Here is a 67,500-nt window from a genome sequence, read left to right as displayed (position 1 = left end):
CAAGATTTCTTAGTTGTTTTTGCTGGAGTGCCTTCTTCATCACATCCACCTTTCACCTGTTTTGGGTTTCCCGCTGTCGGCACTACTAACCTCACGACAACTAAGACTTAGGCTAATGAAGATGGCAGTTCTCATGAGGCTAGTGACGGAGCTCAGCTAGGAGAGAAAGAAGACTGGATTTCATTATTATTATTTTGTTATAATACAGGAGATTTACGGGATAATAATAATACGGGAGGAAAGAAGGAAATGGGGGTAAAATAAAGAAGTTTCCCAGCAAAAACGGGAGACTTGAAAGGTAGGATACCCACTTACATGTTTTTGGAGGTATTTCAAAGTGTTTTGAGCCTTTATTCAAAACTTCATCTGCGCCCCCTAGTGTTCACATGGTAAGGCTATAGTATGTGCACCAAAAAGGGTCATTTTTTGACCATCTTCAAATCTTGTTAAAACTGCTATGGACCATTATACATGCCCACCTTAGTGTTTCTGGAGGTATTTCAAGATGTTTCAAGCCTTTTTTCAGACATTCATCTGCGCCCCCTGGTGTTCACATGGTAAGGCTATAGTATGTGCTCCAAAAAGGGTCATTTTCTGACCATCTTCGAATCTTGTTAAAAACTGCTCTAGACCATTATGAATGCCCATCTACATGTTTCCAGAAGTATTTCAAGATGTGTCAAGCCTCTATTAAAACATTAATCGGCGCCCCCTGGTGTTCAAATCCAAAGGCTATGGTAAGTGCTCCAAAAAGGGTGATTTCAGACCATGTTCAAATCATGTTAGAAAGTGCTCTAGATCATTATACATACCCATCTACATTTTGCCAGAAGTATTTCAAGATTTTTCAAGCCTTTATTCAAACATTAATCTGTGCCCGCTGGTGTTCAAATCCAAAGGCTATATAGTATGTGCTCAAAAAAAAATTTTTTTTGACCATATTCAGATCTAATTAAAAAGTGCTCTAGATCATTTTACATTCCCATTTAAGTGTTTCTGGAGGTATTTCAAGGTGTTTCGGGCCTTTTTTAAAAATTCATCAGCGCCCCCTGGTTTTCAAATGGTAAGGCTCATGGTAAGGGTCATTTTTGGACCATCTTCAAATCTAAATAAAAACTGCTCTAGATCATTTTACATGCCCACCTGAGTGTTTCTGGTGGTAGTTCAAGGCTTTTCGTGCCTTTATTCAAACCTTCATTGTCGCCCCCTGCTGTTCAAATCCTAAGGCTATAGTATGTGCTCCAAAAAGGGTCATTCTTTGACCATCTTCAAATCTAAATAAAAACTGCTCTAGATCATTGTACCTGCCCACCTGAGTGTTTCTGGAGGAATTTCAAGATGTTTCAGGCCTTTATTCAAACTTTCATCTGCGCCCCCTGGTGTTCAAATGGTAAGGCTATAGTATGTGCTCCAAAAAGGGTCATTTTTTGACCATCTTCGAATCTTGTTAAAAACTGCTGTAGACCATTATGCATGCCCATCTACATGTTTCCAGAAGTATTTCAAGATGTTTCAAGCCTCTATTCAAACATTCATCGGCGCCCCCTGGTGTTCAAATGGTAAGGCTATAGTATGTGCTCCAAAAAGGGTCATTTTTTAACCATCTTCAAATCTAAATAAAAACTTCTCTAGATCATTTTACATGCCCACCTGAGTATTTCTGGAGGAATTTCAAGATGTTGCCAAAGAGGGTCATTTTTTGACCATCTTCGAATCTAATTAAAAGTGTTCTAGATAATTATACATGTCCACCCAAGTGTTTCTGTAGGCATTTCAAGGGTTTTCATGCCTTTATTAAAACATTCATTGGCGCCCCCTGGTGTTCAAATGGTAAGGTAATGGTATGTGCTCCAGAAAGGGTAATTTTTTGACCATCTTAGAATCTTGTTAAAAACTGCTCTAGACCATTATGCATGCCCATCTACATGTTTCCAGAAGCATTTCAAGATGTTTCAAGCCTCTATTCAAAAATTCAGTGGTGCCCCCTGGTGTTCAAATCCTAAGGCTATAGTATGTGCTCCAAAAAGGGTCATTTTTTGACCATCTTCAAATCTAAATAAAAACTTCTCTAGATCATTTTACATGCCCACCTGAGTATTTCTGGAAGAATTTCAAGATGTTTCAAACCTTTATTGAAACATTCATTGGCGCCCCCTGGTGTTCAACTGGTAAGGCTATAGTATGTGTGCCAAAGAGGGTCATTTTTTGACCATCTTCGAATCTAATTAAAAAGTGTTCTAGATCATTATACATGTCCACCCAAGTGTTTCTGTAGGTATTTCAAGGGTTTTCATGCCTTTATTCAAACATTCATCGGCGCCCCCTGGTGTTCAAATGGTAAGGCTATAGTATGTGCTCCAAAAAAGGTCATTTTTTGACCATCTTCAAATCTAAATAAAAACAGCTCTGGATCATTTTACATGCCCACCTGAGTGTTTCTTGAGGTATTTGAAGGCTTTTCGTGCTTTTATTCAAACATTCATCGGCGCCCCCTGGTGCTCAAATGGTAATCTTAGTATGTGCTCCAAAAAAGGTCATTTTTTGACCATCTTCAAATCTAAATAAAAACTACTCTATATCATTTTACATTCCCATTTAAGTGTTACTGGAGGTATTTCAAGATGTTTCAAGTCTTCTTTCAAACATTCATCGGCGCCCCCTGGGGTTCAAATGGTAAGGCTATAGTATGTGCTCCAAAAAAGGGTCATTTTGTGACCATCTTAAAATCTAAATAAAAACTACTCTAGATCATTGTACATGCCCACCTGAGTGTTTCTGGAGGAATTTCAACATGTTTCAGGCCTTTATTCAAACTTTCATCTGCGCCCCCTGGTGTTCAAATGGTAAGGTAATGGTATGTGCTCCAAAAAGGGTCATTTTTTGACCATCTGAAAATCTTGTTAAAAAACTGCTCTAGACCATTATGCATGCCCATCTACATGTTTAAGGAAGCATTTCAAGATGTTTTAAGCCTCTATTCAAAAATTCAGTGGTGCCCCCTGGTGTTGAAATCCTAAGGCTCCAAAAAGGGTCATTTTTTGACCATCTTTAAATCGAATTAAAAACTGCTCTAGATCATTTTACATGCCCACCTGAGTATTTCTGGAGGAATTTCAAGATGTTTCAAACCTTTATTGGAGCATTCATCGGTGCCCCCTGGTGTTCAAATGGTAAGGCTATAGTAAGTGCTTCAAAAAGGGTCATTTTGGACCATGTTCAAATCATGTTAGAAAGTGCTCTAGATAATTATACTTACCCATCTACATTTTTCCAGAAGTATTTCAAGATGTTTCATTATTTTTTGACCATCTTTAAATCTAATTAAAAACTGCTCTAGATCATTTTACATGCCCACCTGAGTATTTCTGGAGGAATTTCAAGATGTTTCAAGCCTTTATTGAAACATTCATCTGCGCCCCCTTGTGTTCAAATGGTAAGGCTATAGTATGTGTGCAGAAGAGGGTAATTTTCTGACCATCTTCGAATCTAATTAAAAAATGTTCTAGATCATTGTACATGTCCACCTGAGTGTTTCTGGAGGTATTTCAAGATGTTTCAAGCCTGTATTCAAAAATTAATCTGTTCCCCCTTGTGTTCAAATGGAAAGGCTATAGTATGTGCTCCAAAGAGGGTCATTTTTTGACCACCTTAAAATCTAAATAAAAACTACTGTAGATCATTGTACATGCCCACCTGAGTGTTTCTGGAGGAATTTCAAGATTTTTCAGGCGTTCATTCAAACTTTCATCTGCGCCCCCTGGTGGTCAAATGGTAAGGCTATAGTATGTGCTCCAAAAACGGTCATTTTTTGACCATCTTAAAATCTAAATAAAAACTGCTCTAGATCATTGTACATGCCCAACTGAGTGTTTCTGGAGAAATTTCAAGAAGCTTCGGGCCTTTATTCAAACTTTAATCTGCGCCCCCTGGTGTTCAAATGGCAAGGCTATATAGTAAGTGCTTCCAAAAGGGTCATTTTTTGACCATCTTCGAATCTTGTTAAAAACTGCTCTAGACCATTTTACATGCCCACCTGAGTATTTCTGGAGGAATTTAGAGATGTTTCAAACCTTTACTGAAACATTCATCAAAGCCCCCTGGTGTTCAAATGGTAAGGCTATATAGTAAGTGCTTCAAAAAGGGACATTTTCTGACCATCTTCAAATCTAAATAAAAACTGCTCTAGATCATTTTACATGCCCACCTGAGTGTTTCTGGAGGTATTTCAAGAAGTTTCGTGCCATTATTCAAACATTCATCAGCGCCCCCTGGTGTTCAAATGGTATGTGCTCCAAAAAGGGTCATTTCTTGACCATCTTTAAATCTAAATAAAAACTACTCTAGATCATTGTACATGCCTACCTGAGTGTTTCTGGAGGAATTTCAAGATGTTTCAGGCCTTTATTCAAACTTTCATCTGTGCCCCCTGGTGTTCAAATGGTAAAGCTATAGTATGTGCTCCAAAGAGGGTCATTTTCTGACCATCTTTGAATCTTGTTAAAAACTGCTCTAGACCATTTTACATTACCATTTAAGTGTTTCTGGAGGTATTTCAAGATGTTTCAAGCCTCTTCTCAAACATTCATCAGCGCCCCCTGGTGTTAAATATGTAAGCTATAGTATGTGCTCCAAAAAGGGTCATTTTTTGACCATCTTAAAATCTAAATAAAAACTGCTCTAGATCATTGTACATGCCCACCTTAGTGTTTCTGGAGGTATTTCAAGGCTTTTCGTGCCTTTATTCAAACATTCATCAGCGCCTCCTGGTGTTCAAAAGGTAAGGCTTTAGTATTTACTCCAAAAAGGGTAATTTTTTGACCATCTTCGAATCTTGTGAAAAAATGCTCTAGACCATTTTACATGACCATTTAAGTGTTTCTGGAGGTATTTCAAGATGTTTCAAGCCTTTTTTCAAACATTCATCAGCGCCCCCTGCTGTTCAAATGGTAAGGCTATAGTATGTGCTCCAAAAACGGTCATTTTTTGACCGTCTTAAAATCTAAATAAAAACTGCTGTAGATCATTGTACATGCCAAACTGACTGTTTCCGGAGGAATTTCAAGATGTTTCGGGCCTTTATTCAAACTTTCATTTGCACCCGCTGGTGTTCAAATGGTAAGGCTATAGTATGTGCTCCAAAAAGGGTCATTTTTTGACCATCTTCGAATTTTGTTAAAAACTGCTCTAGACTATTTTACATTACCATTTAAGTGTTTCTGGAGGTATTTCAAGATGTTTCAAGCCTCTTCTCAAACATTCATCAGCACCCCCTGGTGTTCAAATGGTAAGTATGTGCTCCAAAAAGGGTCATTTTTTGACCATCTTCGAATTTTGGTAAAAACTGCTCTAGACCATTATGCATGCCCATCTACATGTTTCCAGAAGTACTTCAAGATGTTTCAAGCCTCTATTCAAACATTCATCAGAGACCCCTGGTGTTCAAATGGTACGGCTTTAGTATGTGCTCCAAAAAGGGTAATTTTTTCACTATCTTCAAATATAATTAAAAACTGCTCTAGATCATTTTACATGCCAACCTGAGTATTTCTGGAGGAATTTCAAGATGTTTCAAACCTTTATTGAAACATTCATTGGCGCCCCCTGGTGTTCAACTGGTAAGGCTATAGTATGTGCTCCAAAAAGGGTCATTTTGGACCATGTTCAAATCATGTTAGAAAGTGCTCTAGATCATTATACATACCAGTCTACATTTTTCCAGAAGTATTTCAAGATGTTTCAAGCTTTTATTCAAACATTCATCGGCGCCCCCTGGTGTTCAAATGGTAAGGCTATAGTATATGCTCCAAAAAGGGTCATTTTTTTGACCATCTTAAAATCTAAATAAAAACTACTCTAGATCATTGTACATGCCCACCTGAGTGTTTCTGGAGGAATTTCAAGAGGTTTCAGGCCTTTCTTCAAACTTTCATCTGCGCCCCCTTGTGTTCAAATGGTAAGGCTATAGTATGTGCTCCAAAAAGGGTCATTTTTTGACCGTCTTCGAATCTTGTTAAAAACTGCTCTAGACCATTTTACATTACCATTTAAGTGTTTCTGGAGGTATTTCAAGATGTTTCAAGCCTTTTTTTCAAACATTCATCAGCGCCCCCTGGTTTTCAAATGGTAAGGCTATAGTATGTGCTCCAAAAAGGGTCATTTTTTGACCATCTTAGAATCTTGTTAAAAACTGCTCTAGACCATTTTACATTACCACTTATGTGTTTCTGGAGGTATTTCAAGATGTTTCAAGCCTTTTTTCAAACACTCATCAGCGCCCCCTTGTGTTCAAATGGTAAGGCTATAGTATGTGCTCCAAAAAGGGTCATTTTTTGACCATCTTCGAATCTTGTTAACAACTGCTCTAGACCATTTTACATTACCATTTAAGTGTTTCTGGTGGTATTTCAAGAAGTTTCAAGCCTCTTCTAAAACATTCATCAGCGCCCCCTGGTGTTCAAATGGTAAGTATGTGCTCCAAAAAGGGTCCTTTTTTGACCATCTTCGAATCTTGTTAAAAACTGCTCTAGACCATTATGCATTCCCATCTACATGTTTCCAGAAGTATTTCAAGATGTTTCAAGCCTCTATTCAAACATTCATCAGAGACCCCTGGTGTTCAGATGGTACGGGTATAGTATGTGCTCCAAAAAGGGTCATTTTTTCACTATCTTCAAATATAATTAAAAACTGCTCTAGATCATTTTACAATCCCACCTGAGTATTTCTGGAGGAATTTCAAGATGTTTAAAACCTTTACTGAAACATTCATTGGCGCCCCCTAGTGTTCAACTGGTAAGGCTATAGTAAGTGCTCCAAAAAGGGTACTTTTGGACCATGTTCAAATCATGTTAGAAAGCTCTCTACATCATTATACATACCATTATACATTTTTCAGAAGTATTTCAAGATGTTTCAAGCTTTTATTCAAACATTCATCGGCGCCCCCTGGTGTTAAAATGGTAAGGCTATAGTATGTGCTACAAAGAGGGTCATTTTTTGACCATCTTCGAATCTTGTTAAAAACTGCTCGAGACAATTTTACATTACCATTTAAGTGTTTCTGGAGGTATTTCAAGATGTTTCAAGCCTTTTTTCAAACATTCATCAGCGCCCCCTGGTATTCAAATGGTAAGGCTATAGTATGTGCTCCAAAAAGGGTAATTTTGTGACCATCTTCAAATCTAAATAAAAACTGCTCTAGATAATTTTACATGTCCACCTGAGTGTTTCTGGAGGTATTTCAAGGCTTTTCGTACCTTTATTCAAACATTTCTCAGCGCCCCCTTGTGTTCAAATGGTATGTGCTCCAAAAAGGGTCATTTTTTGACCATCTTAAAATCTAAATAAAAACTGCTCTAGATCATTGTACATGCCCACGTTAGTGTTTCTGGAGGTATTTAAAGGCTTTTCGTGCCTTTATTCAAACATTCATCAGCGCCCCCTGGTGTTCAAATGGTAAGGCTATAGTATGTGCTCCCAATAGGGTCATTTTTTGACCATCTTCGAATCTTGTTAAAAACTGCTCTAGATCATTTTACATTACCATTTAAGTGTTTCTGGTGGTATTTCAAGATGTTTCAAGCCTCTTCTCAAACATTCATCAGCACCCCCTGGTGTTCAAATGTTAAGTATGTGCTCCAAAAAGGGTCATTTTTTGACCATCTTCGAATCTTGTTAAAAACTGCTCTAGACCATTATGCATGCCCATCTACATGTTTCCAGAAGTATTTCAAGATGTTTCAAGCCTCTATTCAAACATTCATCTGTTCCCCCTGGTGTTCAGATGGTAAGTATGTGCTCCAAAAAGGGTCATTTTTTCACTATCTTCAAATATATTTAAAAACTGCTCTAGATCATTTTACAATCCCACCTGAGTATTTCTGGAGGAATTTCAAGATGTTTGAAACCGTTGTTGAAACATTCATTGGCGCCCCCTAGTGTTCAACTGGTAAGGCTATAGGAAGTGCTCAAAAAAGGGTCATTTTGGACCATGTTCAAATCATGTTAGAAAGCTCTCTAGATCATTATACATACCATTATACATTTTTCCAGAAGTATTTCAAGATGTTTCAAGCTTTTATTCAAACATTCATCGGCGCCCCCTGGTGTTCAAATGGTAAGGCTATAGTATATGCTCCAAAAAGGGTCATTTTTTGACCATCTTCAAATCTAAAAAAAAACTGCTCTAGATAATTTTACATGCCCACCTGAGTGTTTAATGAGGTTTTTCAAGGCTTTTCGTGCCATTATTCAAACATTCATTAGCGCCCCCTGGTGTTCAAATGGTATGTGCTCCAACAAGGGTCATTTTTTGACCATCTTAAAATCTAAATAATAACTACTCTAGAGCATTGTACATGCCCACCTGAGTGTTTCTGGAGGAATTTCAAGATGTTTCAGGCCTTTATTCAAACTTTCATCTGCGCCCCCTGGTGTTCAAATGGTAAGGCTATAGTATGTGCTCCAAAAAGGGTCATTTTTTGACCATCTTCGAATCTTGTTAACAACTGCTCTAGACCAATTTACATTACCATTTAAGTGTTTCTGGTGGTATTTCAAGAAGTTTCAAGCCTCTTCTAAAACATTCATCAGCGCCCCCTGGTGTTCAAATGGTAAGTATGTGCTCCAAAAAGGGTCCTTTTTTGACCATCTTCGAATCTTGTTAAAAACTGCTCTAGACCATTATGCATTCCCATCTACATGTTTCCAGAAGTATTTCAAGATGTTTCAAGCCTCTATTCAAACATTCATCAGAGACCCCTGGTGTTCAGATGGTACGGGTATAGTATGTGCTCCAAAAAGGGTCATTTTTTCACTATCTTCAAATATAATTAAAAACTGCTCTAGATCATTTTACAATCCCACCTGAGTATTTCTGGAGGAATTTCAAGATGTTTCAAACCTTTATTGAAACATTCATTGGCGCCCCCTAGTGTTCAACTGGTAAGGCTATAGTAAGTGCTCCAAAAAGGGTCATTTTGGACCATGTTCAAATCATGTTAGAAAGCTCTCTAGATCATTATACATACCATTATACATTTTTCCAGAAGTATTTCAAGATGTTTCAAACTTTTATTCAAACATTCATCGGCGCCCCCTGGTGTTCAAATGGTAAGGCTATAGTATGTTCTCCAAAGAGGGTCATTTTTTGACCATCTTCGAATCTTGTTAAAAACTGCTCGAGACCATTTTACATTACCATTTAAGTGTTTCTGGAGGTATTTCAAGATGTTTCAAGCCTTTTTTCAAACATTCATTTGCGCCCCCTGGTTTTCAAATGGTAAGGCTATAGTATGTGCTCCAAAAAGGGTAATTTTGTGACCATCTTCAAATCTAAATAAAAACTGCTCTAGATAATTTTACATGTCCACCTGAGTGTTTCTGGAGGTATTTCAAGGCTTTTCGTGCCTTTATTCAAACATTTCTCAGCGCCCCCTGGTGTTCAAATGGTATGTGCTCCATAAAGGGTCATTTTTTGACCGTCTTAAAATCTAAATAAAAACTGCTCTAGATCATTGTACATGCCCAACTGAGTGTTTCTGGAGGAATTTCAAGATGTTTCGGGCCTTTATTCAAACTTTCATCTGCGCCCCCTGGTGTTCAAATGGTAACGCTATAGTATGTGCTCCAAAAAGGGTCATTTTTTGACCATCTTCGAATCTTGTTAAAAACTGCTCTAGACCATTTTACATTACCATTTAAGTGTTTCTGGTGGTATTTCAAGATGTTTCAAGCCTCTTCTCAAACATTCATCAGCACCCCCTGGTGTTCAAATGTCAAGTATGTGCTCCAAAAAGGGTCATTTTTTGACCATCTTCGAATCTTGTTAAAAACTGCTCTAGACCATTATGCATGCCCATCTACATGTTTCCAGAAGTATTTTAAGATGTTTCAAGCCTCTATTCAAACATTCATCAGAGACCCCTGGATTTCAAATGGTACGGCTATAGTATGTGCTCCAAAAAGGGTCATTTTTTCACTATCTTCAAATATAATTAAAAACTGCTCTAGATCGTTTTACATGCCTGCCTGAGTATTTCTGGAGGAATTTCAAGATGTTTCAAACCTTTATTGAAACATTCATTGGCGCCCCTGGTGTTCAAATGATAAGGCTATAGTAAGTGCTCCAAAAAGGGTCATTTTGGACCATGTTCAAATCATGTTAGAAAGTGCTCTAGATCATTATACATAACATTCTACATTTTTCCAGAAGTATTTCAAGATGTTTCAAGCTTTTATTCAAACATTCATCGGCGCCCCCTGGTGTTCAAATGGTAAGGCTATAGTATGTGCTCCAAAAAGGGTCATTTTTTGACCATCTTAACATCTAAATAAAAACTGCTCTAGATCATTGTACATGCCCACCTGAGTGTTTCTGGAGGAATTTCACGATGTTTTAGGCCTTTCTTCAAACTTTCATCTGCGCCCCCTGGTATTCAAATGGTAAGGCTATAGTATGTGCTCCAAAAAGGGTAATTTTGTGACCATCTTCAAATCTAAATAAAAACTGCTCTAGATAATTTTACATGTCCACCTGAGTGTTTCTGGAGGTATTTCAAGGCTTTTCGTGCCTTTATTCAAACATTTCTCAGCGCCCCCTTGTGTTCAAATGGTATGTGCTCCAAAAAGGGTCATTTTTTGACCATCTTAAAATCTAAATAAAAACTGCTCTAGATCATTGTACATGCCCACGTTAGTGTTTCTGGAGGTATTTAAAGGCTTTTCGTGCCTTTATTCAAACATTCATCAGTGCCCCCTGGTGTTCAAATGGTAAGGCTATAGTATGTGCTCCCAATAGGGTCTTTTTTTGACCATCTTCGAATCTTGTTAAAAACTGCTCTAGATCATTTTACATTACCATTTAAGTGTTTCTGGTGGTATTTCAAGATGTTTCAAGCCTCTTCTCAAACATTCATCTGTTCCCCCTGGTGTTCAAATGGTACGGCTATAGTATGTGCTCCAAAAAGGGTCATTTTTTCACTATCTTCAAATATAATTAAAAACTGCTCTAGATCATTTTACAATCCCACCTGAGTATTTCTGGAGGAATTTCAAGATGTTTCAAACCGTTGTTGAAACATTCATTGGCGCCCCCTAGTGTTCAACTGGTAAGGCTATAGGAAGTGCTCAAAAAAGGGTCATTTTGGACCATGTTCAAATCATGTTAGAAAGCTCTCTAGATCATTATACATACCATTATACATTTTTCCAGAAGTATTTCAAGATGTTTCAAGCTTTTATTCAAACATTCATCGGCGCCCCCTGGTGTTCAAATGGTAAGGCTATAGTATATGCTCCAAAAAGGGTCATTTTTTGACCATCTTAAAATCTAAATAAAAACTACTCTAGATCATTGTACATGCCCACCTGAGTGTTTCTGGAGGAATTTCAAGAGGTTTCAGGCCTTTCTTCAAACTTTCATCTGCGCCCCCTTGTGTTCAAATGGTAAGGCTATAGTATGTGCTCCAAAAAGGGTCATTTTTTGACCGTCTTCGAATCTTGTTAAAAACTGCTCTAGACCATTTTACATTACCATTTAAGTGTTTCTGGAGGTATTTCAAGATGTTTCAAGCCTTTTTTTCAAACATTCATCAGCGCCCCCTGGTTTTCAAATGGTAAGGCTATAGTATGTGCTCCAAAAAGGGTATTTTTGTGACCATCTTCAAATCTAAAAAAAAAACTGCTCTAGATAATTTTACATGCCCACCTGAGTGTTTCATGAGGTATTTCAAGGCTTTTCGTGCCATTATTCAAACATTCATTAGCGCCCCCTGGTGTTCAAATGGTATGTGCTCCAACAAGGGTCATTTTTTGACCATCTTAAAATCTAAATAATAACTACTCTAGAGCATTGTACATGCCCACCTGAGTGTTTCTGGAGGTATTTCAAGATGTTTCAAGCCTTTTTTCAAACATTCATTTGCGCCCCCTGGTTTTCAAATGGTAAGGCTATAGTATGTGCTCCAAAAAGGGTAATTTTGTGACCATCTTCAAATCTAAATAAAAACTGCTCTAGATAATTTTACATGTCCACCTGAGTGTTTCTGGAGGTATTTCAAGGCTTTTCGTGCCTTTATTCAAACATTTCTCAGCGCCCCCTGGTGTTCAAATGGTATGTGCTCCATAAAGGGTCATTTTTTGACCGTCTTAAAATCTAAATAAAAACTGCTCTAGATCATTGTACATGCCCAACTGAGTGTTTCTGGAGGAATTTCAAGATGTTTCGGGCCTTTATTCAAACTTTCATCTGCGCCCCCTGGTGTTCAAATGGTAACGCTATAGTATGTGCTCCAAAAAGGGTCATTTTTTGACCATCTTCGAATCTTGTTAAAAACTGCTCTAGACCATTATGCATTCCCATCTACATGTTTCCAGAAGTATTTCAAGATGTTTCAAGCCTCTATTCAAACATTCATCAGAGACCCCTGGTGTTCAGATGGTACGGGTATAGTATGTGCTCCAAAAAGGGTCATTTTTTCACTATCTTCAAATATAATTAAAAACTGCTCTAGATCATTTTACAATCCCACCTGAGTATTTCTGGAGGAATTTCAAGATGTTTCAAACCTTTACTGAAACATTCATTGGCGCCCCCTAGTGTTCAACTGGTAAGGTTATAGTAAGTGCTCCAAAAAGGGTCATTTTGGACCATGTTCAAATCATGTTAGAAAGCTCTCTAGATCATTATACATACCATTATACATTTTTCCAGAAGTATTTCAAGATGTTTCAAGCTTTTATTCAAACATTCATCGGCGCCCCCTGGTGTTCAAATGGTAAGGCTATAGTATGTTCTCCAAAGAGGGTCATTTTTTGACCATCTTTGAATCTTGTTAAAAACTGCTCGAGACCATTTTACATTACCATTTAAGTGTTTCTGGAGGTATTTCAAGATGTTTCAAGCCTTTTTTCAAACATTCATTTGCGCCCCCTGGTTTTCAAATGGTAAGGCTATAGTATGTGCTCCAAAAAGGGTAATTTTGTGACCATCTTCAAATCTAAATAAAAACTGCTCTAGATAATTTTACATGTCCACCTGAGTGTTTCTGGAGGTATTTCAAGGCTTTTCGTGCCTTTATTCAAACATTTCTCAGCGCCCCCTGGTGTTCAAATGGTATGTGCTCCATAAAGGGTCATTTTTTGACCGTCTTAAAATCTAAATAAAAACTGCTCTAGATCATTGTACATGCCCAACTGAGTGTTTCTGGAGGAATTTCAAGATGTTTCGGGCCTTTATTCAAACTTTCATCTGCGCCCCCTGGTGTTCAAATGGTAACGCTATAGTATGTGCTCCAAAAAGGGTCATTTTTTGACCATCTTCGAATCTTGTTAAAAACTGCTCTAGACCATTTTACATTACCATTTAAGTGTTTCTGGTGGTATTTCAAGATGTTTCAAGCCTCTTCTCAAACATTCATCAGCACCCCCTGGTGTTCAAATGTCAAGTATGTGCTCCAAAAAGGGTCATTTTTTGACCATCTTCGAATCTTGTTAAAAACTGCTCTAGACCATTATATATGCCCATCTACATGTTTCCAGAAGTATTTCAAGATGTTTCAAGCCTCTATTCAAACATTCATCAGAGACCCCTGGTGTTCAAATGGTACGGCTATAGTATGTGCTCCAAAAAGGGTCATTTTTTCACTATCTTCAAATATAATTAAAAACTGCTCTACATCATTTTACATGCCTGCCTGAGTATTTCTGGAGGAATTTCAAGATGTTTCAAACCTTTATTGAAACATTCATTGGCACCCCTGGTGTTCAAATGATAAGGCTATAGTAAGTGCTCCAAAAAGGGTCATTTTGGACCATGTTCAAATCATGTTAGAAAGTGCTCTAGATCATTATACATAACATTCTACATTTTTCCAGAAGTATTTCAAGATGTTTCAAGCTTTTATTCAAACATTAATCGGCGCCCCCTGGTGTTCAAATGGTAAGGCTATAGTATGTGCTCCAAAAAGGGTCATTTTTTGACCATCTTAACATCTAAATAAAAACTGCTCTAGATCATTGTACATGCCCACCTGAGTGTTTCTGGAGGAATTTCACGATGTTTCAGGCCTTTCTTCAAACTTTCATCTGCGCCCCCTTGTGTTCAAATGGTAAGGCTATAGTATGTGCTCCAAAAAGGGTCATTTTTTCACCATCTTCAAATCTTTTGAAAAACTGCTCTAGACCATTTTACATTACCATTTAAGTGTTTCTGGAGGTATTTCAAGATGTTTCAAGCCTTTTTTCAAACATTCATCAGCATCCCCTGGTTTTCAAATGCTAAGGCTATAGTATGTGCTCCAAAAAGGGTCATTTTTTGACCATCTTCAAATCTAAATAAAAACTGCTCTAGATCATTTTACATGCCCACCTGAGTGTTTCTGGAGGTATTTCAAGGCTTTTCGTGCCTTTATTCAAACATTCATCAGCGCCCCCTGGTGTTCAAAAGGTATGTGCTCCAAAAAGGGTCATTTTTTGACCATCTTAAAATTTAAATAAAAACTACTCTAGATCATTGTACATGCCCACCTGAGTGTTTCTGGAAGAATTTCAAGATGTTTCAGGCCTTTATTCAAACTTTCATCTGCGCCCCCTGGTGTTCAAATGGTAAGGCTCTAGTATGTGCTCCAAAGAGGGTCATTTTCTGACCATCTTTGAATCTCGTTAAAAACTGCTCTAGACCATTTTACATTACCATTTAAGTGTTTTTGGAGGTATTTCAAGATGTTTCAAGCCTCATCTCAAACATTCATCTGCGCCCCCTGGTGTTCAAATGGTAAGGCTATAGTATGTTCTCCAAAACGGGTCATTTTTTGACCATCATCGAATCTTGTTAAAAACTGCTCTAGACCATTTTACATGCCCATCTACATGTTTCCAGAAGTATTTCAAGATGTTTCAAGCCTTTATTCAAACATTAATCGGCGCCCCCTGGTGTTCAAATGGTAAGGCTTTAGTATGTGCTCCAAAAAGGGTCATTTTTTGACCATCTTAAAATTTAAATAAAAACTACTCTAGATCATTGTACATGCCCACCTGGGTGTTTCTGGAGGAATTTCATTGCTTTCCGTGCCTATTTTCAAACATTCATCAGCGCCCCCTGGTGTTCAAAAGGAATGTGCTCCAAAGAGGGTCATTTTTTGACCACCTTAACATCTAAATAAAAACTACTGTAGATCATTGTACATGCCCACCTGAGTGTTTCTGGAGGAATTTCAAGATTTTTCAGGCGTTTATTCAAACTTTCATCCGTGCCCCCTGGTGTTCAAATTGTAAGGCTATAGTATGTGCTCCAAAAAGGGTCATTTTTTCACTATCTTCAAATCTAATTAAAAACTGCTCTAGATCAATTTACATGCCCACCTGAGTATTTCTGGAGGAATTTCAAGATGTTTCAAACCTTTATTGAAACATTCATTGGCGCCCCCTGGTGTTCAAATGGTAAGGCTATAGTATGTTCTCCAAAAAGGGTCATTTTTTGACCATCTTCGAATCTTGTTAAAAACTGCTCTAGACCATTATACATGCCCATCTACATGTTTCCAGAAGTATTTCAAGATGTTTCAAGCCTTTATTCAAACATTCATCGGTGCCCCCTTGTGTTCAAATGGTAAGGCTCTAGTATGTGCTCCAAAAAGGGTCATTTTGTGACCATCTTAAAATCTAAATAAAAACTGCTCTAGATCATTTTACGTTCCCACCTTAGAATTTCTTGAGGTATTTCAAGGCTTTTCGTACCTTTATTCAAACATTCATCAGCGCCCCCTTGTGTTCAAATGGCATGTGCTTCAAAAAGGGTCATTTTTTTGACCATCTTAAAATCTAAATAAAAACTGCTCTAGATCATTGTACATGTCCACCTGAGTGTTTTTGGAGGAATTTCAAGATGTTTCAGGCCTTTATTCAACCTTTCATCTCCGCCCCCTGATGTTCAAATGGTAAGGCTATAGTATGTGCTCCCAATAGGGTCATTTTTTGACCATCTTCGAACCTCCTTAATAAGTACTCTAGACCATTTTACATTACCATTTAAGTGTTTCTGGAAGAATTTCAAGATTTTTCAGGCGTTTAATCAAACTTTCATCTGCGCCCCCTGGTGTTCAAATGGTAAGGCTATAGTATGTGCTCCAAAAAGGGTTATTTTTTGACCATCTTAAAATTTAAATAAAAACTACTCTACATCATTGTACATGCCCACCTGGGTGTTTCTGGAGGAATTTCAAGATTTTTCAGGCGTTTATTCAAACTTTCATCTGCGCCTCCTGGTGTTCAAATGGTAAGGCTATAGTATGTGCTCCAAAAAGGGTCATTTTTTGACCACCTTAAAATCTAAATAAAAACTACTGTAGATCATTGTCCATGCCCACCTGAGTTTTTCTGGAGGGATTTCAAGATTTTTCAGGAGTTTATTCAAACTATCATCTGCGCCCCCTGGTGTTCAAATCCTAAGGCTATAGTATGTGCTCCAAAGAGGGTCATTTTTTCACTATCTTCAAATCTAATTAAAAACTGCTCTAGATCATTTTACATGCCCACCTGAGTATTTCTGGAGGAATTTCAAGATGTTTCAAACCTTTATTTAAACATTCATTGGCGCCCCCTGGTGTTCAAATGGTAAGGCTATAGTATGTGCTCCAAAAAGGGTCATTTTCTGACCATCTTTGAATCTTGTTAAAAACTGCTCTAGACCATTATACATTCCCATCTACATGTTTCCAGAAGTATTTCAAGATGTTTCAAGACTTTATTCAAACATTCATCGGCGCCCCCTGGTGTTCAAATGGTAGGGCTATAGTATGTGCTCCAAAAAGGGTCATTTTGTGACCATCTTCAAATCTAAATAAAAACTGCTCTAGATCATTTTACGTGCCCACCTTAGTGTTTCTGGAGGTATTTCAAGGCTTTTCGTACCTTTATTCAAACATTCATCAGTGCCCCCTGGTGTTCAAATGGTACGTGCTTCAAAAAGGGTCATTTTTTGACCATCTTAAAATCTAAATAAGAACTGCTCCAGATCATTGTACATGCACACCATAGTGTTTTTGGAGGAATTTCAAGATGTTTCAGGCCTTTATTCAAACTTTCATCTGCGCCCCCTGGTGTTCAAATGGTAAGGCTATAGAATGTGCTCCCAAAAGGGTCATTTTTTGACCATCTTCGAACCTCCTTAAAAACTACTCTAGACCTTTTTACATTTCCATTTAAGTGTTTCTGGAGGTATTTCAAGATGTTTCAAGCCTTTTTTCAAACATTCATCTGCACCCCCTGGTGTTCAAATGGTAGGGCTATAGTATGTGCTCCAAAAAGGGTAATTTTGTGACCATCTTCAAATCTAAATAAAAACTGCTCTAGATAATTTTACATGTCCACCTGAGTGTTTCTGGAGGTATTTCAAGGCTTTTCGTGCCTTTATTCAAACATTTCTCAGCACCCCCTGGTGTTCAAATGGTAGGGCTATAGTATGTGCTCCAAAAAGGGTAATTTTGTGACCATCTTAAAATCTAAATAAAAACTACTCTAGATCATTGTACATACCCACCTGAGTGTTTCTGGAGGAATTTCAAGATTTTTCAGGCGTTTATTCAAACTTTCATTTGCGCCCCCTGGTGTTCAAATCCTAAGGCTATAGTATGTGCTCCAAAAAGGGTCATTTTTTGACCATGTTCAAATCATGTTAGAAAGCTCTCTAGATCATTATACATACCATTATACATTTTTCCAGAAGTATTTTAAGATGTTTCCAGCTTTTATTCAAACATTCATCGGCGCCCCCTGGTGTTCAAATGGTAAGGCTATAGTATGTGCTCCAGGAAGGGTAATTTTTTGACCATCTTAAAATCTAAATAAAAACTACTCTAGATCATTGTACATGCCCACCATAGTGTTTCTGGAGGAATTTCAAGATGTTTCAGGCCTGTATTCAAACTATCATCTGCGCCCCCTTGTTTTCAAATGGTAAGGCTATAGTTTGTGCTCCAAAAAGGGTATTTTTGTGACCATCTTCAAATCTAAAAAAAAAAACTGCTCTAGATAATTTTACATGCCCACCTGAGTGTTTCATGAGGTATTTCAAGGCTTTTTGTGCCATTATTCAAACATTCATTAGCGCCCCCTGGTGTTCAAATGGTGTGCTCCAACAAGGGTCATTTTTTGACCATCTTAAAATCTAAATAATAACTACTCTAGAGCATTGTACATGCCCACCTGAGTGTTTCTGGAGGAATTTCAAGATGTTTCAGGCCTTTATTCAAACTTTCATCTGCGCCCCCTGGTGTTCAAATGGTAAGGCTATAGTATGTGCTCCAAAAAGGGTCATTTTGTGACCATCTTCAAATCTAAATAAAAACTGCTCTAGATCATTTTACGTGCCCACCTTAGAATTTCTGGAGGTATTTCAAGGCTTTTCGTACCTTTATTTTAACATTCATCAGCGCCCCCTGTTGTTCAAATGGTATATGCTTCAAAAAGGGTCATTTTTTGACCATCTTAAAATCTAAATAAGAACTGCTCTTGATCATTGTACATGTCCACCTCAGTGTTTTTGGAGGAATTTCAAGATGTTTCAGACTTTTATTCAAACTTTCATCTGCGCCCCCTGGTGTTCAAATGGTAAGGCTATAGTATGTTCTCCAAAAAGGGTCATTTTATGACCATCTTTAAATCTAAATAAAAACTGCTCTAGATCATATTACATGCCCACCTTAGTGTTTCTGGAGGTATTTCAAGGCTTTCCGTGCCTTTATTCAAACATTCATCAGCGCCCCCTGGTTTTCAAAAGGTATGTGCTCCAAAGAGGGTCATTTTTTGACCACCTTAAAATCTAAATAAAAACTACTGTAGATCATTGTACATGCCCACCTGAGTGTTTCTGGAGGAATTTCAAGATTTTTCAGGCGTTTATTCAAACTTTCATCTGCGCCCCCTGGTGTTCAAATGGTAAGGCTATAGTATGTGCTCCAAAAAGGGTCATTTTTTCACTATCTTCAAATCTAATTAAAAACTGCTCTAGATCATTTTACATGCCCACCTGAGAATTTCTGGAGGAATTTCAAGATGTTTCAAACCTTTATTGAAACATTCCTTGGCGCCCCCTGGTGTTCAAATGGTAAGGCTATAGTATGTGCTCCAAAAAGGGTCATTTTTTGACCATCTTAAAATCTAAATAAAAACTACTGTAGATCATTGTACATACCCACCTGAGTGTTTCTGGAGGAATTTCAAGATGTTTCAGGCCTTTATTCAAACTTTCATCTGCGCCCCCTGGTGTTCAAATGGTACAGCTATAGTATGTGTTCCAAAAAGGGTCATTTTTTGACCATCTTCGAATCTTGTTAAAACTTCTCTAGACCATTTTACATTACCATTTAAGTGTTTCTGGAGGTATTTCAAGATGTTTCAAGCCTTTTTTCAAACATTCATTGGCGCCCCCTGGTGTTCAAATGGTAAGGCTATAGTATGTGCTCCAAAAAGGGTCATTTTTTGACCATCTTAAAATCTAAATAAAAACTACTCTTTATCATTGTACATGCCCACCTGAGTGTTTCTGGAGGAATTTCAAGATTTTTCAGGCATTTATTCAAACTTTCATCTGCGCCCCCTGGTGTTCAAATGGTAAGGCTATAGAATGTGCTCCAAAAAGGGTCATTTTGTGACCATCTTAAAATCTAAATAAAAACTGCTCTAGATCATTTTACGTGCCCACCTTAGTGTTTCTGGAGGTATTTCAAGGCTTTTCGTACCTTTATTCAAACATTCATCAGCGCCCCCTTGTGTTCAAATGGTATGTGCTTCAAAAAGGGTCATTTTTTTTACCATCTTAAAATCTAAATAAAAACTGCTCTAGATCATTGTACATGCACACCATAGTGTTTTTGGAGGAATTTGAAGATGTTTCAGGCCTTTTTTCAAACTTTCATCTGCGCCCCCTGGTGTTCAAATGGTAAGGCTATAGTATGTGCTCCCAAAAGGGTCATTTTTTGACCATCTTCGAACCTCCTTAAAAACTACTCTAGACCATTTTACTTTACCATTTAAGTGTTTCTGGAGGTATTTCAAGATGTTTCAAGCCTTTTTTCAAACCTTCATCTGCACCCCCTGGTTTTCAAATTGTACGGCTATAGTATGTGCTCCAAAGAGGGTCATTTTTTGACCATCTTCAAATCTAATTAAAAAGTGCTCTAGATCATTTTACATTCCCATTTAAGTGTTTCTGGAGGTATTTCAAGATGTTTCAAGCCTGTATTGAAAAATTCATCTTTTCCCCCTGGTGTTCAAATGGTACGGCTATAGTATGTGCTCCAAAGAGGGTCATTTTTTGACCATCTTCGAATCTTGTTAAAAACTGCTCTAGACCATTATACATGCCCATCTACATTTTTCCAGAAGTATTTCAAAATGTTTCAAGCCTCTATTCAAACATTCAGTGGCGCCCCCTGGTGTTCAAATCCTAAGGCTATAGTAAGTGCCCCAAAAAGGGTCATTTTCTGACCATCTTCGAATCTTATTAAAAACTGTTCTAGATCATTATACATGTCCACCAAAGTGTTTCTGGAGGTATTTCAAGGCTTTTCATGCCTTTATTCAAACATTCATCGGCGCCCCCTGGTGTTCAACTGGTAAGGCTATAGTATGTGCTCCAAAAAGGGTCATTTTTTGACCATCTTCGAATTTTGTTAAAAACTGCTCTAGATCATTATACATTTCCACTTACGTGTTTCTAGAGGTATTTAAAGGATTTTCGTACCTTTATTTTAACCGTCGTCAGCGCCCCCTGGTGTTCAAATGGTACGGCTATAGATGGGGGTTTCATCACACCTGACAGACCAGTTTGGTAAAAATAATCAGTTTGATTGTAAACCCTTCACAGATCTAAAACCCTCAACTGTCCTTGTTTTGCATTATTATTATTTTTTTAATCAAAGGAAACTATTTGACAGCTGTGGATTTACTATAGGACATGTTTCTGTCGACAGGATTAACTTGATATTTGATGATACATTGTCCTGGATTTAAGGTCATATACTCTGGCCCAGAAAATACAACACAAACAAACACAGAGTGACAGGTTTGGGAATTATTTTATTTGCATTTATTGAGTAAAGACATTCAGCGTGAAACAAAGAAAAAGGCAAAAGGGAGGAGTGGTCATTAATTAATACGACACTGGGGGGGGGGGGGGGGGGGTCGTTTTGTAATACGACACTGGGGGGGAGTGGTCATTCTGTAATACAACACTGGGGGGAGTGGTCATTCTGTAATACAACACTGCGACACTGGGGGGCAGTGGTCGTTGTGTAATGGAACATGGGGGGAGGGGGGTATCGCTCTGTAATACGACACTGAGGGGGAGTGGTCTTCTGTAATATGATACCGGGGGAGTGGTCGTTCTGTAATACGACACTGGGGGGAGTGGTCGTTCTGTAATATGATATTGGGGGAGTGGTTGTTCTGTAATACGACACTGGGGGGAGTGGTCTTTCTGTAATACGACACTGAGGGGGAGTGGTCGTTCTGTAATACGACACTGAGGGGGAGTGGTCGTTCTGTAATACGACACTGGGGGGGGGGTGGTCGTTCTGTAATATGATATCGGGGGAGTGGCCGTTCTGTAATACGACACTGAGGGGGAGTGGTCTTTCTGTAATACGACACTGGGGAACAGGGTCTTATAAATGTACGAATAAATAAATAATTAAATAGACATATAATTAAATGCATTAAGTGATGAGAAAAGCGTGACTGGGTTTCCATGGTGACATGAAAGAATGGCACATTACTATTGCATCATGGGTAAATACAAAGCTGTAGTTGCTACACAGTGATGCATTAAAGTTATAGCAAACATGCTGTTTACATCTGAAACAGGAAGCAGTTTGTGTCGGACTGTGTTTGTACCTGATCCAAACCAGGAACATGTGGTGAAAATACTACGTCCTGTCACTGGGAGTCGTTTAATAACATCAGTGCATATGAAGTAGGAGAATGTGGTCCTAATTCTGTTTTATTCCATCAGCTGCAGACGAAACTGCAGAACTGTTTGGACTGAAAGCTGTCGTCAGCGGAGGAGATTCATCCTTTTGTCTAGTCTTTGTCTGTGCTCTTTGTAACTGTTTAACAACATCTAACAGTGAAAACCAGTTCGACATGTTTCTACGGAGCAGCGACACTTCAGCCATGTTGGACTGAAAACTGATGTCAAAAACACGACTTTCACCTCTTCAGTTCAATCATCTACAGCAAGGCAGCGCCAAACTGAAGTTAGCTTTTTTCAAAACCGCTCGGTCTGGGACTGTGTGTAGTTTATCACAATAATTATACTGGTTTATTTCATATTCAAATTAAGACATGATTGAAAAGAATGTTAGTTAGTGAGGTAACAGCAGCTAATATTAGCTAACAGAGCTGCAACCGATTAATCGACTCAAAGTGATCCAAAAAAAAATCATTCAACCACAATTCAATCAAAGCTTTGTTTCCTTCATTTCTCTGCTGTTAAACATTGGTTCCACTGTTGTGTTTCACACGGACGCTTATCGTGACGTACAAAGCTTCAATTCACGGAAACTGCAATAGAATATTTCCCTTCATTCAATTCGAGTCGATTAATCAAATCGTGAATTTTTGCGTTTGCTTCAAGCACCTAATCGCTTAATCGGTTGCAGCTCTATTAGCTAAAAAGCCAAATTTAACAGGAATGTTAATGTTATGCTGCGTTCCAGGCCGTTTTTTTGAGCCCGTAAGTCACGACTTCAAACCACGACTCAAGACTTTGTAGTGTTCCAGGCAAGTCACACCAAACTGCGTGAGCGCAAGGAATCATGGGAGTTAGATGTAAACAAACCAACATGGAGGACCGTACGTTATGTTCATTTACAATCATTTCTGTCACCAAAGGTGTTTGTTCTTTGCTTATTTGAGGGAAACAGAGGAGGAAAAACAGCGCATAAGGCAAGAGAAGCTGTTCTACCTTTGATGTTATTTGTTTATTTCGATTCGTATTCGGTATTAATTTATTCTTGGAATTTATTCTTAATTTATTATTGGATTGAAAACTAGCTAACACTAGAGCAGCTGCTGATTATGCAGAACATTTGCAGATAAATAATATCAGATCAATACCTTGTTTTAATAAACAATCTGCATAAACACCACATCCATGGGGGGGCGCCATTGCTACGTGACGTTAGAACTCGGAACTGGGAGAACATGAATCTAGGACGAGTTCACGGGTGGAGGTCACAGGTTTGACTGACATTCCAGTGCATTTTCACCAGTAGAAGGATGGAAAAACAGGAGTTACAGCACAGGTGTCAAACATGCGGCCCTGGTCCAATCCGGCCCGCTGGATGAATTTGTGAAAAATTGCAAAAATTACACTGAAGATATTAACAATCAATGGTGTCAAAATCATTTTAATTCAGGTTCCACATACAGACACATACAGTCCAATTAGATTTCAAGTTGGTCAGAATCAGTAAAATATTATCATAATAACCTATAAATAAGGACAACCCCACATTTTCTTTGTTTTTTGGTGTAAAAAAAGTAAAATTCCATGAAAATGTTTACATTACCAAACTGTACGTTGACAAAAAATGTGAATAACCTGAATAAATATGAACAAACGGAAATGTCTTGAGAAAAGTAAATGCAGTTTTACCAATATTCTGCCTGTTACTAAATGTTTTGTGTGATTGTAACGCACATGTGTAAATGATAAACTGAGGTTAAAATTGCACTTGTTTTTCTTAAGACAATTCAAGTTGTTCATGTTATTCAGATTTTCAAGGGAACTTTTTAGATGTAAATCTGATCATGATAGAATTTTACTTTATTCACTGTTATTATTTTACTGGTCCGGCCCGCTGGAGATCCAATTGGGCTGAATGTGGAACTGAACTAACATGAGTTTGACAGCCGTGAGTTACGGGTTGCCTGGAACGCAGCGTTAGTACCAATAAACAAGCAACAAACCACTGTCAAACAAAGAGTTAAGACACTGAGATTAGAGGAAAAACACTGAGATGATTTTTGAGATGCACTTTTAAAATGAAAGAAAAGTAACTGTTAGAAAAGAATGAAATGAAATGACAGGTTTCCCACCTCATCAGTATCGGAGCTTTAGTGACAGCAGCTGATCAACGAGCAGGTTAACAGTAATCTTATATTTCACTAGTAATCATGTATTAGACACTTTACTAACAAATACAGTCAAACCTCTGTTTCACAGGTGTCAAACATGTGTCCCGGGGGCCAAATCCGGCCCGCCAAAGGGTCCAGTCCGGTCCGTAGGATGACTTTGTGAAATGCAAAAAATTACACTGAAGAAATTCTCAATCAATGGTGTCAAAACCATTTTAATTCAGGTTCCACACACAGACCATTTAAATCTCAATCGGGTCAGACCAGTAAAATATTATCATAATAACCTACAAATAATGACGACCGCAGATTTGATCTTTGATTTAGTGTAAAAAAGTAAAATTACATGAAAATGTTTATATTAATAAAAAATGTGAATAACCTGAACAAATATGAACAACTTGAAATGTCTTAAAAGAAGTAAATGCAATTTTACCCATATTCTGCCTGTTACTAAATGTTTTATGTATTTGTAATTATAATGAAAGTTGTAATACACATGTGTAAATGACAAATGATAAATAAAATTGCCCTTGTTTTTCCTAAGATATTTCAAGTTGTTAATGTTTTTCAGATTTTTAAGGAAACATTGTGAATTTAAACATTATCCTAATGTAATTTTACTTTTTTCTCTGTTATTATTTTACTGCTCTGGCCCTATGGAGATCATATTGGGGTGAATGTGGAACTGAACTAAAATGAGTTGGACACCCCTGTTCTATTTGTCTGTTAAAACCAAAATAATTTTAAATTAAGTTAAATCTAAGCACATTTTATTCAGAAACACTGGTGACAGGAAGTAGTATTTTGACACGTGTACAACAGATGGGATTTCAGGTAGCGTCAGGTACGGATCAGGATTCTGGTCCAGATTTAAGACACAGGTGTGTTCAATCATCTGTTTCGCTGAGCAGGTAAGAGCTGAACTAACCCTCTGTCAGGTCTGTCAGAACGTACAGTCTGCTCACTGGAGGTTTTTCTAAAGCTGTGTCACCCCTCACACACCTGGGGTAGACGCTCGGATACCTACAGCCAATCAGAAGTCTGCTTTACCTGCAGGCATGTCAGGTGGTGAGAGGGCGGAGCTTATTCAGGAAGAAATGACATCGTATCCAGTTGAGGTGTTGATGCGTCATGAGTTTTGTCTTCAGGTGTGTGGCTGGTTTTGCTGGTCAGGTTTCCATGGAAACACGGTGATGGGTTCAGAGCGATGTCACCTGTGCACAGGTAGGTTATAAGTGTACATGCATGTGCGATTGTGCGTCCACTAAGAGTCACTTCATGTTGTCTTAGTCATTAAGACTGCAACTCCCAGAATGCAGCAGGGCATCCCGATTCAGTCCTAAGAAACACAAAAGAAGAAATCAGTCGGGATTAGAAGAAAAGACGCAAAGGTCGTGTCAAACCAAGTGTACTTTATTTTCCCATTGGAAAACCATAAGGGGAAAAATCATCATTTTCTTTTTGTTTCTCATGAGAACTCAAGGAAATATTCAGAAAATGAGAATTTAAATGATGTGTATGGAGGTAAATCTGTCTCATCAGATGCTGAATTATAAAAGCCACTGAATTTCTAATTGTTTTTGCACTGAAATTTAGTATCTGAATTTTTTTTTTGCACTAAAATTAAGTATCAGAATTTTTTTTGCACTGAAATTTAGTATCTGAATTGTTCTTTCTGCACTGAAATTAAGTATCAGAATTTTTTTTTTTTTGCACTGAAATTAAGTATCTGAATTTTTTGTCTCTCAATTTGACTGTGTTCATAAATTTAGAATAAAAAAAAAAATTCAGATACAAAACATTCAGATGCAAAAAATTCAAAAGCAAAAAATTCAGATGCAAAAAAATCAGATGCAAAAAATTCAGGTGCAAAAACTTCAGATCACACATCCACCCTGACCGTCTTCCTGCATCGGCGTCACATGACCAACCTAACAACTTGATTGACTGGCTATCGGTTCGACTTGAGATAGAATCAATTGCTTATCCTTGGTGTCCCAGATGTGTGATCGGAATTTTTTGTGTCTGATTTTTTTGGATCTGAATTTTTTTTATTCTAAATTTAGGAACATAGTTAAATTCAGAGACAAAAAATTCAGATACTTAATTTCAGTGCAAAAAAAAAAAAAGAAAAAATCAGATACTTAATTTCAGTGCAAAAAAATTCAGTGGCTTTTATAATTCAAAATCTGATGAGACAGATTTACTTCCATAGATGTGTAGACACATGATTTAATGTTTTACAGCTTGTCTGAAATCAGTTTTTGTCAGATAAGATACAAAGGTAATCCTTATTCGGACAGACCCACTGTCTGATCCATCAAACAACAGAGGACATGATGATTTTCTCAGATTTGGTTTTAAAACTAGAAAATCAAACAATGAACAGCGCAGAGTCTTGTCCACACTAATATGAATATATTCTTTACCAAATTCCACCTCTGAAACCTTTGTTCCCAAACAGAACACAGGAACAGCTACTGCTCAGCTGGTGGGTGTGATGACTCCCCTTCCCAAACTGCACTTTTCCATGTGGACTCTTAAATCTGATTTAATAAATATCATATTCATCTACATTCAATCAATGTAAAAAACATTAGTGTGAAGAAGAGGCCCAGACATGGAGGGAAGGGTTAAAACAGTCAGATTCATGCAGGGGGCGCTGTTAGCCATGACAGCTGCATGCTCATGCTGTGTTAGCTTGTTAGCATAGCGTTAGCAGGTCCATGTCTGACTGTCTCCAGTGAAGACCAACTCTGGCTCCAGATTCACTTTGTTCCTTCAACAGAGGTCAGAGGTCAGGTTAGCACGCTAACACTGGTGAGACCCGGACAATGACTGGTGGTAAAACATGCTTCAACATGGCTGCCTTAGGTTCGTCTGCTTTAATCAAAGGCAGTCGGACTCAACAGTGATTCCTATAGTCATCCAGTTCTCTGCTTTAATTAGAGATGGTCCTTACACCAAAGATGCAGTGGTCTGTCGAAAAAATAATTAACTCTGTGGACATGACCATTTGACATTAGAATCAGTCTCTGTTTCAGTATGTTCACAGACTGGGGTCATTTTTCACAGGTTCTAGTATCTGTCTGTTTCCACAATCATTTCAATAATTTCTAAGTCATTAAGAAGTACACTATATTACCAAAAGTAATGGGACACCTCTGATCTGTTCACTTCCATGTCCATAATCACTTTCACCTAGAGCAGGGGTGGCCAACCCTGGTCCTGGAGGGCCTCAATCCTGCATGTTTTAGATGTATCCTTCTTCCAACACACCTGACAGTCGTTATTCTTCTGCAGAGCTTGATGATAGACTTATCATTTGAATCAGGTGTGGTGGAAGAGGGAAACATCTAAAATATGCAGGATTCAGGCTCTCCAGGACCAGGGTTGGCCACCCCCATTTATATATATATATATATATATATATATATATATATATATATATATATATATATATTTATATATATATATACACACACACTAGCGAGAATAGCTCTGAACGTGTCACCATCAGCTGGCGCCATCTTGATGATCACTTAGTTGCTCTTTCTCAGTCTGTTTACTCTGTGTAGGTTTTAAGAACATGGCCAAAGTACAAACAGCCATTTTAATCAGTGTATTAAAGTGTTTTTCATAGTTTCATACGTGTTTGTTGAGGCATTTCAGGTTGTTTATAAGGATTTTTCATATTGTTGAATATTAGTCCCTTCATGTCAATTCTAGTTTCTGTTTCTGAAGGGTCTTAAATATTTGCAGAGGCTTTAAGCAGTGGTTGTCGTGGTGTTTTGGGTGGTTTTGAGATGTTTTTTCCAATGGTCACTGACCTCCTCTATCAGTGGGGACTGTGCCAACTGCACATTTTGGACCAATCTCTTGTTTCTTAAGTGTTATTCATGATGAATAAGGCATTGATTTATGATCCCTGTGGTTTAGGTGACATTTTATCCGGTTAGGATGTTCGTCACAATTATTCATACAAACTTGTAAATGTCATGAATATTGCCATGCACTGGTGAACATCAGCCAATTAGCATCACCCTAAGGCGCCACCTGTTACCTGTGATGACACTAATCAGTCACATGATCAGGAGACACTTCAGTTTCCTTATGGACGACAACTCGCGTCACAGACAGTTCAGGATGCTGCCGACGCGCCTCACTGAGCGCCGCCGCCAACGCCTTCAAGAGATGAGAAGATCAGGTCCTGGTCTGTACCGGTCTGTACTGGACTGTAGTCTATATACCAGTCTGCACTAGTCTGTGGTCTGTACCTGTTCGTGGTCTGTAGTGGTGTGTACCTGATTGTGATCTGTACTGGTCTGGTCTGTACCTGGTCTGAGGTCTATACTGATCAGTGGCCTGTAACTGGTCTGTGGTCTGTACCTGGTCATGGTCTCTAGTGCTCTGTACTGGTCTGTGGTCTGTACCTGGTCTGTGGATTGTACTGATCAATGGTCTGTACTGGTCTGTAGTGATCTGTACCTGGTCGTGGTCTGTACTGGTCTGTACCTGGTTTTGGTCTGTAGTGGTCTGTACCTGGTCGTGGTCTATGCTCGTCTGTACCTGGTCGTGGTCTGTACTGGTTTAAGTGGTCTGTACTGGTCTGTACCTGGTTTTGGTCTGTAGTGGTCTGTACCTGGTCGTGGTCTATGCTCGTCTGTACCTGGTCGTGGTCTGTACTGGTTTTAAGTGGTCTGTACTGGTCTGTACCTGGTCGTGGTCTATGCTGGTCTGTACCTGGTCGTGGTCTGTACTGGTTTAAGTGGTCTGTACTGGTCTGTACCTGGTCGTGGTCTATCTCCGTGTCTCCAGAGATCACAATCCTCTTCTCGATCCTGGTCTCAGAGATCCCTCCTTTAACCGTCTGAAAACACACATTCAGTGAAGTCACACAGCAGAATCTACGGACATGTTTCTGTTTCCTCTGATTTACTTCAATGTCATCGTCAGGTTTTTTTTCTCCATTTCTGTCTATACCTGTATCGTTTCATTTGTTTTCATGAAATATGTTCACATTCATGAAACCAGCACAGAAAAACTACATGAAGGCAGAACATGGAGGTTATTGTAAACTATTTCTAAACTGAATTTACGGAACATGAAATATACTGTTATGATATAAAAGGATAGAAAGTCCAAAGGCTGTGCAGAAGACTTGGCTTCATGTCCCATCCCTCATTTTCAGTTTGACCTTTTACATTTCCAGAGTACATAGCTTTCACTAAAAACATACATGACATTTCCTGATCGGGTCAGGTCAGATCTCTGAATACATCTTTACTGAGACGTAAACCCTCGTTTTCAATAATAAGTTTTGCTGCCCCCTGGTGGACACAGATAATTCAGTTTGGGTTTGTGCATTTTAGCTGTTCAGAGCTACTGTAGGTTTTTGGTTTTTTTTTTTAATTTTTATTTATTTATTTTTAGAATGTATTTTTTTATTTTTTTTTATTTATTTTTATTTATTTGTTTGTTTGTTTGTTTTTTTGTCTTTTTTTTGCTACTGTAGTTGCTATACTGCTAGAGAAGTCTTGTCAGTTTGGTTACAGTTAAAGACCAGTTACCTGTTTTTTGGCTCCACAAACACATCTGTCTGTAAGTATTGTTATATTTTAAGATGTTAAAACACTGTACTTAGTCAGTTTAGACTCCTTGTGTTGCTTAATACTTTTATTTTTGTGCATTAACAGAAGACACTAATAGCGTTAGCATACATATGGGATTTTCCATGTATTTTAGCATCATGCTAATCGCTATCATTAACTGCCATTTTTTTTTGTATTTTGGAACTGTAGCTCACTATAAGTGAATGTTGTGTATGAATTACATATACAAAGCACTGATAGATTGTGTTTTAATGTTCTACACATGTTTTTTTGCTCATAAAAAATTCAAATATACATGATCGTAACATACATTTTGTTTTTGTATGTACAGTTTGACCGTCATCAAGTAAATATCCAAAACAGCAAGAAGCTTCCCGGGTGTTTTTCTTTGAAGAACTGTTAGTTATCTGTACAGCTAGTTCACAAACACTAGTGAAGACAGAATAAAAGTTACTGCATTTGAGTGCTGATGCGTAGAACATTAGAACATATGTTTACATGTGCTTCATGTTCATGATTCAGTTGTAATCTAGAGTTTAGCCATATGTTGCTAACGGTTACTGGCTGACCTTGGTGATGTGTGTGGTGGTGGTGGTGTTGGAGGTCTCTGCAGTAAAGGTCTGGGAGCTCAGCAGCAGCCCTGAAGGGGCATCAGGATCCACCCGGCTCTGAAACACATCACATCACTAATATGTTGAACATGTTCAAGCATCAGGATCAGCATCTAAACCCCTACTCAAAGAGGACTAGCGTAACCTGTGGACCTCCAGGGAGATGAGACAGTCCTTTTTTAATCACTGACATTATTCTGATGTCAAAGCTCATCACAAAAATGTTTACACTTACAGACTGGCTTTTCACAAAAAATATGAACAACCTGAAATGTCTTAAGAGAAGTATGTAGTATTTTAACAGTATTCTGCCTCTTACTAAATGTTTTGTGTATTTGTAGATCCACTGTGATCTGTAAGTTGTGATGCACATGTATAAATGATAAACTAAGGTGTAATATTGTTAAAATTACACTTATTTTTCTTAAGAATTTTCAGGTTGTTCGTATTTGTTCATGTTATGTTCAAGTACGATTTGTAGATGTTAACATTTTCATTATGTGATTTTACTTTTTTCACTCAAAAACAGAGAAAACTTTGGAGTTGATATTATTTCTAAGTTCTTATCCTGTTATTTATATTATTTTACTGGTCCGGCCCACTTTATTTCATATTAGGCTGAATGTGGAACTGAAACTACACATGACTTTGACACCCTGGTCTATCAGCTTTCAGCTCGGATCGTACAAATAAACATCAGGCTTCAACTGGAATGACAGACTTCCAGTTCAAATGGCATGGGATTTTTCATGGTTACTTTTATGTTCATCTCCAGTTATCAACATGGATTAATTGATCTATTAATTCAGGCATTAATTACATTGACTTTGAAGTTCAGTTCAACACTTTTTTAAGTTTCTTATAAATTAATTTTCAATAGAAACACAATAGAAAAACAGTAAAATGACTGAACTCACCCCTGGAGCTTCATATGTCAGAGTCTTCCTCATCACTGGAACCTCCTGATGGAGACACACAAACCTTTTATTCATATCACTAATATCATTTTAACACTTAGTTTACTTGGTTTGAACTACAGCTGCAAATTTTATCATAGGCTGTTTTGCCGCTATTTAATCGCAAAGGTTTCTGGTGTGTTTGGGAAACAGGAAAAATTAAAATAAACAATTGCTCAATTTTTTTTGACCTAGTACAAATTTGAGTTGAAAAATTACAGTAATCTGTGAATTTTGGACTCAAACCAACAACCAAGTCCACAATTACTGCAATATGACGTTGAATTATGCAGCTTTCACTTTCAAAGTTACACTGAAGTCATTTCACCAGCAGATGGAGACAACACACTGATATTGACCCTTTGCACATATGTCACACTCTGTTCGCGCTGCGAACGACCACCATAACGGACAGCGGAAGTGCTGGACTGCACACTGGACGGCAACCGGCTAATATCGAATTGATCTGAACATTCTCGTTTTTGTTCGATTTAACCCTGCTTACATGTCCAGTGATCACACACAACAGTTCCATCCATGGTTTCAGCTGGTTCCAGACAGAGTATGGATCTTGATGGACCTGATATTACAGTAAGAAACAGGCTCTGTTTGTGTCCAGAGCACATTAGCTCCACAATAGCTAGCTAGGTGGTAGACCGGGTTAACTACTATGAGCCACTCTGTTCCAGTGGCTGTCATCAGTACCTTCAGTATTAGCTCTGTTGTTGTAGTGTCTGCCTGTTGGACCAGCTCCACTGTGTTCTATGTCTTACTGTTATTGTCCTGATGCTGTTCCATATGTTCTAGTGGTGGAACTGTACATACTACTGTGTGTAGATAGTAGAAAGGCAGACACTTCAAAACAGAGATAATACTGTAGATACTGATTGACACACACTAACATATTACACAAGTTAGTTCATTAGAGCTGCTTTGGTTCCAGTCTATTTGAGTTTGGATGGCATGATGGAGGAAACATGTTAAAAACATACATAGCTAGCTAGCTAACGTTAGCGGTATCTGTCCTTTACCATTATGAGATCTCATTCCTCTGCCGTGAGCGCAGTACAGCGACTGGGTAATCTAACCTGAGACTAAAACTGGGATCATCTAGACTTTAGTCTGCTTTTAGATCCTGCCACCTGTGTATGGGGACACTGCATTTAGAACAGAATGGGACAGATCGGTGCTTTAAACTCCGGTAGACTGGAGGATTTTGATAGATCTGTAAACACATCAGGAAGGAGAAGGGGTTATGGGTCGGCAGCTAGCCTGCTGCTCACTAGCTTCTCCAAATAGCGTTCTTTGTGCCATCCAGTAAGGTGAGTCACTTCACAGGACAATTCCAAAACTTTATTTTCAGTGCTGTAGACAGAATCTGTCAGTCATTTGTTTGTTTGGTGTGTTGCTTTTGCCGTCCAACATGGCGCTGAACCCCTAGTCACATGATAACTGTGACGTCGGTGCAAAGGTCAATATGAGGAACGGACGGACAGGTTACGGTCAGACTCACTGGACAAGGTGGACTGGGACAGGGTTTTAACTTGGGACCAGGGTTTATCTGGGACAGGTTTTAACTGGGACAGGGTTTCACTGGGAGAAGGTCTCACTGGTTCTTACTGGGCCAAGTTTTTGCTGGGAGAGGATGTAAACTGGTTCTTACTGGATCAGGTTTTTACCTCATCCATATTTTTCGGATTCACTGTCGTCGTCACTGTGGTCGGCTGGTTTGTTTCTGACTGGCTGAGCAGTTAGCGCGTCTTCATCTCCATCTTCATCGTCATCTTGGTAATACTTTGGGTTTTTAGCTGTCATGTTTAGTTACCTCTGTGTCACTGACAGAGCAGTTAGTATTCATGCTAGCCCTGTTAGCGTTGTTAGCTTGTCTGACTGCAGCATCCACAGCCTCCTCCACTGCTACCTGAGCCAACACGCATGATAGCATCTTCACTAGTTTGACTGTCATCATCATCTCATCATCTTCCCTCCTCCTCCTCTTCCCCCTCCTCCTCATCATCCACCTCATTACCCATATTAGCAATCATTAGCTCTGATATGGCCCATCTTCTGTGATGTCATCAGCATGTGTCATGCAGACACCCTGGAGGGGGGGGTGGGGGGCTTGCTGGGGTGCAGCCCAATACACTTCCTGTAGCGTACCGTGAGGCTGATGCCTCCATTGGCTGGTCCTGTCATGTGACTCTGTCATCAGGAACACCTTCTCCACCTGCTCTGATGTCTGAACAGGAAGTGAAGAAAAACAAAAAATAAATAAGATATAAACAATAAAGAAAACAAAAAAAACAAAATTAACCTCCGCCATATCTGCATTTGAATAAATACCTAAAAATATTGACACACTACTGTTCAATATCGATACAGTATTGTGAAATGAAATATCGCGAGATAGTGCAGAAATGATATTTTTCGAACACCCTACCCCTGACCCCTGAACATAAAGCCCTGCTGAACAGGAAGAAGAGGGCTTTCATTTCAGGACAGAGAGGAGCAGAAGAGGGGTTCAACACGAATTTAGATATAAGATCAGGAAGAACACGGACAGATACAGGAGGAAGATGAGGAGCAGCTGGTGCAGAACAACATCAGGACATGTGGAGAGGGTTATGGTTAAGGTTAGGGTAACCTGAAAGAACCTCTGCAGAATCTGCAGCGCAGCATGCCAATCCACCATCCACCAACCATTGTAACCGTTCACCCCCCCCCCCCCCTTCCCCATTCTCACACCACCGACCCTCATCGCCAGCCCCCCACAGCTGAACGTCTGGTATGGACAGACAACTAGCTGCAGGACCCCAGACTACCTGACCAACAGGCCCAGTAAGAGTCGCTGTGTAACTGTGTGTCTGAGGTCGTGGTCTGCAGGAGTCCCTCAGGGAACGATGCTCTCTCCATTCCTTTTCACTCTCTACACTTCACACACAACAAACAGCTGTCATCTCCAGAAGTTCTCAGACAACTCAGCCGTTGTTGGCTGTGCGTCTGAGGGGAACAAGCTGGAGTACAAGTGGGTTTTTCAGGGACTTTATGGACTGGTGTGAGCACAACCACTTGTGATTAAACACCAGCAAAGCGAAGGAAATGGTGATCGACTCCTGGAGAGGACCACTACCCCCCCCACACCAGTGAACATCCAGGGCTGGGACATTGAGCTGGTGGACAGTTGTGCATAAGGTAAAGGTAGGGTAGGAGATGTTTTCCTGGAGCATTTTTTACTATATTGCTTAAAATCCCCTTCATACCCGGATTACAACCAATTAATTAAATGCGTTTCATGGGGATGCAGATATTTCCTGAAACAACTCAGTGTTAGAGAGTACTTTTTTTTTGAAAGCGACAAGTCAGAGATCAGATCCTAATCTAATCTAATCTAATCTAATCTAATTATACATAGATTAATTTGTCCCAACAGGGTTTTGTAATGAGCTCAGAAGTGAGAGAAGAAGTTCTTCAGATCTATTTTCTAAAACATCATCACAGATGTGGACAGACTGACAGTAGGACAGACAGACCTTCAGAAGGTTGTGTTTCTCTGAAGGTTTTTGTTCTCGTGGCCGACTTCAGCAGAGCTGTCAGCTCAGGAGACATTTCCTCTAAAGTGGGTTAGGCTAAACAAAAAACAGACAGACAGAGGTAGGTTACAATTCAACAGGGAGGCATTAGGTCAGATTAATAAACTGACAGCCAGGCTGCAGCCATGCAGGGGTGTGGCCAGAGTGGGTGGGCGTGTCATTAGTGTGCTATAGGTCATATAAGAACGGTAGTAAAGCCAACATTAATCCAAACCAATGGACTGGTCCCATGGTTTGATGCAGAGGGGACGGAGGTGATGCAAACATCAGGGTTAAACCATGAAAACCACTAATCACTGATTTAAAGATCAACCAAAATAAAATGTGTCTACTGACAGGAAGTGAACACAAAGAAGTTTCGCCACCCAACCCCCCCAGAAAATCAAATGATGAGATAAATCAAACAGAAACACATTGGCTCTCACTGTTTACATCCCAGGGGGGAAGCTGGCATCTTAGAGGAGGTGAGGAAGAAGCTGAGGGGGTTTCAAACTGAACACGAAGCTCCACACTGCCTCCTGCTGGACACCTGTACTCACTGCACTCCACTCAGGTGTAACATTCCCTGAGTTCAGCTAACTGAACTACAGCCCTGTGGTTGCTAGGTAACAGCTCAGTGTTCAGTTTTAAAGGTCCAACTGAAATAGTGCTGCAGGGTAATGTTCTGTTGTCATGGAGATCCTCATGCTGTTCCCATGCTGACCACAAACCAGCTGAAGGTCTGATGGTCATCGTACCACTCGGCCTGTGGAGGGAGACGTCCACCCAGTTAGGTAACCCTGCGGGGGGCAGGGCTCAAAGTTGTGGCTCCGCCTCCTAGTAGTGGAGACAGTGGTGTCTTCAGCTCTTGAACGGTGGCCAATGGTCCACCTGTGATGACATCATCAGCAGTGGACAAGGGGATGATTTTGACCGCTGACATCCCCTTCTGAATGTGTGTCGTCGTCATGACAACATCTGAGCTGTCGTCCTTCGCTGTCACCGTGATGACCCTGCCAGAGGCAGTGTCGTAACTTTGCCCCAGGGTGTAGCTCTCTCTGATTGGCTGAGAGGGAGCACCGTTTGTCATAACCCCACGCAACTGGAGTGCATGAGTCATATCAACCACACACTCACTGATTTTAAGTAGTCACATGACCACTCAGCTGACCTACCGGGGTGAACCGCTGTCTGGGAGGTCCTGAGAGACAGTAAGACAGACGGATAGACAGACAGAGAAATACTTTAATTTATGGAACACTTCTCTAAACCCGTATGACCAAAAAAAAAAGAAAACCTAACACCAGGAAAATATCAATTCACACACAAGAGCAGAAACACACAAACTGTACAGCAGGTTGACCAGCAGAGGGGGACTCACCTCGTCCAGCTCCAGCGGTTCAATCATCGGGGAGTCATCGAGGCGTCGTAACGGGGACGAGGCGAGACGTTTGTCCCACTCTGTCAGCCCTCCAGGTACGTCTCCACCCTCTAAGAAGGACCGTCTGAGAGCACTGATGGTGCTCTGAGGTTTGTCCTCCTCAGGACTCCCAATGTCTCCTGAAGAGGACAGACAGGTTAATGGACAGACAGGTGAGTGGACAGATAGGTGAGTAAACAGACGGGTGAGTGGACAGATAGGTGAGTAAACAGACGGGTGAGTGGATAAGCAGGTGAGTGGACAGATGGGTGAGTGGACATATAGGTGAGTGGACAGACGGGTGAGTGGACAGATGGGTGAGTGGACATATAGGTGAGTGGACAGACGGGTGAGTGGACAGATGGGTGAGCGGACAGGCAGGTGAGTGGACAGATGGGTGACTGGACAGAGGGGTGAGTGGACAGGGGGGTAAGGGGATAGACAGGTGAGTGGACAGATGGGTGACTGGACAGAGAGGTGAGTGGACAGGGGGGTAAGTGGATAGACAGGTGAGTGGACAGACAGGTGAGTGGACAGTTTGTGCTGAATATTTAGGTTAAACTGAATATTTGAAGGAGTCTTCAGCTTCATGACAGACCAATGTTTGTATATTATGCTGATATTTAAAAGAAGACAAATATAAAGGAATAATAACAGAATAATATATGGATTTGTATTGAAATGTGAATACTAATTTACTGTTACTGTCCATGTGAATAGGCCAGTGAACCCACTTATGAACCAGTTTTCAGTGGAACCCATTTGATGTAATTGGTTTTGTTTGTCCATAAACTTTGGAGACAGATGGGTTCAGTTCTGTCTGTGCTGTATTCTGTACTTTAGACTGAGGACAAACATTGGGATTAATATCATCAGAACTGTGACCAAAAACACAGATTCTCATCCAGACGTAACAACAAGAAAATACACAGGATTAAGAAGAACAGATTTACCTGAGTTTTTAAATCTTCATCCTGATCAGACTGAAACACACACATGAAGACATGAAAATTAATTTTATATATATGTGTGTGTGTGTGTGTGTGTGTGTGATAATTAAACTGTAAGAGTAAGAAACTGATTGAAAACAAAAATTACACTGAAATAGTCTGTTCATCAGTTGATTCAAAGTTTTAAGACCACAGCCTTTAAAAGTGCCGTACATAATTGTGGATTCAGTGTCATTTAGTTTCAGGTATTCCCACTGTCATGACCTCCTGATGGAAAAGGATCAAAAACTTTCTCTCTTTGAACGTGGTCGGATCGTGGAGCTGTAGAAACAAGGCCTCTGGGAACGCACCATCACTGCACTGTGCTGTACGGGATTTATATGAATACGACGGCGAAGATAAAAGATATGAAAACACTAAAACTAATACTAAAACTAAGCATTTAGAAAAAAAAAAGAAAACTAATAAAAACTCGCAAACCTGCTCTAAAAACGAATTAAAGCTCACTGAATTAGAGAAAAAAACAGTCAAAACTAAATAAAACTAAACTATAACGAAAAATCCAAAACTATTAGAACCTTGTTGCGTAGATAAACTCCAGAGGAGAATCACTGAGGCTCTGGAGAATGTTCCACACCACCTCCTGCAGCGAGTGTGGCAGGAACTCCACTACCGACTGGATGTGTGCCACATCACAAGCAGCGCACACATTGAAAATTTGTAATAACTTTGGAACATTATAAAAGTACCATTCCTCAGAATTTTTCGTTTGAAATTTGTAGAATAAAACATTTTATACCCAAAATCAATCCTATTAAGTATCACTTCTCCTGACCATGTTGTCACTCCGATATGGACATCTCAAATGATGTCAGTTTAGACGAGGCCTGGGAGAATGAGGATTCTGTGTCATTAACTCCTTTATGTGTTATAATATACTCTATGACTTAGAATGGAGTGTTTGTATTCTAATGTACCGTGTATGTATCATTCGTACCTCGGTGGCCGTCAGCTCTCCGTCCACCGCTGTATCTGTGATCTCCGTCTGGATACAACACAAACAACACACCAGAGTCACACCTGAACTCCGCCCTATCAGGTGATCATGTGATCTGCTGTCTCACCTTGGTGTCCTGTCTCGGAGGAGTCGAAGGGCTCTGCTGAGAAACCTCCATCACTCTGGTCTCCTCCTCCTCCTCCGCCTCCTGCAGAAAATCCTCCTTGTGTTCATCAGGCTTTTCCTGGACCTCCTCCACCAGCAGCACCTCCTCCACTGAGACAAGAGGGTGGATGTTTTCAGCATCACATGTACACACACAGTTTAGTTTTATTTTGTTTTGACTTTTTTTCTCTAGTTCGGTTAGTTTTAATTCATTTTTAGAGCAGGTTTGCTAGTTTTTATTAGTTTTCATTTTTTTCTAAATGCTTAGTTTGTTTAGTTTTAGTATTAATTTTAGTTTTGTCGCATCTTTACTCTTCTTCTCCATCGTGTTCAAATAAATCCCAGACAGGACTCTGCTGCTTTCTCCCAACTTTAGCCTCCATGTTTCCAGGTAGAGTGGGGACCAGAAGACGACTGGAAACCACAAGTGAACACAAGTGACGGACCGTCAAAATTAAATTGCTAGAGTGAAATAAATCGCTTTCGTATCGATCCGACATTGACAACGAGGAAAATGAAGGGAATTTTATCCATAATTTTTATACAACTTAGTTAGTTTTGTAAGAACACAATACAGTTTCAATTAGTTATCGTTTTTTTCTTGTAATTATAGTTTTTATTTATTTCAGTTAACGAAAATGTTTTTTCAATTCTAGTTTTCGTCATTTCGTTAGTTTTTGTTAACGATAATAACCTTGGACGTCACAACTAGCTGTCGCTAAATCAGATCATATATGGATTGTACAAGTGTCTGCACTTTGGTTCGTTTACCTTCCAAAGGCCTCCTCTCCTCCCCATCTTCTCAGGTGTTACTGAGAAGATCAGGTCGCTGACTGCAATACCTTTGGACGCTCCGTACAGACCCGTGCCCATATCTACATGCAAAAACACCAGCTGTCAGGTAACTATGGCAACCAGTGGTGTGTCACATGATCATCAGCAGCAACAGCACACTCAGCTGGCAGCTCAGCAGCCATGCACTGCAGGCTGGTCAAGTATGTTTATGCAGCAGCCAATCAGCAGTCAGTGCACTGCTAACCGTTAGCATCAAGCTAACAGGTAAGAAAAGTAAAGGAGTAAATGAAGCTAAAAGAGCTGACAAAGAACTGTAAAAGCTAATATATCTGAAAGAGTTAAGACTGAAAAAGTAATAAAACAAAAAGAGATAATAAAACTGAAAGAACTAAAAACAGACTTAAGGCTAAAATGATGCTGAAATGAAGGTTAAATAGCTCATAAAGTTAAAAGAGCTACAATCTGACAGCTGATTGGCCATAAACAAAACACATGTTCTGGGGTATTTAAAGAAAATCAGCCCCTCAGAGCGTCAGCATTCCCTGTAAGCTAAATGGGGTGAAGCATTGAGAGCGGTGGCCAATCACAGAGCAGGACTACCTGAATGTGTGACCCCGTGGCTCTGAGTGACACTGTATTGGCTGGAGAGCCAATCAGAGAGGAGCTTGGCATGGACCTCGAAGCTGAGGACCAATCAGAACTCTGATCACCAACAACTTCCACAAACAACTGTCCGACACAGAGTTGCTATGGTTACCGGACCAGTACCTCCATCCAGGCTGCGGCTCAGAATGTTCCTCTTGCTGACGCATCGTGGGAAATGTGGTGCAGGTCTAGAGATCTGAGCGCTGGCTCTGCGGGTCTGGATCTGGGTGCCCACTGTACCGGAACTTGGAGCCCAGAGAAAGGAACCGTTTTGGGGGTTCCTCCGGTGACACCAACCTGAAAGCAGACCAGGAGAGGGATGTGGAACACACCAAGGTTATTATCATTAATGAAAACTAACGAAATGACGAAAACTAGAATTGAAAAAACATTTTCATTAACTGAAATAAATAAAAAAAAACTATAATTACAGGAAAAAAAACGATAACTAACTGAAACTGTATTGTGTGCGTACAAAACTAACTAAAATGTATAAAAATTATGGATAAAATTCCCTTCGTTTTTGTCATTGTCAATGTCGGATCGATACGAAAGCGATTATTAGGTTATGTCACTCTAGCAGTTTTAGCTAGCTGCACCATACGGTCTGTCACTTCTTGTCACTTATCGTTTCCAGTCGTCTTCTGGTCCCCACTCTACCTGGAAACATGGAGACTAAAATTGGGAGAGAGCAGCAGAGTCCTGTCTGGGATTTATTTGAATATGACGACAGAGAAGAAGAGAAAAGAGACGACTGAACTAAAATTAATACTAACTAAACTAAAACTAAGCATTTAGAAAAAAATGAAAACTAATAAAAACTAGCAAACCCGCTCTAAAAACAAAAAAAGTCAAAACTAAATAAAACTAAACTACAATGAAAAACCCAAAACTATTAGAACCTTGGAACACACAAAGATCAGAGACACCCAGACCTAAAAGAACTGAAAAGGTCCAATGAAAAGAGCTTTGTTTCCTTTATTGACATGTCTAGGCTGAAGCTGGGGTTCAAATCATATTTTATTTATGTAGCACCAAATCATAAATGTTTTCTCATGACACTTGACATTTAGAGCTGGTCTAAACCAGACTCTTAATAAGGGACTTGGGACTTCATCTGTTTATCAGACAGAGGTCGACTGTAACCCATGTCTGCACCTCCATGTTTGACCACAGCATGGATTTGTATCGCACTTTATGAAATGAATCTAACAGTTCCATAGAATACAGGCTGCAGTGACAACAGCAGGATTCCCTTTTTATTAAACCATCCACTTGTTTGGTTTAGGGTTAATCCTGCCTTGAACTGTTTTGGTGAAAAAGGTGGATTTACACCATTCCAGCTGAGTGTAGTGCCCCCTGCTGGACACACACACACACTAACACTGACCTGAAGAAGGAGTGATGCTCCACACACACCTTCCATAACCTCTTGGCCGCTCTGTGGTTCAGCAGCTTAAAACCAATGGTAGACTCGAACTGGTCAAACTGCAGACAGACAGACAGGCAGGCAGACACAGACAGACAAACAGACAGACACACAGACAGAGAGAGAGAGATCAGTCACCTGCGTAGCCACATCTTTTACTTCTTCTGTGGTTAAGGTCAGGGTCAGGGTTAGGGTTAGGGTTAGATGCACTCTCACCTCTCCAGGTCGTATCTTGATGTAGAAGTTGTTTTTTATATGAAATCTTGAGGATCTTGGGCCATGAGAATCGGTTGATCCTCAGTCTGTCTCTGTAGACCAGCAGACCACTGTTGCACACACCAACATGATGGCCACGCCCTCTGAGTCCTAAAAACACACATCAGCTCTACATTAACAGCGCTTCATTCTGGACTTCAGTAGTTTTCACGTATCTGAACTTAATCTTTCTGACAACTTTTTGTACTCCTTAGATTTTCAAATCAGGATCATCTGAATGTATTTGAGGCTAATTATATATATTTTCCAATTTGCATCATTGTGTTTCTTCACAACATCAAAACTGATTCCAGATGACATGGGACTAAGGGTCAAAAAGTTGTGCAGTCCATCATTATGTGGGACCCTGAGTCCGTCTAGGGGTCAGGGTTAGGGTCAGGGTAACGTAAACATCAATGGGGTGGTCAGTGTTCGACATCTCTACTGCATAGACTCTACATACAAGTCATGCCACACAACATAACTCAATATACTCAACATAACAGCTTCTGCAATCCTGGGATTTTAGCAAGAAGCAGTATCACATGGCCCCAGATCATGGGAAGTCTGTAAGCATGTATGTGACCTACACTGTAAAAAAAAATAACCCATAAAAAAATGGTATTATTCCGACAGCAGGGGTGCCAAAAAATACTGTAAAATAACGGAAAATAACCATCTCATAAAAATACGGTAATTCTCCATAATTTAAATACAGTTTTTGCCCTAACTTTACATGAGATTTTGCATATTTTTTGACTTTTTAATGTTTAAAAAGAATATTTACATGTATTAAAACAATCAAATTACTTATATATATAATAATTTCAATGAGACTCTGTTGTACAATCCACGGATAAAAACTGTATTTGGACAGTTCATCAGTGCTTATACATGTTATACATTCACAAAAATACATTTATTCAACATTTTTGTTGTGAAACCTCCAGTAATTACACAAGATATTTGTCAATTAACAAACAAGTCTTGTTAAACTTACAGAACAAATATTTCTTTAACGGTTAATTGTCAGTAATTTTATTTCGTTTAATTAATTAATTTATTTATTTTTTACAGTATAAAACTTATAATTAACAGTTTAATCTCATAATAGAAAAATAAATATTTGTGAAATTATAATACATTTGCAAATGTATTTTAACTGTACTTTTCTGTGAAAAAGAAAAAAATGTCTTTTAAAAAATGGAAATTTTTTGGTTATTCACATTTACAATTGTTTCGTGTTATTTTTCATTTGACATGTAAAATAACAGTCTACTTTTGTCATTTCATTGATATTTTCCTATATCTTACAAATACAGGAAAAATCTGTAAAATAAATAGTGAAAATTCTGTTAAATTACAGATTTTTTTACAGTGTATCTGAATAGGTTCCTTTCCTAGGAACAAAATACTTTTAATATGAAGTAACTATTAAAGTAATTGGATAGATTGCACTGACATGGACTGCATTTCCCTCTAACTCTCAGAGTGTGAAGCTCACTTTCTGTTATCAACGGGATAATGTTTCATCCTGTTGCGTTCATGTTAGATAAACACAGTGAATCTGACAAACTATCATCACTGTTGCCAAACGGATCAGCTTCACACCGGAGACTGACGGCAACAAAATACACACCGTGTCCATATGGACCAGCACTTAACAGGAGGAAACATAACAACTAATCAGTAATCAATGACTGATTCAATGAACTAACTGACACAACACTGAGGATACTGTCTTACCTCAGACTGAGCTGAAGACAAGCAATCAAAGCGGCTTCCTACCATCTACTCCAAACAGACACACAGGTGAGCAGACAGACAGACAGACAGGTGGACACAGAGACAGGTAAACAGACAAAACAAAAAGATAAACAGAAGAGCAGCTGGTCTACATGTCACAGGCAGCAGAGCTAACAGAGCCATCAGCTGATCATCCACCATATTGGACAGGGCAAAGCATCCGGTGGACACACAGAGGAGAACCAGGGGCTGGAGGTTCTGGAGGACAAACATTCTCCATGGAATCCAAAGAGGCACGTTTACAGACAAAACCAAGGCAAAGATGCAGGAAGAATAGAAGAATACCAACAAAAATAAGTTATTTTTGTTGATTTTTGTGTTTATTAAATAACACAAAAATTATATATATATATTAAAAAAACTCATAAAAACTAAAATAGAACCAAGGCTCCTTTAGTCCAATGACATATTTAAAGACAATAATTGACATTCATTTGACCTTTGATGTTCAGTCAAGGTCAAAGGTCACGGCACCAAATGAAAGCCCATATGTGACTTCCTATCTAGGTTCTAATAGTTTTGGATTTTCATTACAGTTTAGTTTTATTTAGTTTGACTTTTTTTTCTATAATTCAGTTTGTTTTAAAGCAGGTTTGCTAGTTTTTATTAGTTTTCATTATTTTCTAAATGCAGTTTAAGTTTAGTGTTTTTTTTTTTTTTTTTTTTTATTTCTCTTCTCTTCTTCTCCATCGTATTCAAATAAATCCCAGACAGGACTCTGCTGCTTTCCCCCAACTTAAGTCTCCATGTTTCCAGGTAGAGTGGGGACCAGAAGACAACTGGAAACCACAAGTGAACACAAGTGACGGACCGTCAAGTGTCGTATGGTGACAGCAGAGAAAATTCCTTGAGGGAAATAAATTGATTTCATATCAATCCGACACTGACAAAGACAAAAACTAAGGGAATTTTATCCATAATTTTTATACGTTTTAGTTAGTTTATAAGCACACAATACAGCTTCAGTTAGTTATCATTTTTTCTTTTAATTATAGTTTTTATTTATTTCACTTAACAAAAATGCTTTTTCAATTCTAGTTTTCGTCATTTGTTAGTTTTCGTTAACGATAATAACCTTGCTTCCTATCTATTGCCAATAGCAATTATATCAATATCTACAACTGTTTTGAAGTTATAGCACTTTGAAATGTGTCCATTATAAAAAATGGGGATTTTTAAAATTTCAAAAATTCATAAAAATTCAAAAAACAATATTTCTTAACTGTTTGAACAAACTTGGTAGACTCTTCCCCAAGGAACCTCTACTATGAATTTCAATTGACTCTGGCTGACGGTTTTGAAGAAGAAGTTTGTAGAAGGGCAGTCAAGGTCAAAGGTCATGGCACCAAATCAAAGCCCATATCTGACATCTTATCTATTGCCAATAGTGAGTAAATTAATATCTTCAACTGTTAGAGCACTTTCAAATGTGTCCCATTATAAACCAATGGGGATTTTTAAAATTTCAAAAACGTATAAAAAATTTTTAAAAAAATCGATATTTCTCAATTCTTTGAACAAACAAGTCATTCTGACTAACAGTTTTGGAGAAGAAGATTCTTGAAAAATAGTTTACGGATGATGGACGACATGATAGCAATAGTCCATCGGACCTGTCCTAAAATTAAAAAGTCATAACCAATGGAAACAGAGTAAATGGAGGTTTTCATGATGAAAAACAGCCCCGTTCACTTCTGTGTGTTTACAGGACACTCCCATAGTGTTGACATAGAATACAGCAGCTGAGTTGGCCTCCATACGTATTTATGTCTGTGTTCACCTTTTAACTGCACACTAATGCTACTGCAAATCATTCTTCATCCTCAAACCCATCCTTGCCCTCAGATAAACTGGATCTGTATTCCATTCCACTATGAACTGGGCATGTACACATACATCCAGTTGAACACTGGGTCCATGGCCTCGTTGACACTGCTTTGTCTCTAAATGAGATGAGACTCACCAGTGGCACGTGTCTGTGTCTGAGTCACAGTCGAAACTGTCAAGCAGGTAACATCTAAAAAACTATACCTTGTCTGAACAAAAGAGAAAAAAAAAGTATAATTACTGAGCCTCTTTACATGATCATAAAAATCAGACGACTGGCAGTAATCAGATAATAGGAATAATCAGATCTGATGCATTCACATGGACTTAAGAAATGCCATAATGGAAGACCCTGGTTTAGACGCTCCAGTCTATTATTGGATTTCTTTCGGTATATGTATGTACATAGTCAAGGTCAAGGTCAAGTTTATCTACAGAGCACATTTAAAGCTGCATATGACTTTCGTCACGAATTTTCATCAAATCTGTCAAACCTCAGTCAATCCTCAGTATCATGAATTCATAAGTCTTTCCGTGATTACTCACCTGAATCTCTTCCCTCACGGTGAACAATTTCGTAGTGTACTCCACCATTAACAGTCCATTGTTTACAAACAGAGTCAGTCGGGCATTTTTGGAAATTTGTCGAGATGTGCATTGTGAGAAGTGGAGCTCCACACAACTGCAGTAGGAAGAGACAATGAAGCCGTTTCCGTGTTTGTTACCACTGCGAACATAATGTTGTGTGGAGCTCCGCTTCCCACAATGCACATCATGACAAATTTCCAAAAATGCCTGAGTGACCTACCAGCTCTGTTTGAAACAAATGGACTGTAATGGTGGAGTACACTACGAAATTGTTCACCATGAAGGAAGAGATTCAGGTGTGTAATCACAGAGAGACTTACAGATTCATGATACTTTGGCTATGACTCAGAATTTACAGATTTGATGAAAAAGTTGTGATAAAAGTCATATGCAGCTTTAAAACAATGCAAAGTGCCAAAGTGCTGAGCAAAGTTATAGATTTAAAAAAATACAACATATGCTAAAACTAGTAAGACTAAGAATAAATATAAGATATACTAACATCAAAACAGACACAGAATAATAGGATAAATAGGATCTAAACACACAACCAGAAGATAAAACAAATAAAAGTTACACATTGTCTTAAAGCCAGTGTAAATAGGTGCATCTTAAGAACAGATTTAAAGTGTTTAATGGACTGTGAACATGTGCTTTACGGGTCAGAATGCTGCAGAACCTAGGACCTGAACAGAAACAGATCTGTCCCCTTTAGTCTTCAGAAGAGTTTAAGGTCAAATCTAAAACTAGGTGCTTTGATCCAGTGTTAATTTTGTTGAGGAATCTTTTTCGTCATAGTCTTCATCATCCACATATTATGCATATCATATATATATGATGAAAACTAAAGGATAACTGAAAAAAAAGTAATTCATAAGAGCAAAAAGACTGACTAAATGTAGTGACACTTTGGTCAAAGAATAAAAACTAAACGAATAGGTTGGCCAGAGACGAGATCCGTCAGAAGAAAGAGGGAGAGGGAGGAATTGAGACGACATCCACTCAACAGGCAGAAGAGGCGGGACAACTAAAGAACAGGAGCCAAACCATTGGCTGCCAAACCATTCAGACACTGAAAAACATACAATCAAATCTTAAACTGGATCCTATCAGTGACAGGAAGCCAGTACGGGGCTGATGTGCTCCAGTTTCTGGTTCCAGACAGAAGCTGCATTTTGGACCGTCTGCAGTCGGTGGTTGGAGGACTGGTCCATCCCATAATACAATGAATTACAATAGTCATTCATGTTTAACTATGTGACTTCGGTTTTCTACGATTTTAATAGCTTTTCCACATGTTCAAATGTAACAGAACTAAATAAATCAGATTAACTTGTATACAGTAGGGTTGGGAATCTTAGTTGTCAGGCCAACATGATGCTCATCTCAATACAGCATCTCTGATCCGATATGTTAAAGATACACGATACTCATCCAAAGGGCTGGATTGGACCCTTTGGTGGGTTGGATTTGGCCCCAGGGCCTCATTTGACACCTGTGGTTTACATGATCCCTTGAATATCTGATAACTCCAGAAATCCCATGACGATGGGAGTATGAGTGTGGATGTAAAGGGCTCACTGACAGACTGGACGTTCACAGCCTGTTTCTACAGCCACGTTTTCAGAGGTTTGATTGATCTGTGATCAGTGTGATCAGTTCTCTGAGCCCAAATAAAACACACATTGTGGAAAAATCATTAGGCTCGCTTTGCAAACAGAGGGCATGGCTATGGTATTGATCGGATTATTGATCAGAAAAGCAGCAACACAAAATACATGTTGTTTTAAAAATCACTTATTGCTGTCTTAGCTTGGACGTAGATCTTATATCACTTAATCTGAACATGCGTGACCTCAAAACTTAATGGAAGAATTTGTCTTTGCAAAAATAGTATCAGTTTTAGTCAGTTTCTGAGGTGTTCTGTATTTTCTCAACACACACTGTCCAGAAACTCCATGACCAGCATGAGCTGGAGTTAATGTTGAAACGTGGATCTATTCATGTCAAACACACTATAAAGTCAAATTCACTGTTTGTGATTCCCAGATCAGATGGTCACTGTCAGCCTCATTTTCTACTGTACCTGATATCACAAACCCACATACATATATTATCATCATCAATCTTACAAACCATCAGAGGTTACATCTTTTTAATCTAGGACTAAAAAAAATCTAGGTTTAAGCCTCAAGTGAAATACAAATAGAGAAACAACTTCCTGTGATGATGAAGCTCTATAATACTGATAAATCATCATCATCATCACACTGATTGTGTTACCTTCGCATGGTGCAGGTCGACTCCATACATCGACAGTTTCTTGACATTTTCAAGGAAATGCATTTCAGCCTCAACAGGCGTCATTCCTCTGAAACAAAAATGACCAGACACAATTCAGATGTTTGAGACCATTTTATAAGTGTTATCTCAAATTTGTTATAAAATGTCCAAACCTGTGACTTTTATGAAGCTCCATGATCTTCTCCTCCATTTCTTTAGTTTGATTTGGAGCAAAACACAGTTCACTGATGTAATCTGAACCACACTCATCTGTAAAGAAAACAGTGAATGAACATCCATTAAAAACAAAACCAACAGGAAGGAATCCAGTTCACTTCCCTTTGTCCACTAGGGGGCGTCTTAGAACTGACTGATCCACTAGACCACATGTGTCAAATACGGCCTGTGGGCCAAAACCAGTCCACCAAAGGGTCCAATCTGGCCCCTAGGATAAATTTGTGAAATGCAAAAATTGCACTGAAGATATTAGTCATTTTAGTTCAGGTTCCACATTCAGCCCAGTTCAATCTCCTGTGGGTCAGACCAGTACAATACTATCATAATAACCTATAAATAATGACATCTCCAAATTTTTCTCTTTGTTGTAGTTTAAAAAAAAAATAACATCACATGAAAATGGTTACACTTACAAACTATCATTTCACCAAAAAAATGGGAAAACCTGAAAAAATGTGAACAACCTGTAATTTCTTAAGGAAAATTAATTGTAATTTTACTCATATTCTGCCTGTTATTAAATGTTTTGTGTATTTATACATCCACTGTGATCTGTCAGTGTAATTACCCTCCCAACTACAATTTTTTTATGATTTTTTTTCCCATTTACTTATAATAGGAAAAATTTTACATGTCTACTCTGTAGCAGCAAATTCACATTAGCAAATAATTATGAGGATTAGCTTGACTGAAACCTAACAATAAACGTTAGCTTAGCTCGCTAGCATAAATGTCAAATTAATAAACTAGTGAGACACAAAATATTCAGTCACATCTCTACATTTAACACAACGTACCTTGTGCCTCTTCAGAAGGCCAGCTAATACAAAACAATGAATTGACTCTGTGTCGAACTTTCTTTGACGTTTTTTAACTGTTTTTTTTTTTCCTTCTGTTAGGATAGGAAGTTACTCTTCAAAATAAAAGTCCGCTACGTCTAAACCGGAAGTTACCCATTACGTAGCCAAAATAAAAACAATACGCCAAGACATAATGACAGAAGTGAATTTAGCAGTTATACTTAGGGTTATTTACATTATTTGTATATTACTGTTATTATTTGACTGTTCCGGCCCACTTCACATCATGTTGAATGTGGCCCCTGAACTAAAATGAGTTTGACACCCCCGCACGAGATCTATGACATGAACTGAAGTATGATGTTCATGAATGTTTGGATGGGTTTTATTTCCTCATTCATGTTTTTTCTTTTCTTACGTCTCATCTGTAATGTTTTTATGTATATGTGTGTATATATGTGTTTATGGATCAGAGCCGATTTCTCACAGACTGCAAGGGAAGCCCGGCTTCCCTTAAAATTAAATGGTCAGATCTGTTCGGTTGTGTTTAACGTTTCATTGACTCCAAATGTGTTGGAACACGTTCATCTCACAGATGAGTTCGTTCAGAATCAGCTTTACCACAAATCATCAGACTGGATGTTGTTCACTTCTCCTCCATCTCTGCTCAGTGCATTTGTCTGTAGACGCTCAGCGTCCATGCACGTCAATGGGACTGAGTGGAACTGGTTTTTTTCATTGACTCTAAACTGGACACTAATTGGATAAATGACACCATGTTGTCCCGCCCCCGGACGCTCGGCATCTCTGGGGGTGAATGGAGCTGGGCGGAGCTCTGCCGGGTTGGACGCTGAGCTTCCACGTGCTGATTGGAGGATCAGTCCAAAGGCTGAAACCCATTTGATTGACAGCTGTTTTCAGATCTGCGCCTTCACTGACACAGTTCAGTTTAATACCGTCACACATTCTGCTGGGAAATCGAGAGAGAAACCACTACCAAATTACTCGTTTTTCTTGCAGTGTAAATAAAACACACTCATTGTACTTCCTTGTTTCAATTTAACATAATTTTAACGTTTTCTTGTTTCAGTTCCATAATTTAATCATTTCTTGTTCAAGTTTAATATCATTTTGTAGATAGTTAAATCAGTCATACTGTTGGCTAGGTCGGAGTGAACTAGCTATCAGTCCCTGGAAAACACGCCTACTTGGTACGATAAGGTCACTGACCTTTCTTAAAAAGGAACGGAGGGACGAATTTATGTTTAAATAACTTGCCAATTTTTTTTATGTAAGCCGACAATGAGCTTCCCCTGTCTGAAAGACGAGCGGCCGCCACTGGTATGTATGTACATATATATGTACATATTGTTGGTTTAGACAAAGGGGTGAGAGCTAATAAGTTATGCTTCTTCTCACTCCTTTTGAATATGACTTTTTTTCTTTTTCTTTTTGCATGTATCATTATTTTATGCTTCCTTGAATTTTCATTTCTATATTATATTGTGCAAAGAAGCCAGTTGTAGGAATCAGGAAGCTTGTATCATTTCCATTTGAAATAAATCAATAAAAAAAAAATTAATAAAAAAATAAAAAATAAATGTTTTTTGTTTTCTGGTCTGTCTTATTATTCAATAGATAAAATAAAAAATAAAATTCTGTTGAACTCTACAGTAGATTTCAGTTACCAGGGTCATAGTCTCCGAGCTCCGATTGGACGGTGTAAGAGCCGAGAACAGGTGAGTGGCAAGGAACATGGGAGTCGACCAGAAATGATGTCCTGTCTGAGCTGAAGACACAGGAGATACCTGAGAGACAGACGGGAACGTTAAACCTCCAGGAGTCTGTGGATGGAAAGGAAAGTACAAGAAGAATCTAAAAGACAGACGTCCTGTGGGTTAGGACGGTTTGGACGGAAAAAACATCCAACTATGGGCCGATCCAACCAAAGTGAACATCGTGTCGAAAATTAAAGTTTCACCTACCATCTATCAAATAGGCTCATTTTTTATCTTAAGAGCTCTATTTTATGGAACTGTTTACAACATTTCAGTATCGGTTGTAGAAAAAAAGATATAACTGATTATGTAAAGTCATACTTCTGACATATATGTAAATACACTATTAACTTTAATAATATTTGTTCAGACTCATATGTCAATGCACTATTAACTGTAAAATAATATTTGTTCAGACTCATACATGTAAATGAACTATTAACTTTAATAATATTGTTCTTGTATCAGTGATATTTTCAGTCTGTGAATCTCTTGAACTAATTCTTCACAGAACCTGAATATTCTAAGGTTCTGTCCAATCCAATTATTAGTCCAATATTCTCTAATATTATCTGTATATATCACTTCAGTTGTAATATGTCTGTTCAATAAAAGTTTATGATCATATTAGTAGTGTTTTAGTTCCAGTCACTCTGTTATTTTGATATGAACAAAGGTCCAAGCATTTCATTTCAACATTTTGATCCAATATTGATCCCAGTTGTAGTTTAACATCAGAGCTAAAGCCTTACGTTTCATTCAGGATCCATTTATGATGAGAACAGCATGTTTTAGACATTTGAGTAAAGTGAATAAAATGATGTTCGTAGTTTTTGTCCCAAAATGTTATTTCTGTCAGTTGTACCATGTGTCATGTGACAGTTCTTCCTCAGACCTATTCATACATGTATTAAACATGCAGATCAGTTATTGAGTTTAAACACAGAGACTACTGAACAGGACGTGTTCCTGTGTCACTGCTGGATCTGGATCTGGCCCCTACAGAGAAGATGAAGACCCACAGGAGGTCAGTCCAACAGCCAGGTGTGGACAGGTGGGGACGTACCGCGTGATGTCCTCCGAGAGCTGGCGGGGTCAGGAGGATAGAACTTCACATTAAAGGAAAAGTTCCAGGGAACACCTTCAAGACAGAGCACAGGGATTAAGGTGGAACTAAAAACCTGAAACTAAGACTGAAGCAAAGACTAAAACTAAGACTAGGGATGTAACGATATGAAAATTTCATATCACGGTTATTGTGACCAAAATGATCACAGTTAGATTAATCGCGATATTATTGAAATTGTGCTCAAAATGTTCAAAAGTACTGATAACACACTGAAATTTTAAGCAAGTTGTATTAAAAAAAAAAAAAACAAATAAAATAATCGGCACAATGTCCCTTCTGTTGCAGAAACATTCAAATATTAACCCTTAGTGGTCTGAGCCTATTTGTTGTTTTTCAGTCCTTGATTTTGCCTTTATATACTATATAAACAAATGTTTACTATACCCATGTTTGGATCTGTTTTTTCAGCACAACTTCATCTGTAATCTGTCTATTTTTTTCACTTTAACCGACTTTGTCAACATAAAAGGACAAAAAAAACCAAAAAAAGTATATAATATCCGATTTGAAAAATGTATATACTTTATTGCAAATAACACACAGATGCTTAATGAACCTTTTCAAAGACTTTAAAAGTGAATATTGGTTCCAAATATTAGGTATAGAAAATCAAACTGTAATAAATTAAAACTATACTCAAATAGTTGACATAAAAGTAGATCTTTACATAGGCGTTTTTTCCCCTAAAAGTGCAGTAATCAAACACAGTTATCATGATAATTAGAATTTAAACGGTAATACTAACCGTCTGCAATTTTACTGTGGTTATCGTTATACCAGTAATAGTTACATCCCTAACTAAGACGTAAAATCCCTGAACCAGAATTTCACACACCCCTGGGATTTCTTCGTGTCGAGGCCTGAAATGAAACAAACTGAAAAAATTTAACTAAGTACGATTAAACAGAATCACAAACTGAATTAAATAAATACAAAAAAAGGCTTTAGTGCAAACAGGTGGGAAGTGATAAGCCCCGCCCCCTTCACTGACCTCTGACCTGCTTCTTCATCTCCTTCGCCGGATCCAACCAGTTCTAGAAGGAAAAGGTCAAAGGTCACACCAAGGTTATAACAGTTCTGGATTTTTCATTCTAGTTTAGTTTATTTAGTTTGGACTTTTTTTTCTCTAATTCAGTTTGTTTTAATTAGTTTTTAGAGCAGGTTTGATAGTTTTTATTAGTTTTTGTTATTTTCTAAATGCTTAGTTTTAGTTTAGTTTTAGTATTAATTTTAGTTTTGTCGTCTCTTTCTCTTCTTCTCTGTCGTCGTATTCAATCAATCCCAGACAGGACTCTGCTGCTTTAGTCTCCATGTTTCCAGGTAGAGTGGGGACCAGAAGACGACTGGAAACCAAAAGTGAACACAAGTGACGGAGCAAAAAGTGTCGTATGGAGACAGCACAGAAAACTGAGAGAGAAATAAATCGCTTTCATATCAATCCGACGTTGACAAAGACAAAAACGAAGGGAATTTTATCCATAATTTTATGTTTAGTTAGTTTGTAAACACACAATACAGTTTCAGTTAGTTATCGTTTTTTCTTTTAATTCTAGTTTTTATTTATTTCAGTTAACGAAAATGTTTTACAATTCTATTTTTCGTCATTTTGTTAGTTTTCATTAACGATAATAACTTTGACCCAGATGCCGAAAGGAAAATGGATGAACAGCAGTACCTTGTTGTTGTCTGCGTCTCTGAAGTTCAAAGCGAAGTAATCTCGCTCCAGCAGGTTGATGTGTTCGCAGACCTTCTCAAAAAGCAGCACACCACGAGAACGTTTTGCACAAACACAAAACAACCACCTTTTACAAAACGAAACCTAGTGCATCTGCAGACCCATGAAGACCACCAGACTGTGTCTGAAGGGAACCAGACCCATGAAGACCACCAGACTGTGTCTGAAGGGAACCAGACCCTGAAGACCACCGACTGTGTCTGAAGGGAACCAGACCCTGAAGACCACCAGACTGTGTCTGAAGGTCTCACCTCCCCCTGTGTCTCCTCCACCTGACTCCCATCACCGTTCTCCTCCACCCTCTCACCTCTCCATGTCACCCATCACTTGTGTCTCCTCCACCTGTCCATCCCCCTGTGTCTCCTCCCCCTGACACCCGCTACCTGTCCCACCTCCACCCAACTCACCTCCAACCATCTCACCTCCACCCATCTCCGCTCCACCTGTCTCACCTCCACCCATCTAACCTCCACCCATCTCTCCCCACCGTCTCTCTTCCTCCTGTCTCACCTCCACTCGTCTCTCCTCCACCTGACTCCTCACCCATCTCACCTCCACCTGACTCCATCACCATCTCTCCTCCACCTGTCTCTCCTCCACCCGTCTCACCTCATCTGTCTCTCCTCCACCTGATCCCATCACCCATCTCTCCTCCACCTGTCTCTCTCCACCCGTCTCACCTCCATCTGTCTCTCCTCCACCTGACTCCCATCACCCATCTCTCCTCCACCCGTCTCTCTTCCACCTGTCTCTCCTCCACCTGTCTCACCTCCATAGTGCAGCTGAACACCGTGCCGTCCAGCAGCTCCACCTTGCACTGCATGGTCCTGAAGTTCAGTGGGTTCCTGGCTGGAGATCGGGCGATCCGACTGCTCGACGACAGGTGACTGGCTGAGTCTTCGCCCAGTGAGCTTTGAGGATGGCTCTGGGATGGCCCACCCTGTTTGGGTGTGGAGTGGGCGGCGGCTTCGGGGAAAGACTCCGCCTCTCTGGGCCGGGCCTCCTGCGGCTCACCTGGCTCTGTCGTCATGGTGATTCACCTAAGGGACAGTGAATGTGACAGTTACCATGGAGACGGTCCATATGGGACAGGCAGAGGTGGAAGACGAGGTCCAGCAGGTGTGACATCAACTTATAACAAAACTACAGTAACATAAAGTGTTCAAGTCCTTATCTGAGTGATACATTTAATTGACTGTATTATGTATGTCCAGTAAAATGAGTCTGACTGTCACATCAGACTCCTGAGCGATGGATGATCCTGATTTTATCTCATCAAGTCGAAAAAGAGAAATGTGACATTTAAGGACAAAATCTAATAATCTGAATATCTGTTTCATTCTTAGAAATTCATCAGTTACCAACAAAAATATTTAAGTCCCATGATCACGTCCTCTTTAGTTTGTTGCTGTTAGTTTATTTTAAGTTTTGTAGATTTTGTTAAATTTTGTGAATTTAATTGTGTATTTTGCGAAGAGTTTTCATCACTTTGTTGTATTTTTAATCATTTTTGTTCATTTTGTTGCCTGTTAACTTCTATTCATTAACACATGACATTTTTTCCAACCTTTAAAATTAGTTATAAATGAGTCTGTCTTCTGCGACCATAGGAGACAGATTTTGGGGTTTTTTTGGTCGATCACTTATCGATCTGGGATAATTCTAGAAGTGATCACTGAGTCCGATGCAGACCACGTGTCCTTCCACCGCATTCACCTGACGTTACATCTGATTCAACTGACGTTTCAAAAGGAGACAAACCGAGCGCGTGTCCGTGTGCGCGCGTGCCCGTGCGTGTTGTCGGTGTGTGCTCTCGTGCTGCAGGAAACACCCGCTGCTGTCCTCGCGCTGCAGAGACGCAGAGTATGACCCGCTCGTGCCGGTGTTTCCTTCAGCCAATCCCGGCCCTACTTCTCTGGGATTATCGACACTAAACCGATCACCTGGATCTCTCTATGATCGACTCATCTTTAAATCAAAGCATCTTTACCTGTCCTCGTGCAGGACGGTCGCCTCTTCCTCCCGGTATGCTTTTTCTCTGTGACGTCACACCGCCGGTGCAGCCCTGTGATGTCATGACGCACGCTGCGGCGGTGCGCAGACATTATGCCATAATAAAGAAGTGTATAAAACTGAACAAACGACGTAAATATGCGGAGAATATGACGAAAACATGATGAAAACTAGATAAAACCGAGCGCATGTGGATTTTATCGTCCCTGAAATATTGGTTAGATTTTTACTCAGTCTGGTTTTTTATTGTGGATTATTTTTCCTCAGTATTTTTCCTACTTTTATTCAATTTGATCATTTCTATTCTCTTTTATTCTCAGTTTTGACACTTATTTTGTTGCTGCAGGTTTAAATAATTTGTGCATTTAAAAGGATGAATAAACCCAGTATAATAACAAAAATATAGAACATCATCTGAATAAGTGAATATCTAGTTATAATATAGAAGAATGCATCAAATAAGATATTGTGTGTTGCCTATAGATAGATAGACAGATAGATAGATAGATAGATAGATAGATAGATAGATAGATAGATGATAGAAGATAGATAGAGAGATAGATAGATAGATAGATAGATAGTAGATAGATAGATAGTAGATAGATAGATAGAGTGTCTTAAAAAAGCAAAGAAAGCTGAATTAATTTTTTCGTTTTTTATAAAGACAGTGGGCGTTTATAAGTTCTACTTCTTCCCACTCCTTTTCGAGTGCTGAAAAATGTCGTTTGACCTTGTATGTTTCTGTGTTATCTGATGATTCTGTGTGCTCCAAAGAAACTAAACTAAATTCCTTTATCTATTCATAAATGAATCGTTCTATAGAAACCTCCTGCCTTTAAAGAGGCATGATACTGAATAAAACTGTTTGGGGATGATATTACATATTTTATAATATTTTACAGAATAAATAATGAATGCAGTCGTTAGCGTGTTACAGCAAAACCTATAGATCTTTTTTGGCATATAAACATGAAATGAATAAATATTTGTGGTGTTTTACTCACCATCATCATCATTGCAGACAGGAAGTCATTGATCCAGACAGCAGAAGAAGAAAACACAGTGTGAGCTGTTATTTATAATCCATTTGATACTAACAGGCATTACGATAAACTATAAATGACTGTCTTCATTGATGACAGGTAAACATTTTTTGTAATTTTGGAAATTAATGAAGATCTATTAAATTAAAGCAACAGCTGTGATTATCTGAGCATTTTCATCACTTTTTCTATCAACAGGACAATGGATGGAAATGATGAAAAAAAAAGTAGTGGAGCTCCTGTTGGTTTTAGGGTTTTCCAATGAATCTGGTTTGTCAGGATCAAACCTGCTGCAGGGTCACAATCACCTAAACGGAGAGAATTTAATTGGAAAAATCTAATTTGTTATTTTATCACACCTAAAATTAAAAGTAAACAAATAAACACACAATAGCTGAGTTGGAGATTGTGTAATCACATGGATTCAGATCACACACACACATGTTTTGGAAATGCTCAAATAGAGGGTATGCATATATGTCACTTCCCCCCAGGCCACGCCCCTCTCAGTCAGACTGAGTGTCTTAAACCAACCTGTTCAACATGACGGAGTATAGCAGTAAACACAGCCAGAGAAAAGGGAAAATGTCAAATCTGAAATTAAATGAAGGACAGTTGGACTGGACATGGATCTGTACGAGCTACCAAAGAACAAGTGGTTCATGAACACTGACATGTGGACACACATGGAGGATCCAGACCTGATCCAGGGGGGAGGGGATCAGCGCTATTTGGACCTGAAACTAATATACATGGTTTCATCAGGACTGACAACCAGGGTCCAAAACTAGGCCCAGAACCAGCTGATCCAAAGGGTCCAAAACTAGGGCCCAGAACCAGCTGATCCAAAGGGTCCAACTAGGGCCCAGAACCAGCTGATCCAAAGGGTCCAAACTAGGGCCCAGAACCAGCTGATCCAAAGGGTCCAAAACTAGGGCCCAGAACCAGCTGATCCAAAGGTCATTTCCAGTAGACCGTGGACTGACCCCAGTGAATCTATGCATGATCTACTGGGACTGAGCAGATTACTGAGTCTAGCTCAGATCCAGTCCTTTATCCAACACAGATACTACTGCTGTGGACCAGCAGGGCACCACTGGATTCTGGGAAATTATCAGATTTAGACCACCTGGTTTAAATTAACACATTATTCTGATAATATTATGGATTTATTGTCAGAATATGACGACTTTAATCTCATAAACGAATGACATTTTTGTTAAATTATGAGGTTTTTTTTACAACTACGACTTTATTCTTAGAACTTACTGGTTTTATATCGATATTTTATGACTTTATACTCGTAGTGACAGTTTTTCTTTCCTTCTGTGGTCCTAATACTCCGTCGTAGCTTTTTCTCCAGTTCCCTGTATTTGTAAAACAAGTTTAGCCTCAGTTTCAGTTAGTTTACTAATCATGTAGGAGCACAAGGTTCACAATCACAAAATGAGAAAAAACCAGGAAGATCTGATCATGAAACCAAGAGCTGCACTAAGAAGGAACGTTAGCCAAAACAACAGGTCATTTCAGGTCTGATTGGACCCAAAAAACAGCATAAATGAATGTTAGCTGACACCAAACAGGACCCACAGATCTAGGTTTGGTTTCCTGGATTTGTGGATCCATCTTCTCTTTTCTTTGTCTTTCGGTGTCTGTAAACGATAGCTCCCATGCTTTGAGAACCTGAAAATACAATCAATCTCACAACAGCTCTGCCCCATTTCTTATTAAATATTGTTCTAAAGTTTAGACAGGATTGAAGCCAACGCTGTCACTCAGTGGGTGGATCCGCGGTGACTTCCACCAGCGGTGACATCACGTGCATACCCTCTATAAACAATGGGTTTCAATCACAGATATACTTGTCATGGAACATCTTACATACAAACCGAAGTTAAAGGAAAATGTCTTTATGAAAAACTGGGGAAAATGGCTGACATTCAGAGATATGTATCTATGAAGGGACCTTAAATATTCTGACACTAACACAGGCTGTTCTTTTCATCTGTTTGTTTTTCTGTTCTTTAGCTCTTTTCCTGTTCCTCAACCTGAGCAGATTCTATTGTAATGTTAAAGATTCAGACATAAAAATTGTTAAAAAAAAAAAAAAAAAAAAAAAAAAACTGATGCAGGGAATGGATTTTGGAATATCCTGAGTCCTGTTTTTTTTTAAATTTTTTAGTCCAAGGCCCAAGTCCATGAAAAACGAGCATTTCTGATAATGTGCTGGATCAGTGTAGAGAATATTTACTCTTAAAAATGAACATCAGTCAAAAAACAGAACAGTAATAATGAAAAGAGTGTTTCCAGTTCGATGAGGGTTGAAACGCCACAAATAAAGTGTTTTGTTCTGATCTGTAGTGAATCCAGTCTGATATTAAATCAGTGTTTTTCAGCTTGGGGTCGGGACCCCGTGTGGGGTCGCCTGATATTCAAATGGGGTTGCCTGAAATTTAGTAATTGATAAAAATAAAAATAAAAATAAAAACTTACTAATAAAAAATATATGGTGAGTTGAGAGAGACAATCACAATCCATAAAAGACATGACAAACTGTGAAGCTGAAACTGAAGCACTGTGGTTCTGTTTATCTGTCAAATGTTCATTGTGGTATTCTCTGTGTTCCTTATTTATTTTATTTGTTTGTTTGTTTGTTATTTATTATTAGTAATAGTTGCTGTTATATTATTATTGTAGTAGTAGTAATAGTATTACTTATTATTATTATTATTTATTATTATTATATTTATTATTATTATATTATATTATTATTATTATTATTATTATTATTAGTAGTAGTAGTAGTAGTAGTTATTATTATTATTAGTAGTAGTAGTAGTAGTAGTAGTAGTAGTTATTATTAGTAGTAGTAGTAGTATTAATATTATTGTTGTTGTTGTCAGTTATTTTTTTATGGTGCAACAGGGTGGGAATCTTCATGGGTTTGGGTATAAAAAACAAAAAACAATGACTGTATTATGCTTTTCTGAATGACTTGATATGTAATAAAAACACTTTGAACAAATGTTCATTGTGGTCAGTTTCAGATGCTGCAGCTCTTTTATAATTCATAGTTTCAGTTCTTGTTTGTTCAGTATTAATTGTCCTCCTTGTAAATCACAGCTGGACTGACTGTACATATCCTGACCAAGGAAAATCACATTCTCCCTTTGTGCAGTAATCTACACCTGGATTTACTGCCTCTGTCCATAATAATATACATTATATAGACTAAATGTCCTCTAACATTAACGTTTATTTGCAACATAGTATAGCAAACTATTACAGGATCAAAAACAAATTAATTTTAGCCAAAAAATGAGTCTGTTTTGAATGTGTGGGGTCGCCAGAAATCTGTGATGTTAAAATGGGGTCAGGAGACAAAAAGGTTGGAACCAGTGAATGAAATGATCCTCGGTCCATTAATGACTGAAATATTCTCAGCTGAACAGGTTTAAAGCAACAGAAAGGACAATGACGACGATGAAGAACAGCTGGACGACATGTTTGTCACCATCAGACTGAAAACCCCCTTTAGACCTTGAACTGAAACACTGACCTGAGGCTCACCTGTGCAGGTGTTCACACTGCCAAGGATGAAGGAGGAAGATGAGGATGAGGAGGGTGATGAAGCTGAAAGGAAGAGGATGGTGTTTTTCTACGATCTCTCTCTCTCTGTTTCTCTGTCGTCCAAACTGTCACACACTCGGATTATTGGTTTTTACACATCAGGCCCCACCCCCCACAGATTAAACCCCAGCCGTCAGTCAGAGGTCGGCGGGCGGGGCTTCAGCTGTTTACTGGGTCATGGTGTGTTCAGGGACTCCCTCTGGAGGATTGTGGGATTTGTAGTGTTTAGTGGTGAGCCTGGTGGGTCGTCATGGTGACCTCCAGGTGTCCAATCACAGACGAGATGTTTTTTTTGTTTTTTTTTTTACATTCACACATCATGGAAATGATTTTAAAAAACAGACACATTTGGAAGAACCTGATGTAAAAGTGGAAAATGGAGGAAAATGGTGCAAAACTTTGCTCAGTGTCGGTGCTTTTTAAAATTTTAATTCATTCATTGCATTTTTGGATCAACTCATTCTAGAACTCTGACTTTATTTCTGTTGGTCTCTTATTGTTTGTAACCAGGTTTTGTATTTATTTATTTATACAGTGACTGAAAGTTGCTGGTTTGTTGTGTCTTTAGCATTAGGGTCAATGGAAGAGATCTGAATCTCAACAAGGATTTCACCTGGTTAAATGGAGGATGTGTATTTTCTCAATTTTCTTCATTTATGTTAATTTTGTTGACTATTTTCTTCATTTTATTAATTTGGGCATTATTTCTTCATTCTGTTCTGTCTGTTGATTGTTTCTTCATTATTGTTATTTTGATGACTATTTCATTCATGGACTCAGCAGGAGTACAGTTTACACTTGTACTTGGGTCATTCCATCCCAAATCAACCAGATTTCAGAAAGTGCCCCACATGACCCCTCAGAAAATTCTGAAAAAATTCACACTTGTTCACCTACCAGATAAATGAACACATCCAAAATTTTAATGTCATATTTGTAATAGTTTAGGAGATACAGCCCTTTGAAAATTGATGGGGTTTTTTTGTTTTTAATTTTGCAAATTTGCTTTTCGGCCAACTTTATCTCTTTAGCTATATCTCCATAGGTATTCAAGCCACACTGCTGAAACTGACTGTCTGGGCTGAAATCCCCCTGAAAAGACCATATTTTGCATCCAAATAATTGTAGGTGCCTTCATGTTTGGTCCATGAGGCCTTGAAATCAGGTGAAAAGGCTCATTCTTCCAAATGTCCTCTCTCTTCAGGCTTACACTGACAGAATGGATGAATGTAGAGACCAAATTTTTTTGCATGGATTCTTATGGTCAAGATGCAACAATATACTGCAAAAAGACTACATTTACATGAAAATGTTGCTGTGAGGCAATGAATAAAATGGGTCGATTTCAATTTTTCACAGAAATACTCGTTATTTGTGCACCCAAATGAAATGTGGCCAGTTAATGAACATTTTGAAATTTTTACCATGTCTTCATATATGTTTCAAGATGTTGTGCACAAAATTTTAGCTTTGGGATAGAACTGGTTCTATTTTTAATTTTTTTTTTTTTACTGCATGACTATATTTCTTCAAATTGTACCCAAACGTAGGTGTAAATGGCATTTTTAACAGTAGAATGGCATTGATTATTGCACAAGTTATGATAATACTGCAGATATTGAACTAGGGTGTGGAACTGCATGATGGTTCAGATAGAAGAATTATAGATTTCCCAGAACTGGCTCAGGTTGATGCCTGTAGTAGAGACTTCTCGGAAATTGGATGGAGCTGGTCAGTTGACCCAGTTTCCCCAGGGTCAATGACTTAAATGGAGCTCAGATTTCCCAGAATCACCAATTTTCAGAAAGCCTGTTTGTCTTGATAATGTCTTTCTGTGACATTCATCCTTTCAGATCAATCCAACAACACATTTTTCCTCCATGATGAATAAGTTTGTTCAGGATTATGAATAGAATTCCCAAAATTAGGCTGGCCAGCATCATAACAATTCTGTAGGCCCTTTTCCACCGCAGGAACTTTTGCAGGAAATTTGAGCATTACCCTGGACTTTCAAAAACCCCAGTACGTTTGCACTGACAATTACCCGGGTAAATGACTTTCCCCCGGCCCCGAATTTACCCCGAAGAAGTTCCTGGTAGGGAGGTAGTACTTTCCAGATTACCAGGAACTCTTAGGGGCGGGGCTGTGTGCTGCAGAACACTGAGTGGTGGACCACACTGGCAGAGTTTCCACATTCCGTTCACCTGCGCAATTGAATTCATCCCACTATAATGCATGTTCTGTGTCCGTCCCACACCTACGTGTCCCTGTGCACAATGGCACCACGGGTACAATGCCAGTGTTGCACCACAGGAGGGCGTTTTAGCCTCACAGGTACAACGCCGCTAGTTAATTAATTTCCACAAGCTTTGTATTTTCATAATTCGGAAAATGGACTGAAAGAGAAGCTATGACAAGTGGACGGATGACGAGGTCCAGGCTCTTTTGAGCGTTTTTGCCCACGAGGAAATTCAGATGGACTTTGAATCACTGACATGAAACGAGCGAGGTTCAATTAAAAACAGTTTGAGCCAAATACATGTAAGGCGCATGGCTAAAGAAATACGAGAAAAGCTGAAGAACTGCACGTGAACTGTACTGCAGTCTCTGTTACTGCTCCTCATACATCATCAGCCTGATCTGAATAAATTACCCTGAACTTTGGGTGCCATGGAAACGCAATTACCAGGAATTCTTTGACCCCAAATAAGTTCCTGGTAATAAAATTCCATCCATCCATCACCTCCATCCATCCATCCATCCATCCATCCATCATCTTCCGCTTCTTCCAGGACCGGGTCGGGGGGGGTAACAGTCTAAGCAGGGACGCCCAGACTTCCCTCTCCCCAGACTCCTCCTCCAGCTCTTCCGGGGTGACCCGAGGCGTTCCCAGGCCAGCCCAGAGACATAGTCTCTCAACGTGTCCTGGGTCTTCCCCGAGGTCTCCTCCTGGTGGGACATGCCCGGAACACTCCCCAGGGAGGCGTCCAGGAGGATCCGAAACAGATGTCTGATCCACCTCAGCTGGCCCCTCTGGATGTGGAGGAGCAGCGGCTCTACTCCGAGCTCCTCCCCTATCCTAAGGGTGTGCCCAGCACACCTGCGGAGGAAACTCATTTTGACGCTTGTATCCGGAATCTTGTCCTAATAAAATTCCTGGGCTTTTGGTTTTTGTCATGATCATTGATGTGTGACATTTACAGTGAATCTGGCGGAGCAGACGTCTGTGTGTAAGAGAGAGCGAGAGAGTGAGAGGACTGGATGAGTGCAGCTCATGTTTATGATGTGGTTCTTTGTAGTAACACAGTTAAAACTGTGGCTTCAGCCTCTGACTGGTCGGCCACCCCTGGTCTACATGATCACATGATTTTTATGGCTGTTCTTTTGTTGTTGGACAGACCTCCAGCAGGGGGCGCCACTGTGTCACAAACAGACACAAACTCAAAGTAAAAAAAGAAAAAGAAAAATCACACTTTAATTCACTGTCGAGTTCAATGTCAGGTTTGTTCTCCAATAAAAAAAAACATTTCTGTAAAATGTTTGATGTTGAAACCAGTGTTTAGTGTTGATTCATTCATTCATTCGTTTACTCATTATTTAAGTTAAATCATTCATTTACGGTTTGAATCCATTTAAGTCCCTCAGTTCATTATTTTATTTTATTTTTTTTATTTTTTCCACAGTCTACATCGTTCTGCATCTGGTATTAAATATTTAATTTTCTCCTGTTGATTATTTTCTTATGTCGCTGATCTGAGTTTAGTTTTTACTTTTCTTTTTGTCAGTGTCATCTTTTAAGTCACTTCTTAAAATGCATTTTTATAGACTTGCCTTCATGTGATATGTCTCTTTTAACGTTTTTAACATTTTAATTTGAATATTTAATTTTACCCTGTTTTGGTTATTCATTTATATTGGCAAACATGATGATGTTTTATTCTACTCCTTCATGTTCATTTGACAGCATCATGTTCTGTTATTCTGCCCTCTCCACTACCATACATTCACAGTTAGTCCTGTTTTCATGTTGCTGTACTCATCTCTTTTATTGTTGTTTGCTATGTTTTATTCTGCTGTTATGCACTTTTGCTTTGTCTGTCAAAGCACTTTTAAGCTCAGTTTTAAAGGTGCATTAAATAAAGTTAATTAGTATTATTTTATTATTATTATTATTATTTGTTTTTAGTTTCATATCCATCTATTTTTTTATTATTTTTATTAATCATTTATTCATAAGTGATTGTTCCCGTAATTAAATAATTATGAAATTTATAAAAGACATGATCATAATGAACATAAATAAATAAATGTGTGTGTGTGTGTGTGTATATATATATATATAACTTTTAATAAAGATGTATGCAGGATCTATCCCATGTACTTCAAAAGTCCCTCAATTATATATTGACCCAAAGAATCATCATGTAACTGAATTAAAAATCTAAAATTCAATAAAAAGACAGCACAGTTTTAAAAGGGGGTGTACTTATTCCAATTTAAAGAATTTTTTACACTTTTTTTTTTTTTTTTAGTTTATCAGGAATATAGAATTTAATAATTTATGGACACATGTAAATTGTAAAATAACTTTGTTTTTCTCTTTATGAATTTGAAAATTTCCTTCTGAAATAAAACATGGATTCTAAATGTTTTATTTTTGTTTTATTTTAGAATCCTTGTGGTCAAAATCTATAAAATATATAATCATCCCAGTACCTTTAATTCAAATGTGCAATAACTTGTTGTTACCTCTCAGTACACTTATTATTATTACTCTTTTTATAATACTCTATTTTACAAATGTGTATTTGTGCTTGTATGTGCAATTACTGTTTTTTTATATGTTTGAGCTGTGTTTATGTTTTGTATCTGTCTTTTTTTGTCATATCTTTGCCTTTTTCTAACTCTTTTTCTGACTCAGGAAATGCAAAAGAATTCTGATGTACCTGTACTGTTATGGATCTGTGCGAATGGCAAATAAAGTCTATTCTATTCTATTCTATTCTATTCTATTCTATTCTATTCTATTCTATTCTATTGTTCTTATCTGTCATTTCAAGGGTCGTAGTTAAATTAATTAAGTTAAACAGAGAATGAAAGCAATCATAGAATAAATGATTAAATGCTGATTATTGATTATAAACTGTTTTTTCAACCTCTGAACTTTAGAACAGTTTATATTTGTTATTATACACATTATTATCAGTTTTTATTCATTCTGTGGCTCGGCCTCTGTGGGCGTGGCTTCGTTGACGCACACGCACGGGGCGGAGCCCAGTGGAGGGCGCGCCCCGCGGAGCAGCTGACACGCGGATAAAGTAAACTCCGCGGATCCGGATCAGATCAGACCGGGGACACCGAGACCGGAACGGACCGAAGACATGAGGGAGATAGTCCACATCCAGGCGGGACAGTGCGGGAACCAGATCGGAACCAAGGTAGGACAAGAACCGGGTTTAGACCCAGACCTGATGGACTGACCCGGGTTTAGACCCAGACCTGATGGACTGACCCGGTTTAGACCCAGACCTGATGGACTGAGTTTAAATGGTTCAGTGAGAAAAACTAAAACATAAAAGAAAGAAAATCAAGTTTATGAAGGCTTGAGTCCAGATCCAGGTTCAGATCCAGATCTACGTTCAGGTCCACGTTCAGATACAGGTCCAGGTTTAGATCCAGGTCTATGTCCAGATCTAGATCTAGGTTCAGATCCAGGTTCAGGTTAAGGTCCACGTCCAGATCGATCATCAAACGCTGAGTGTTGCCAAATATATAATAGTTTTATTATAATATAACATCTAATAGTAGTATAATAATATAATATAATATATTTAAAAGTTGTATAATATTATAATATCTAATAATGGAATAATAATATAATAGTATGATAATAATATAAGATAGAAGTATATATATATATCTATATAATATAATATATATAATTATATAATATTATATGTATATATATATATATATATATATATATATATATATAATATATATATATGTATCAGATGTAGTGTCCCTGGGTTGGACCTCCAGCCTCAGTTTGAACCTGGTCTCCGTCTCCTGGTGAATCATCACAGTGGTGAGAACTGAACTGTGGACCCACATGAGGAATGTGACACTTCCTGAACCCCTTTACCCGAACCTGGACCTGAAACCACATCTGAGGAACAAGGTGTCCTGATCCGGACGCCAACGTAGAAACAGTGATTAATGAAAGCGTCATGTAGGAAAATATCTGCAGAAGACCTGAAAGAACATGACCACAGGTTGGACTTCTGCTAAAGTCATGTTGTGAAACATAGTGTGAAGAAACCCAACTAAATCCACATATGAACACCAGCAGGAAAAACTGACCCTGAAAGTGAAAAGCACTGATTTTTACACTGGTTATAATTGAAGACAAAGGAAAATTTCATATCACAGTTATTGTGACCAAAATTATCACAGTTATCATTATTATCACAATATTGTTGAAATTGTGCTCAAAATGTTCAAGAAGTACTAATGCACCCACCGAAATAATTAACCAAGTTGTATTTAATAAATAAATAAATAATAAAATGTAATAATAGGCACAATGCACTTTCTGTTGCAGAAACATTCATTAGCATGTAAACAATTAAATATACAAATGTGCAGCAAAGATGGAACCAGACGGACAATGTTTGACCATTTTCCATCAAGTTTGAGTTGTTTTAGTTTCTTTTTCAGAGATAGAACGAACGATAGAACGAACGATAGAACGAACGATAGAACGAACGATAGAACGATAGATAGATAGAACGATAGATAGAACGATAGATAGATAGAACGATAGATAGAACGATAGAATGATAGAACGATAGATAGATAGATAGATAGATAGATAGATAGATAGATAGATAGATAGATAGATAGAGATAGATAGATAGATAGATAGATAGATAGAGATAGATAGATAGATAGATAGATAGATAGATAACGATAGATAGATAGATAGATAGATAGATAGATAGATAGATAGATAGATAGATAGATAGGATAGATAGATAGATAGATAGATAGATAGATAGATAGATAGATAGATAGATAGATAGA

General features: G+C 38.6%; 1 pseudogene; it reads right to left on the bottom strand.

The window, feature by feature from the left end:
• Positions 1–24,859: 24,859 nt before the first annotated feature.
• Positions 24,860–55,764, bottom strand: LOC115411088 (protein 4.1-like; annotated as a pseudogene).
• Positions 55,765–67,500: the final 11,736 nt, after the last annotated feature.

This window comes from Sphaeramia orbicularis, chromosome 20 (genome assembly GCF_902148855.1).
Source record: "Sphaeramia orbicularis chromosome 20, fSphaOr1.1, whole genome shotgun sequence".
Classification (NCBI taxonomy): domain Eukaryota; kingdom Metazoa; phylum Chordata; class Actinopteri; order Kurtiformes; family Apogonidae; genus Sphaeramia; species Sphaeramia orbicularis.
The sequence above is the reverse complement of the archived record's forward strand: the minus strand, read 5'-3'. Positions and strand labels throughout refer to the sequence as shown.